The sequence below is a fragment of the Oryx dammah genome, unplaced genomic scaffold (genome assembly GCF_014754425.2).
Source record: "Oryx dammah isolate SB20612 unplaced genomic scaffold, SCBI_Odam_1.1 HiC_scaffold_1, whole genome shotgun sequence".
NCBI classification, from domain to species: Eukaryota; Metazoa; Chordata; class Mammalia; order Artiodactyla; family Bovidae; genus Oryx; species Oryx dammah.
In genome coordinates, this window is record NW_024070185.1 from 45,849,993 (window position 1) to 45,922,081 (window position 72,089).

A 72,089-nucleotide genomic window follows, 5' to 3' on the forward strand; every position below is an offset into this window, starting at 1 on the left:
TCCTGAGCCTGTGCTCTAGAGCTCAGGAGCCACGACTACTGTGCCCATGAACCCTAGAGCCTCTGCAAGAAGAGAAGCCACTGCAATGAGAAGTCCGAGCACCACCACTAGAGGAAAGCCTAGCTGCAGCGAAGACCCAGCACAGCCAAAATAAGGAAACATTACTTTTTAAAAAAAGAACAAAACAAACAAAGAGCCTAGGGTAGCAGTCAGTAGATTTTTTTTCTGCGAAGAATCCGATGGTAAATGTGGCTTTGTAGGCTGTAGAGTCTCTGTGATGTATACTCAACAGACTTTGTATGACAGCAGTCATAGACAACATGCAAAGACGTGAGTGCTTGTGTTCCAGTGAAAACTTACAGACACTGAAATTTGAATTTTATATCATTTTCAAGGGGCTTCCCTGGTGGCTCAGAGGTTAAAGCGTCTGCCTCCAATGCAGGAAACCCGGGTTCGATCCCTGGGTCTGGAAGATCCCCTGGAGAAGGAAATGGCAACCCACTCCAGTATTCTTGCATGGAGAATCCCATGGACAGAGGAGCTTGGTAGGCTACAGTCCACGGGGTCACAAAGAGTCGGACACGACTGAGTGACTTCACTTTCAAAAGTGTCTGATATAAAATACTCTTTGGTTTCTTCAACCACTTAAAACTGCAGCAGCTATTCTTAACTTGTGGACTATGAAAATGATCTATGGACCAGATTTGATCAGGGGCCATAGTTTGCTGACACCAATATCAACAACACCTGCTCACCCTACTTCAAGCTCTTTCATAAACAAAGGCAAAGAAAACAGGCCCCACCCACGAGAAAGCAACCAGGTGGTAGCTCTTACTACTAATGGACGGCCATGTTAACTCTAGGAGTGAGAGATGGAAAGAACAAATATTTCTTGAAAACCTAGCACTGTGTTTAAATCTTGATTTACTCCTCACAACAGTACTATTACAATGTGTATAAGTAATAACGTGTTACTATGGCATTACATATACATGTACACTTTTCATAGTTGAGGAAAAGCGAGACTCAAAGATTAAGTGCCTCCACCTGGTCCTCAGGTAGGGTTTGAACATGGGTTGGTCTTTTCAGTAAACCTTCAGTGTGGTATTGCAACCTGGGAAGACCTGAGTTGACAATGAAGAATGGAGGAGTAGAAGCTGTACTCGGAAGAGATGAAACTCAGGAAGACAGACCTTTGGTGCCAGGGCAACCGGGCATGCCTGAATTAGAGCAGAGAGGAGAGAATGCGAGAATTCGCTGTTCTCCTGGCGCAACAGTCCCAGAGGCCACCCCAAATCAACCCAAACTGACTGGAGCGTTTGACCCCCAGGCTGGCCTGCCATGGTAAAGACAGGCAGCCCAGCAGCAGATCATTAACTTAATTCAGCCAGACCACATAGCAGGTAAACCCCAGTGCAAGGGCTACGGCTTTAACACTGCTGTTCCAAAAAATGGTAGTTAGATTGACTTCTGGTATTTCCTCTTCTCTATTTTTTACAATTGTAGCCTATATTAATTTTATAGAAACTTTAGAAAAATACAGATAAGGGATATAAAAACTCCATCAACATAATCACATTGACATTTTTGTATAATATCCTTTACATTCTATATGTTAAAGTAAGACTATACTATTCATACCACTTTTTGCACCAAATATATATATCATGAACATGTTTTTGTATCATTTCCCAAAATCTAATTTGCAAAATGTCCCAGAAAACAAAGCAAACTGACCATAATCAAATAGATTTGTGCAATGCTGTACTGTCCCAGCCTCAGACATTAACAATGGCTGTTTGATTAGAGCAAAGGCTGGCAAAGAGCTCCAGTAGCAAAACCTGGGTCACTTTGCCCGGAGTATCTCTTATTTAACCTATTTAATCATGGAATCTTTCTAGAACATTTGGAAAATTAACATTCTACAGAATATCTTTGGTGTAAAGCTGTTCTATATCATTTGTAATGGATGTACCATATTCCATTGTTAGAGGGTTCATTAGAACTAAATATGGAGATTGTTTTCAAGTTTTCACTATTATAAACAATATATACCACCAGGTACATTTTTGCAACTCAGCCTTCACAGACATTCATGATAATTCCTTGAACATGCAATTGCTTGGTCAAGGATATGAATATTTTTAAAGTTTTTAAGAAATGGATGTTATAATTTATATAATATTTTACACGAGAAACTGAATGCTATATTTCACTTTTAATTTTGTTTTGCTAATGATTAATACTGAGGTTCAATAATCAGGCAGATTTTTACCTGATGCTTTGTATTTTGTGACTATGCTAAAAGCAACATGTATTGATTTTATAGAGCAACTGAAACTCTCATAAATGTCTGTTGGCAGCATCTTCTAAAACGAATACATGGAAATTCTACGTATTAGTATTCTACTGCTATATAACAAATTACCACAAACTTAAGAACAAAATTATTTTTAGCTTACAGTTCTGTAGATCAGAAGTCCACCACAGCGTGGCTGGATGATCTGCTCAGAATATCACAAGGCTGAAATCAAGGCGTCGGGGAGGATGAGTCCTCAAGAGGCTTTGGGGGAGAACCCCACATCCCTAACTCACTGTTGGCAAAGTTCAGGACTTTGATGTTGTAGGGCCAATGCCCTGTTTCCTTGCTGGGGGCCACTTGAGGCCATCCTCTGCTTCCAGTCCTTGCAAGGTGGACCCCTGTATCCTCAAGCCCCCAACAAAGCAGCAAGTATTCCTTGCGCTTCATGTCTGACTCCCTTGTCTGCTCCCAGATGAAGAAAGCACTTGCTTTGAAAGCAGTTGTGATTATATTAGGCCTACCTGGTTATCTCCCTATTACAAAGCCCACCTGGAAAGCCTATCATTAGGGCAAGGATTCTAAAAGGCTGCTTTTATTATTCTGCCTACCTCCTCCTCTGATTGAGCAGTCCTAGATATACAGCCAACAGAAATGAGTGCATGTTCACCAAAACACACGCACAGAACACCAACAGAAGCTCTACACCTATTCACCAGTATCTGGAGTAATTATGCAATGACAATCGTGGAAATTGTGAAAAGTTTTGATGACTGAATAGAGAAATGAGAGTGAATAAGCTACAACTACTTACAGTGACATGAATGAATTTCACAAAAATAACATGGGGGAGTAGATAATGTGTTTTGTGGGAGCAAATGGAGGGGTACTGAATCCAGCCCAGGAAATCATAGAAAGCTTTCTAAAGGAAGGCACGGCCTTCACTACGGCTTTCCAGGTGGCACTAGTGGTAAAGCACCCGCCTGCCGGTGCAGGTGAAGTCAGAGACGCAGGTTTGATCCCTGGGTCAGGAAGACCCCCTGGAGGAGGCAAAGGCAACCCACTCCAGTATTCTTGCCTGGAGAATCCCATGGACAGAGAAGCCTGGCAGGCTACAGTCCATAGGACTGCAGAGTCAGACATGACTGAAGCAGCTTAGCAAGCATGCAGGCAGAGAAATTTGTTGCAAAGAAATAGAGTGAGTGATGGGGATGGGGAGGACAGGACTGAACTAACTGAAAGAATATGAATGGAAGTAACACATCTGTAAAAATTATCAGCAGATGAGTATTATGAATGGACAGCAAAACAGTGGGGGTAAAAGGTATGCCTAGAGAATTTGACAGGGGTCAGGACATGGAGAACCTTGCAAGCCATATTAAGAATATTGACCTAAATCCTTTAAGTGACGGGAACATGGGAGGTACTGGCAAAACAAAAGAACATGGATGGTTTATATTTAGAACACCAACATGGCAAAGCAGATGATCATGTTAAAAGAAAATGTGGAGGAAACTATACTAGTTAGGAGGCTATTCAAGGAATATACGTGGGACATGATGGGAGTCTGAGTGAGCTGGAGTGAAGGGGAACAGGGACAATATAAGGAGCGTGCATGCCCCGTATCAACCTCCCTTCCAGACACTGCTGCTTTAAGTCTTCAGAACACTTATAGGTTTTAAATTCTATGGCCCAACTGTCTCCTAGAAAACATGTGCCAGTCTGGATTCCCACTAACAATGTGCCCATCTCTCCTAATTTCTGACAAAATGGGTGCTTTATTTTTTAAATCTTCACTAATAGTCTAGGCAAATACAACTGTTTGCTCAGTCACTCAGTCATGTCCGACTCTGCAATACCATGACTCCTCTGCCCGTGGATTTTTCAGGCAAGAATACTGGAGTGGTTTGCTATTTCCTTCTCCAAAATGTAACTCATTTTTTTAATATTGTGGTTTTGACTGAAAGCATAGTGAACATTTTTAAATGTTTGACTATTTTTATCATTTTTTAAAGTGTCAGTTCATATTATTTGAATTTTTCTAAATGTTTTTTATACTGACCTGTAAGAAGATATATATTAAAGATACTAACACTTTTGAGGTGCACTTTTCCATATCTGTACCTCTCAATTTTGTATAGGCTAATTTTTTAAAAATAGCTTCATATTATTAGTTAAATCTACTAATTTTCTGTTATTGACTTCTACTCTTAGATTTGCATATTTGAGTTCTTTCTCAAAGCATGATTTGAGGAATATAGATCTTCACCTATATTTTCTTCAAGTGCTTTAATAATTCTATTTAAATATTTAATTAATATAGGAGTTAATTTGGTATATAGTTTTTAGATAATTAGCTGGCTAAACACAATGGCTAATTCATGCTTTCCCCATTGACTTGGAGTGTCACTCTTATCTATTAAATTCTTATGTCTTTAAAATGGGCTGTAATTCCTGGTAGAGCAAATTCTCCTATATTATTTTTCTTTTACAAAATATTCTTGACGATTCTTTTAAGTCAGGGTTAGACTAGCTTCCTAAATGAACTGAAGTATTTCCCATCATTTTCTATGCGTTATGTTCTAACAGTTTAAATTCTAAAGAAGATATTGGTTCCTTAAAGATTTGAAAGATTTTGCCTATAAAATTATCTAGGTGCTGAAATTCTCTGACATTTGTTAACTTTGTTTATAGTTTTTGGTCTATACTGTACTATTCATCAAAATTGTTCTTTTCCTAAGAAAGTCATTTAATCAAAATACCCCAAATTATTATTTTATGATATCTATAATTTTTTCATTTGTAGTATCATGCATTTATTTAGATTTTCTATTTTTGCCATTTGGTTTTGTCAAAAGAGACATTTTTTGGTCTTTTCACAGATCCACCTCTTAGGTTTAATCTATTCTTTCTTCATGCTTTTCCCAGATTTTATTCACTTTCTTGCTTTTTGAACTGATTGTTTGGTTTATCTTTAATGTATAATAATAAAAACACATAATAAAACTCCACGAAATGGTGAAGGACAGGGAAGCCTGGTGTGCTACAGTCCATGGGGTCACAAAGAGTCAGACATAACTTATTGACTAAAGAACAACAAAGCCTCTGAATTTTTCTTCTAAGTAAAGCTTTTGGGTATATTTTGGATATATAGTTTTTTCTCTTATTGACTTAAACTGATTATAATTTGTATTTTCTCTTTCATTAAGAATTAAGATGTTGCTGTTGTTCAGATGCTAAGTCATGTCCGAATCCTTGCAATCCCATGAACTGCACCACGCCTGGCTTCCCTGTCCTTCAGTATCTCCCTGAGTTCGCTCAAACTCATGTCCACTGAGTGAGCGACACTATCCAACCATCTCATCCTGTTGCCCCCTTCTCTTTCTGCCCTCAATCTTTCCCAGCATCAGGGTCTTTTCCAATGAGCTGGGCTCTTCACATCAGGTGGCCAAAGTATTGGAACTTCAGCTTCAGCATCAGTCCTTCCAATACATATTCAGAGTTGATTTCCTTTAGGATTGACTGGTTTGATCTCCCAGAGAGATCCAATGGACTCTCAAGAGTCTTCTCGAGCACCATAAGTTCAAAACAGTAATTCTTTTGGCGCTCAGCCTTATGGTCCAACTCTCACATCCATACATGACTACTGGAAAAACCATAGCTTTGGCTATACATATGGACCTTTGTTGGCAAAGCTATTTTATGCCTTTTAATATGCTGTCTAGGTTTGTCATGGCTTTTCTTCCTATGAACAAGCATCTTTTAATTTCATGGCTGCAGTCACTGTCCATAGTCATTTTGGAGCCCAAGAAAATAAAATCCATCACTATTTCCACTATTTCCCCATCTATTCCCCATGAAATGATGGGACTGGATGCTATGTTCTTCATTTTATGAATTTTCAGTTTTAGGCCAGTTTTTTCTTTCCTCTTTCACCTTTATCAAGAGGCTCTTTAGTTCCTCTTTGCTTTCTGCCATTAAAGTGGTATCATCTGCATTTCTGAGGTTGTTGACATTTCTCCCAGCAATCTTGATTCCAGCTTGTGAGTCATCCATCCCAGCATTTCAGCATGATGTATTCTGCATATAAGTTAGATAAGCAGGGTGACAATATACAGCTTTGAGGTACTCCTTTCCCAATTCTGAATCAGTCTCTTGTTCTATGTCCAGTTCTAACTGTTGCTTCTTATTCTGCATACAGGTTTCTCAGGAGGCACATAAGGTGGTCTGGTATTCCCATCTCATCTCTTTCAGAATTTTCCACAGTTTGTTGTGATCCACACAGCAAAGTGTGGATCAATGAAGCAGAAGATTTTTAGTGTACTCTATGAAGCAGAAGATTTTTTTGAATTCCCTTGCTTTTTCTATGATCCAGTGGACATTGGTAATTTGATCTCTGGTTCTTCTGCCTTTTCTAAATACAGCTTGTACATCTGGAAGTTCTTGGTTCACGCACTGTTGAAGCCTAGCTTGAAGGATTTTGAGCATAATCTTGCTAGCATTTGAAATGAGTGCAACTGTAATTTGAATGCTCTTTGGCCTTGTCTTTCTTTGGGATCGGAATGAAAACTGACCTTTTCCTAGTCCCGTGGCCACTGCTGAGTTTTCCAAATAAGATGGCATACTGACTGTAGCATTTAAACAGCATCATCTTTTAGGATTTGAAATAGCTCAACTGGAATTCCATCACTGCCTCTTAGCTTTGATCATAGTTATGATCACTTGACTTCACACTCCAGGATGTCTGGCTCTAGGTGAGTGACAACTTGTTATGAATTGTTCCCTTTACTGCTTGCTAGTCAGAAAGTGTAATCTCTGTTACTTATTGTCTTGAATCTTATATTTTTGAACACGTTTCATAAATATTTGAAAAGATGCATATTACCAAAGTCGTCTCTTATTTAGGTAAGATTGCAATTCTGTAGTTTTCATGAAATTCTCCTTTTTTTGTTTCATGTATTTTGATGGAATGTTACTAGCTACTGTTACATCTTCAATATAGAATGTGCCCATATAAAGTAATCCCTTCTTTCATCCATTTTTTTTCATTAAATTCTATTCCTTTTTGATTTTAATATGACAACTCTTAAGGCAGAGGCCAAACAAAAAAATAATTTATTTTTACTGGATAAAGATAATCCTTGTTATTTCATTTTAAGTGAAGCTCTTGTGGAATATGCACACATACAATTTCATATTTTGATTCAACTGAAAATCTAACTTTAAATAAGGAAATTTAGGTGCCATGTGGATTCTACTTTCCTTATTTTTGTCTGTTTCTATGTCTCCTTTCTTTTTCCTATCTTGTGCTATGTGTTGATCAAGGCTCTTTCTGCTCTTTAAATTTTCTGCAAATTGTGCAAGAAATAACTATTTTATGATTTTCTACCTTCTAATTACTCTTCCCCCTCCCCAACCAGATGTCTATTTCCACTATTCTAATGCAGCACTGACAAGTTTCACCAATTACCTCAAATACCTCATCTCAATACTTTGGACACAATTTAGCACTAGTCTTACTACAGCTCCCAGTGACATTCAACATAATTGATCCCCCACCCCCCACCCCATCCCTTACTCTGTTGTTTAGTCACTAAGTCTTGTCTGACTCTTGTGACCCCATGGACTGTTGCCCACCAAGCTCCTCTGTCAATGGGATTTCCCAGGCAAGAATACTGGAGTGGCTTGCCATTTTCTTCCCCAAGGGATCTTTCCCACCTAGGGACCTTCCTGACCTAGGGATCGAACCCGCATCTCCTATTTGGCAGGCAGGTCCTTTACCACTGAGCCACCTGGGAACCCCAGTGCTTTATTCTAGGACCCTGCAGTTTCCTAAGTCTTGTTACTTCTTCAGCTACCTTTCTGTCCCCCTCCCCCCTCCTCTGTTCTAGACTCTCTCTTGCTCTCTACCACAGGTGATCCCACCCATTCCTGTGGCTTCAGTTACCTCAAACATGCCTGTGACTTCCAAATCTCCAGTCCATACTTCTATGAGTTCTAAACTAGTATGTGTAATTGTTGTTCTCTCAACATGTCCCTGTGATGTCTGACGGGCAATATGTCCCCAGACGAGTCTACAACTTTCCTTCACACCAGCCATCTCCTTTCTTCCACCTCATCCAACTGCATTAATCCGTTTCTCAGGCCATAATAACCTGAGGGTCCTGACTGGAGCTTTTTATCATTCACCCCTGACATCCTAACATCTTCAAGTCTAAATGATTCTGCCCCCGAGGCATTTTTGGAACTATTCACTTCTTCCTACCTCCACTGATCCAAATAATCATCATCTCTTGCCTGGACTAATACCAGTCTCCCCGCTTCCATTCTTGCCCCTCTAAAATCCATTTTCTACCCACACCCAGAAAGAGCTTCTTGAAAAATGTATATCTGATCATAACCTTCTTCTGCTTGTAAACTTCCACGAGATTGCCCCCTCTGAGAATCAAAATCAAACATTACACTGTAACCTGCAATACAAGCCTCATGATCTGGCCTGTGCCAACCACCCCTACCTTGTTTATACTCCAGCCACCTCTTCCTTGAGTTCCTCCAAAATCCTGATCATCCTCCTGCCAAACTCCTCACACTGGCTCTTCTCACTTCTTCCATATCTGCAGGCCTGGCTCCTCCGTGTCACCCAGCTCCCAGCTCATACGTGTAAGTCCCCTCAGGGAGACTTAACCTAAAGTAGGCTTTCCTCACCACCCAAGTCACCCACCTCTACTTTCATCACACTGCTTATCACCGTCTGACATTATATGGCTACTTTGTTCACTTGTTGATGGGTTTTTCATCCCCTAACATATAAACGCCTTGAATGAAGAGAGTGTGTGTGCTTTGGTCACCTTTGTGTCCTCAGTGACAGCAATGCGTGGCACTAATAGTTGCTCAATAACATGGCTCAAGTGCCAATAACCTGATGTAGTAGGCATGGAAAGATGGAGGCTTCAGTTCAGCAGATCCAGGTTTAAACATGGTCCACACCACTTACTAGAATGTGTTAGCAAGTTAGTCATTTCCCCCATCTGAAATATGTGGGTAACCGTGGTATCTTCTGTAAGGAGCTGTACAGAGCTGCTGTAAAGATAAAATGAGAAAGAAGTACTGAACACTTGGCACCGTGACACACAATGAAAGCTTAATAAATACCAGCTCGCTAGTATCTACTTAGACTAGATTATACTGTGATTATAGGTTTTAGATTATCTAGATGAAATACACACACACACACTTTGGTGTTCATCTTCACTTGGTTTTATAGTTTTACTGTTTTGCCTTTGAGACTCCAATTTGTGAGTTCTTACCAATACCATATCTCAAGAGAATAGTCTGAGTAATGTTCTCTGACTAGTTCCTAGGATACCCCAGAATAGTTATAAGCTTTATAGACCTCTTTAAGTGATTTACCTGAAAATATAATATTCCCCTCCAGTATAATACAGGAGTTTAATGCAGCCTCCATTCCATCTCCTTCCTCAGAGGTCTGTGAATAGTAAATACAGACAGGTCTACACAAATATCTCATGTTGAAAGGCCTAAGTAAATCATCTTTGTACTCATCATAAAACCCTGTGAGCACTGGTTAAAGAGGTAACCTCCAGTATGACAAAAACACACCCCTTTTAGAACACAAATGGCTGGAACAATTTGATCTTTATCATTTATTATTTTTATTTGGACAACTTATATACATATGTACAAAATACCTACTGTCAGAATCCTCTTATAATTTCATTTGATTTACAAAAATGGGACAGCAAAATAACTTAGGTCACTAATACTGTACAAAAATAAAACTGATTAAACAGTTGTAAAGATCAGTATCTTACAGTGTTACAGATCATTTATCTGTTGTGAAAGAACATCTCAATCTATCCAGAGTGATGAGTACTGTGCTAAATCTACCTGCAAACTGACAACTAATCAGTTTCTGTAATTATAACTACCAAATATAATTCTCAAAAGAAGCATGATGTAGGGCTACACCTTAAAGCCAGGGCATCGTTCCACAGTGGTGAAGGGCTTTCTTCTTCCCTAACCAAGGAGAGGAGTTCTCTTAACTCTAAAACTATTAAATTTTCCAGAATATGACAACTACTTACAGTATTAGATAAAACAATTTCTCTTTCTTTTTAAACACCTGCAATAGTCTTTCAAAAAATTCAGTTCGGTTAAAAAAGTAAACAAAAATTACTATCCTGCATTTGGATTTTTTAAAGTTAAATCCATGGTCTTTTTAATATAAAAAGTAACTGTTTCATAGTTTTAGTGTTCAATGAACTCTAGTAGTCCTATTTGAACCATATCTTGATAGAGTAAATCTAATTAGAATGCTGGTTCCTGTTTTGTGACGTGTTAAAACAGGAGTTATCACAAAGAATAAAAAGCCTTGAGTTGATACGTTATATTATTATAACATATAAGAGAATATCAAATGTGAATTCTTCAACGACTTGAAAAGGCAAGTACAACTTTTTGGGGGCAAGTAAATTGTGCCTTTTTTTTTTAAAACAAGTTGCAAGTTGCTGCACTTACACCCATCTAAGTGCTGGACAAAAGCCATATATAGCTTTACTCCTGAAACTATAACGATTGTCTTTCACTGACTTTGCTTGGTTTTCCTTCATTTCGTTCTGTGAGGGAAAGATGAGTTTGTACAAGTTAGCGGGTTGCTAGGCAACCCCAAACTCCTCACTCATTAAAAGGCAGCGTGCAGAGGATCACAAGCAGAACCATTCCATGAGTTCAGTAAGAAACAGGCAGCCTAACCTATTTCGTATGGAAGAACAGATGTCCTTAAAACTTATTTTGGACACAGAAATTAAAATTTGGTTTAAAATAAGCGTTTCAAAAATCTGAAACAGAGGTAGAAAGTGTTCTTTATTTTTCCTGACATGTTTTCCCGTGAGAAAACACTTTCCTTTTTATCCCATGGACTGACCCCAGTCCCTAATGGTAAAAGCAGTTCTTTTTATAGAACTACTGATGCAACCACATTGGGTAAACAAATCAAGGGGAAACGCCGTGCAGGTGATGGCTACTGTCCTGGAAGCTGGAATCAGCTGGGACCCATGCTCGCTGCAGGAGCCCACACTGGTTCTGCACTGGAAACAAGCATGTGTCAGCTGAAATGCTGAGTTCACCAATAGGTGGGCACCCCAGGTTTACACAACACATCTCGTAGCACACGTATAAATCAGAGTGCACCATAGCTCCCTGTTTTAAATATCAGATAAAAGTGTCAGAAAATGTTTCTAATGAAAAAAAGAAATGTAAACATTTCCCCCACCATCACTGTTGACTCCCCTAATTGAGGTTTCTTCTTAATGATGAAAACTCAGTTCGTTTTTCTGACCACATAAAGGCCAAAATTATGTTATCAGATAAATGGCATATTATGGATGTAGTGGTTGAGGCCATTTTAGACACCTGGATACAAGATCTATAGTGGTGAGGCTGCTGATGTAAAATGTAAAAGATACAGTGATGTGTTTTCATCCGGGCATGTTCCATGTGCCTTCCTTTTCCAAGAGAGACGACTCTGCAGTCTTCTCTGAAATCATTGTGGTATTTTCCCTTAGCACTCACTACTTACAGGGATGTATTATTTTTCTGTTCACATTTCACCTCCCCTTTTCTTTTTACATAACTCTTGCACCTGTTAGTGGGAGTTCTGTAGGAATATGAGATGGTAACCAACAAGGCTTTTCCCCAGAAAGCAGACGTTCCCAGAGCTAGTTACCGTCATGCACTCATTCAAATAAAACCCAACAGAGTCAAAGCCCTCCTCTTCATGGCATTATGGTACAATAAGATGAGGTTAATTAAAAGGATTGGAAATTTTGAAAAAGTTAATAGAGCTAAAATTCTGTTTTTTTTTTTAATTAAAAAAAAAACTACTACCCTCCTTCTCCTTCAGCATCTGTTGTATATATTCTGCCCTCACATCTTTGCCATTTCACAGGGAAACATGTACTGTAAAATAAGCAGATTATAATGCGTTTCCAAACAGAATGTCTGCTTCTATCCTTAAAGCATGTACTTAACTTATTCATCCTCTGCATTAGAAAATAAAAGTGCAGCTTATGTTCAAAAAGTACAATTCATACAAAGCAAGGTTTGAAAGTTCTGTACTTAGTGTAACCTTTCAAAGGTTTGTCTTGATTAGTATAAATTCAGACTGCTTACCCATTGACTATAAGTAACTTTTTTGTTTTCAAGTCTTTAGATGACAGATCATGCTGGAGTAGGTGTGCTCTTGCTTGCATAAAGACAGCTGTGCTATGGCGTTTTGTATCTCAAAATGTAACGTGATTCAAGAGAGTGGTTTTGCTAAAGAAACCGAAGCACACTCGTCATTACATTAAAAGGTAAGAAAACAATTCTGAAAGACAGCAAGCAGAAAGGGCCCAGAATCACTGTGTGATGTCACAGGTCAACTCACCCAGTCAGACATATGTACACCAGTGTTGTATCTTTAAAATTCTACCCCAGTCTTGGCCTTACTCCCTCCCCCCACCTACCACCACCCCCCAAAAAAATTAAGGAGAGGGGAAAAAAAAAAAGCATTTGCCTTCCCTCCCACAGTCAGAGACAGTTCAGAGTTGCCTCTGCAAGGGGACCAAGTGTTGACTTTGATCTCAGGCTACAATGTGCTTTTAAAAACAACACAGGGAGAGCAAAATTAGATTGGAGACCAAAGAACAGCAACTTCCTATGCTGGCAGCACGCCTCCTGGGGGCCGTGGTTCCCACGTGTCTGTCTGTTCGCTGGGAGTAGTTTGTCCTTCCAGGTCTGTCCCTCCCTGGCTGAGGTGGGAAGCACCTCACAAAGGGCTGGCCAGCGCCTTTTTGGATCGCTTGATCATGCTGGGGTGGAACTCTGTGTGCCGCCGGGCGTGCTTGGTCAGGTGGTCGCTCCTCATGAAGCGCTTCTCGCACAGCGGACAGCGGAACTGCTTCTCCCCTGTGTGGGTTCGGTAGTGGCGAGTCAGCTCGTCGGAGCGGGAGAACTTTTTAAGGCAGTCTGGCCATGTGCAGGGAAAGGGCCGTTCACCTAAGAGGAGGGAATCAGGGACAGAGGTTAAAGGACCTGTCACCAAAACTCTCCAGGCTGGTCCTGGTGGACTACCCTATCACCATGACTCTAGGGATAACGCCTCTATGTTCCGGGCTGAACTGTCTGCCCCTATTCCGAGATCAAAGTCCTAACACCCAGTACCTCAGTCAGAATGGAGCTGTATTTGGAGACAGGGTCTTTAAAGAGTTAACTGAGGTTACATGAGGTCATCAGGTTGGGCCCTAATCCAATGACTGGTGTCCTTATGAGAAGCGGAGATTAGGGCACCGCCTCACTCGGGAAACGCTATGTGAAGATGCTGGGAGAAGGTGGCCATCTACCAGCCAAGGAGATGGACCTCAGAAGAAACTGGCTCTGCCAACATCTTCATCTTGGACTCCTGGCCTCCAAAACTGTGAGAAATAAATTTCTGTTGTTAAAAGCCAGGGGCCCCCAACTTCTGGGCCATGGACCAATACCTCCTGTCAGATCAGTGGTGGCACTAAAAGGTGCAAAAAATGTAATACACTTGAGTCATCCTGAAACCATCCCCACCATCCCATCCATGGGAACCATCTCATCCTTCATGAAACCAGTCCCTGGTGCCGAGAAGGGTGGGGATCGCTAGTAGGGCACTCAGGCTGTGGAGCTTTGTCGTGGCAGCCCCATCAAAGTAATACCATGAAGAAACTGCTGAGACTCATCTCTGTTAGGTAAATGAGCTTATACCCAATGGATCCCCCAAGAGCCTTGGAGACTACATTTTCCAGTTTTTTTCTGTGCTGTTGCTGGTTTCATGAGTTCTCTCTGAGGAGTCAAACCTTAGCCCTTGCTAAGTTTCCTAGCACTGTAGAGATGGAAGAGAACAGAGCATCTCTAATCCAACCAACCTCCTGCCAGGGGCTGGCATCTCCCCTCAAGTTCCTGAGGGCCTGGCCATCCAGCTTCTGCCTGAATAAGTCTGGTGGCAGAGCCCCATATATGCCAAGGAAGCCTGCTTGTTTCTGAGCATCCCTGTAATAAACCGCTTACTGATGTGAACCTGCCTCCCTGTGAAGGCCATATTTCAACCCTAAGAATTAGTTTGTTCCCTCTGCCACATAATAGTCCCTTAACTATCTGAAGACTGCCATCATGCCTTTCTCTTTTCTTATCTGGATGAAATAATCCCAGGTTCCTCTATATTTCTCATAAAAGAAGAACTCACATTATTCTAAAATAATGGCAGGGATTGCCTGGTGGTGCCGTGGTTGAGAATCCACCTGCCAATGCAGAAGACACAGGTTGAATCCCTGGTCTAGGAAGATCCCACATGCCACGAGGTTAATAAGCCCACAAGTAATGAAGCCGACATGCCTAAGAGCTTGTGCTCCACAAGCCATTGCAACAAGAAGCCCATGCACCGCAATGAAGATCCAGTTCATTAACAGCCCCTAGAACTGAGGAAATGCCCAGTCAAAAATAAATAAATCAAAATTTTAAAATAAACTAAAATAATGATAGAAGTATTACTACGAACAAAGCTAGTGGAGGTGATGAAATTCCAGTTGAGCTATTTCAAATTCTAAAAGATGATCCTGTGAAAGTGCTGCACTCAATATGGCAGCAAATTTGGAAAACTCAGCAGTGGCCACAAGACTGGAAATGGTCCGTTTTCATTTCAATTCGAAAGAAAGGCAATGCCAAAGAATGCTCAAACTACCACACAATTGCACTCATCTCACACGCTAGTAAAGTAATGCTCCAAATTCTCCAAGCCAGGCTTCAAGCAACACGTGAACCATGAACTTCCAGATGTTCAAGCTGGTTTTAGAAAAGGCAGAGGAACCAGAGATCGAATGGCCAACATCCGCTGGATCATGGAAAAAGCAAGAGAGTTCCAGAAAAACATCTATTTCTGCTTTATTGACTATGCCAAAGCCTTTGACTGTGTGGATCACCATAAACTGGTGAAAATTCTGAAAGAGATGGGAACACCAGACCACCTGACCTGCCTCGTGAGAAACCTGTATGCAGGTCAGGAAGCAACAGTTAGAACTGGACATGGAACAACAGGCTGGTTCCAAATAGGAAAAGGAGTATGTCAAGGCTGTATATTGTCACCCTGCTTATTTAACTTCTATGCAGAGTACATCATGAGAAACACTGGGCTGGAAGAAGCACAAGCTAGAATCAAGATTGCCGGGAGAAATATCAATAACCTCAGATATGCAGATGACACCACGCTTATGGCAGAAAGTAAAGAACTGAAGAGCCTCTTGATGAAAGTAAAAGAGGAAAGTGAAAAAGTTGGCTTAAAGCTCAACATTCAGAAAATGAAGATCATGGCATCTGGTCCCATCACTTCATGGAAATAGATGGGGAAACAATGTAAACAGTGTCAGACTTTATTTTTCTGGGCTCCAAAATCACTGCAGATGGTGACTGCAGCCATGAAATTAAAAGACGCTTACTCCTTGGAAGAAAAGTTATGATCAACCTAGACAGCATACTAAAAAGCGAGAGACATTACTATGTCAACAAAGGTCCGTCTAGTCAAGGCTATGGTTTTTCCTGTGGTCATGTATGGATGTGACAGTTGGACTATAAAGAAAGCTGAGCACCGAAGAATTGATGCTATTGAACTGTGGTGCTGGAGAAGACTCTTGAGAGTCCCTTGGACTGCAAGGAGATCCAACCAGTCCATCCTAAAGGAGATCAGTCCTGGGTGTTCATTGGAAGAACTCATGTTGAAGCTGCAACTCCAATACTTTGGCCACCTGATGCAAAAAGCTGATTCATTGGAAAAGACTCTGATGCTGGGAAAGATTGAGGGCAGGAGGAGAAGGGGCCGATGCAGATGAGATGGCTGGATGATGTCACCAACTCGATGGACGTGGGTTTGGGTGGACTCCGGGAGTGGATGATGGACGGACAGGGAGGCCTGGTGTGTTGTGGTTCACAGGGTCGCAAAGAGTCGAGCGACTGAGCGACTGAACTGAACTGAATGACAAAAGTGCCTGTACAGACTAACGGTTTCACATGAATTATCTCATTGAATTCTTACGTGACACCCCATGAAGGTGGCCCGTTTTACAAATGAGGAAACAGGCTTGACACTCGTCAGTGTTTCCACATCCCTTCCATTATGGCTGCTCTCCTCAGATTCATGCTCCCGTTTCCTTGTCCCACTTAAAATGCAGCTAAGCCTCGCCCTCTAGACATGATCAGGCCAGCACTGGGGGCCTCCTGCCCCCTAGACTGGCAGGGGAGAGTCTGTGTCCACGTTTGTGAGGGACACACACAAGCAGAAAGGCAGAAGGAGCTGCTTCGGATGAGAATCACTTGCTCTTCTTGTGACTGTTACTCCCACCAGCTCTGGGTACCTGCATCCCTGCTCCTCGCGCCTTTCCAAGCACAGCCCAAAGCAGCTACTTCACAGACTCAGGGCACAAACTCTGGTTTCCACAAAAGTCTCCAGACACTCCTTAGGTAGGTGTGAGGAGTGAATATTGTCTCACTCCTGTCCCCACCTTCTTGGAACCCAGAGAGAGGCTCAAAGGCCTGGGAGCTGCCCAGTGTGGTGCAGCTGAGTCATCCAAAAACGATTCCTTCCCCCAGCTTCTCCTAACCTGTGCCAGAGATGAGAAAATAATAACAACAAAATACTGCTATCACCTCTGTGACAATCTGTACATGACTAAGGTTTTATTTGCTGCTCTCTAAGCAGAGCAACAGTGACCGCGCCATGTACAACCTACCTGCTCTTATGGGAAACTCAATGTGGGCAAAATGAATTTTTATACACAGATTCACTATACAAAGGTCGAAGTATAAATATTTCCTCCCTGAGCTCTAAGCTGAAAAGCCACAGCAGCCAAAGGCCATATAGCAAGCCCGCAATTCCCAGCTCTATCCAAGGCGGATGATGTGCAAGGAAGGGGCTTCAAGCCGAATCCTCTGAAACACCAAAGACATGGAGTTGAAAAGGACAGTTTTGTAACTTCTGTTGGATTAAAAAGCATCTGTACCCAGGACTTTTGAGCAAAAGGCAAAATGCAGGTTTTATCAAAACCCAAGAAGTCTGAGCCTCCTGGGGCAAGGACAATGTCATGTCTGACTTTTGTGCCACCTGTGCTGCCAAGCTTTTAGCAGACGCCTCAACTATGCACTGAGTCTTCTCATCCTCCAGGTCTCTCATAAGACCAAATCCTGCTCCGAATTTCCCAGAACACGGAAAGATTTCTGGGCTTTTTCAGAATCAGACAGCAGCAAAGTCCTCTCTAACCTCAATGAAGACTCTATGGAGAAGCGTTCTTTTAAACATGTTACATTAAAAAATATAATGAATGGTTAGAATTTACAGCATGAAAAGCTGTAAAAAAAAAACAAACAGACCAGAAACCCCTCTCTCTGTTCTCCCTACACTGAAGCCCTCTCTCCACTGCTTGATGATCTGGTGGGAGGGAAGTGATGACAAGGAAAAGCTCCGTGTTTTCTCTATGCTTGTCAGGACAAATGCGCATCAGAGGCAGTTTCCTTGAGGGTGTGGTAATGTGGTTTAGTTATTCACTGGCACGTGTTTCTTTCAAGTGCATCATGAGGAGGGATTAATTTATTTGAATGAATCTGTGTCCATTGTGGGAAAAATGGGTCAGAAGACCACTCCAGCATGTGCTAAGACTGGAAAAGAAATAAGGCATTCCCTGTTTCAGCAAGATGGAAGTGATAGTCAGTGGAAAATTGTCATGAAGCCTGAATCAGCTGTGTGTACTGGAGAACTACTAAGTATATATGTTTATTGCTTTACAAACATTCCAAGTGTAATCAGGGTCTGTTCCCACCGCCTTCTCTTTCGTTCTGGCTTCTGGCTGTACTCTCTTTACTGCCCCTCACAGTAGTCAAGTGATTCTTCTCATTGCTTCTAACCCAGGTACTGTCCTTGCCCTAACATCCTTTTCCCTGAGCGCTTAAGAGAGGAGAAAGCCACCCACAGGGCCCAGAGCAAATCAGAGCCAATAGTAGCCTTTGTTAGATTCATATAATGTGTATAATTCAAGCTTACAGTTTCCAAGCATTTAAAAATAGATCTACTTGGAAGTGAGTTGCTAGTCTAAAAGCTCTAGGATTGTTTTGATTTTTCTTGGATCCTTTGGAAAAGCATTAGGGGCTTTTGGTCGATGATCTAAATCAGGAGTTAGCAAACTTCGACCCATAGGTCAAGTTTGACCTGCTGGAATAAACACCATCCTTATACTTAGCTTTTACCAAAGGGTTGGAAAAAAAAAAATCAAACAAATATTTTGTGACAAGAAAAGTCATATGAAATTCAAGTTTTCATGTCCCTGTACAAAGTTTCATTGGAACACAATTATGCTCATTGTTTATGTATTATCTACGGCTGCCTGTTTACTTGGGCCTCCCTGGTGGTTCAGCTGGTGAAGAATCCACCTGCAATGCAGGAGACCTGGGTTGGATTCCTGGGTTGGAAAGATCCCCTGGATGAGGGTATGGCAACTCGCTCCAGTATCCTTGCCTCGAGAAACCCCATGGACAGAGGAGCCTGACTATGCAGTGCTGAGTGGTTGTGACAGAGATTGTATGGACCACAAAACCTAAGATATTTATTATCTGGTCCTTTATAAAAACTTGGCTGACCCCTGATCTCAACCTGCAGGCCTGATTATCTGGTACACACCAGAATTTGGAAATCTAAATGTCTTCAGGAATCAAACACAAAATAAAAGTGGGTAAAATGCCCAGTATATTAGACTGTATCATAGACTGTAGAGGAATCTGGAGCCAACTGGGGAATGCTTTCCACACAGAAAGGCAATCAAACTCCACATCTGATAAAACACTGTGCCAGCCAAGCAGTAAGCAGGCAGGGGACTTGAATTCTTCTTGGTGATTTGCAGTTTGCAGCCCTTGGAAATCATCCACCTCTTCAACCTGGTGGAGAGTTTGCATACAACCTACTATGGGATGCATTTCCTCATGTTAGTTAATGATAGATACACGTTAAGGTATCTGGGAAAATACACGTTTTGAACCTAGGAAAGTACAGAATGAGGAAATCAAACATAAGAGGAAAGAGAATTTAAGGCTGAATGAGACCGGAGATGATGTGCAGAGAGGGAAGGATGGGCCTCAGAGGGGCTGTGATTTCCCTGCATCCTGCAGCTGGGGGTAAATCAAGTCAGGCCCTTCCTTTCAGCTCAAGTCTAAGATGCCAGAAGAATGGGTAGCCTTCTTTATATAGAAAAAAAGCATATGGCAAAGCAACAATTAATTAAGCAATATTTAAACTTATCTTTCATATTAATGAGAGAGTCACCATCCTCCTGGGGGGCGGGAAATTAAAAAAAGACATGTACAAGACTAGTGCTTTATTTCTGGCCTTCACAGGAAAACACACCCAGAGGCAGCGACACAATAAAGTCTGCTTTACTGAAGCAGAGCTGTTAACAGCACAAGTTTCTGTGTGTTCTCATTATTTATACACCACTCCCCGCCCCTCCCCTTTCAGCAACAAGCTAAGTGCTTATCACTGACAGACTCAGCTCTGAGTATAAAACAAACTGGATCGAAGTGGCTACTGAACACTGCACCAAACGTGTAAAAGATTTTCTTTACAGAGACAGGTCAGGCCTCTAGAAGTCTTCTGGGCCTCCAGTAGGTTCAGGAGAAGTGGAGTAGGGCCTGCTGGCTATGCACTTGCCAAGTTGATGGCTCATTGCTTTTAAGAAAGAACTTCTACCCTACCTGGTGATTGGCTGACAATGCCAAGTGAGGCTTATTCTTCTGTGTAAAGTTGTGAAATGAACAGGGCTGAGTGTTCTGCATAGAAGGAGAAAGAGGACAAGCTTGGAGATTGCTAACTGGATACCTCTAACCCTGTTCAGGCTCCCCTGAGCTCAGATGGGCAGCCATTGAGGTCCCAGCCTGGATTCTCAACCCTCCCCTCTCTGGCTTTCCTTCCACAATTCCATGGAAGAGCCAAAAATGGGCTAAACTTAATTGACACAAGAGGGTTAAAAACACCCTGATACTCGCACCCTGATACTTACACTGCTTTGAGCAAAAGTAACTCAGTCTAGTAAAACAAATCTAATGGAATCAGGCCTCTTTTTCGAAACAGAATTCTAAAAATGCCAATTAGTAATCGCAGCATCACACAGATGTACAAAATCAAGGCTGTTTCTTGATGAAAAATAGTGTTTTTCATAATTACAAAAAAGCAACTAGGATTCCAGAGATAAAAATTTGATATTGGAAAATCATAATGATATTAGTCCTCATTTTAACAGGCTAAATTCACCCCCACTTACCCTTACCCACACACACACATCTTGCCTTGCCTTCAAAAATGTAGAGCGGTATTTGATAAAATTCAACATCTATCTTTTTTTTTTTTTTTTTAGGAAAACAAAATTGCTCCTTAAAGAATAAAAAATATAGATACAAACCTTTCCCCAGCAAGGTCAATAGTAAAAGAAGGTAGCATTCCCACTAAAGTCAAGCTCAAGGCAGGAATAGATTCCTGCCCCAAACAATGAATAACAGTTATTCAAATGTTATTCAGGAAATGCTACTGAATGCAATTAGATAACAAATTGAGAAGTAAATTGTGGGAAGGAGGAGGAGAAATAAGAATTACTTGCAACTGATATAACTTCCTTTTTGGACAAATTAAAAGGCTCCTCTGTCCATGGGATTTCCCAGGCAAGAATACTGAAGTGGGTTGCTGTTTTCTTATCCAGGGTAGCTTCCCAACCCAGGGATCCAGCCCACATCTCTTGCATTGGCAGGTGGATTTTTTACCATTGAGCCACCAAGAAAGCCCGAAATCAACTATAGTTCAATAAAAAAATTTGAAGAAAAAAATGCATTCTTAGGTATAAATATACCAAAGAGGAATGGTTTTCTTATATGCTAACCATAGTCAGTCAGAATAAGCCTAAAATAAATTTCAGGCCCTGCACAAAGAAAATCATAAAACTATGATATGACAGGAATGAATAAATGGGACATTTCCCATGATCTTGGATGGTAAGACCCGATGGTGTGAGTATGGCTATTCTGTACAAATTAATCTATAAAACTAACACACACTAAAGAAATTCTTCTTGAACTTGACAAAATTATTTTAAAGTTCACTGGGAAGAATAAATACACTCAACTTGCCAAGAAAATTTTTTAATAGAACAGTAACAAATGAGCACTTGCAATACCAGTTGTTAAAATGGATGATTAAAGCTGTAATAATTAAGATACTGTAATACCAGCACAGGAAAAGACCAGTCAGTGGAGCAGAGTCAAATCTGAAAATAAATCCAAGACTATAGGGATGGGTCATTTCAAATCACTGAAGAAATGAATACTTAATTCAATAAATGGCATAGATATTTAGTTAAAAAAAAAATTAAACCTGAATCCCTACCCTTACACATTTCATTCAAGTTCCAAATGGACTATACCCATAAATGTAAAACATAAACCACAAAGGTAAAAGAAAATACAGGTGAATATTTTTAGAATCCTGGAGTAGGGGGAGATTTTCTAAACATGAAGCCAAAGGCAGTATCCTATTTGAAAGACAGTTCTGAAATACGTAAAAATGTTAAAATGTTTGCAATTTGCAGCTCTTTGAAATCATCTACCTCTTGAACCTGGTGGAGAGTTTGCATACAACCTACTATGGGATGCACTTCCGCATGTTAGTTAATGATAGACACATATTAAAGTATCTGAAAAAAGACACATGCTTTGGACCTAAGAAAGGATGGAATGAGGAAATCATACATATAGAGGAAAGAGAATTTAAGAATTTAATATATATATATAAAAGAACCAAAACAGTGAACGGTGAACTAAAGGAAAATGCAGCATAAGTCAAAAGGTTATAATCTATGGTACAAAAAGGGCACTAACAAATTGACATAGCCCAGCTTAATAAAACTTCTTGTTAGTCGCTCAGTTGTATCTGACTCTTTGCAACCCCATGGATTGTAGCCTGGCAGGCTCCTCTGTCCACGGGATTTCCCAGGCAAGAATACTGGAGTGGGTAGCCATTCCCTTTCTCCAGGGGATCTTTCTGACCTAGGGATTAAACCCAGGTCTCCTGCATTGCAGGCAGATTCTTTAACGTCTGAGCCACCAGGGAACTGGGCAAGGATGCAAACAAAATAATCTAAGGAAAAAAAGAAATACTAACAACCAATTAATAAATACATGAAAATATATTCAATCTCATAAGTAATCAAAACATGCCAATCAAGAACACCAGTGAAATATACATCAGGATGGTAAAAATGTTACAAAGTACATTCATATACCAATCATTGATGGTGGCATGAGAAAATAGGCATGGGAGAAACTTATAATTGTTCCAGGACCTTCTGGTAATACATTTGTCCAGGAATTATTTGTGGTAACAATAAGAGAGGAATATGAAAACATACAGGGATACCAGCATTGTTCATAAAAGGTAAAACTTGGTAACAACCTAAATGTCAACCAACGAAGACCTGGTCGAACACTTCAGTGTTCCACACAAAGGAATAATATGTGCCTGTTACAAAGGTCCTTGATGGTTCTGTACAGAAGGTGTTAGCAATTCATGGCTAAACAAAGAGAGCAGTGCATGACCTGCTGTGTGTGTGTGTAAACATTTACGGAGAGGAAACATCTTGGAAGAATATACACAAAATATGAAAAATAGTCATCTAGAGGTGAGGGGATAACCTCTACTTTTTTGAGGGATAATTTCCCTCTATGTTTTCTGATTTTTTTAAGAGTAAGTACTATGTCTTTCATAATGAGAAGTCAAAAGAGTCTTACATAATGATGATGAGTTCAAATTTTTCCACCAAAGGGGTTGATCAAGATTCCAGGGGCAGGGGAGAATTTACACTCTTGAGAAATAGACTCAAGTGTCCAAAACTGAAGAAAGGTGAAGAATTGCTCTGCTTCCTTCTCCAATTGTTAGAAAGTGAGAAACTTTCTGAAAAAACTGTTTTATTCTGTTTTCTCACCCCTCCCCCACCTCCTCCTCGCCTACTTTTTCCATATGTGAAAGGAAGATGGCCCCTGCAAGAAGAGACAGGACTCTCCCTTCAGACCCTGAGTGACACAGGCAGTGATGGTAGGACTGCCCCACGGAGGAAAAGGCTCCTTAGGAAGCCGGGGGAGAGAGAAGGGCAAAGACAGGAAGCCCGAAGCCCAGAGCCCAGGCTGGGTCCCTGCACTGACCGCAGGCCACTGATACCTCACTGTCCACTATCATCAACCCTCATTCCCCACAGGAAAGTTATGCTAACTTGCAGGTACACAATGTGAGCGATGCTTTACTGCTTTTCATTTCTATTACCCAAGTGCAGACGCACCCATACACTTAAGAAGAGGTGTACATGGTCTGGATATAGGCAACTCTACAGTGTCCTGCATAAATCATTCCAATTAGTACCAAAGTCAAAAATCAAGAAATTAAGAGACTCATGTTTGCCAAAAATATTGCTACTATCTACACAGGTAGATGTCCTGAAAAATAAAAATTCTTCATAGCATTAGAAGGATAATCCTGCCTGAATGCCATCCCATCACATTAAGGTTTGCTCCTGGCCTCTCTCTGTCTGAATCCTTCTTGTGATTTGGTTTCCTTTTACATTTCATTTGTTGATACAAAAGAGTCATGATAGAGTCTGGATGTGAGCTTTCACTTCCTGGTCCCTGTGTTTATCCGTGGAAAGCAGCCTGTCCCCAGATTTGGGGTTCTGAACTGGGAAGTGGGTGTCTGTAACATCTGTCACACATGCTTCCTCACTGGAAGCTGGTGTCTAGGTGTACGGAAGCAAGTCAGCCTGTCTGAACACTGCTTGCATATCCCTAACCTCAACTGACTCATGAGAGGGCGCGTGTGCCAGGACCTAAGAAATGAAGATGATAGACTAGGGTCTTGACTCTTTAGGTGCTCAACCCAGCAAGAGATATGTCATTACGTCTTCATGTCTCCACTACCTGGTCCCGGCTCAGCAACTCTGAAATGGCAGAGAGGTGCGGTGATTGTCCCTCGTTCACACAGCTGGGTCTAGGCCCAGATGTGTCAATTCCCATGAGTGCATTCTTCCTCACACCCCAGACTGTGGTGTGCTGCCTTTGTGCAGTTTTTGTAATAAAAATTACCCATCAGAACTAAACCTTTAAAAGGATATGTAAGCTTGCTGGCAAAACTACGCTGAGAACGGGGATTCTTTGTGTCTTTGCATTTTAAATCATTTTTATGACCGTGTAATTCAAAAACCTGTTTCAGGTGAAGCAACTCAGAGGGCCAGTGACTCGACCAAGGACACCCAAATCCCTTTTTCTGTTCTGAGCACAGAACAAGAGTAGAGGTGAAAGAAGAACACAGGCCTTAACTAAATGTAGAGCGCTCCTCTTCCGTGTTTTTCTAATTCCCTTACTCCCAGGCCCTCCTTTCAAGACGCACTGCCTCAGGGAGGGAGAGACAGTTAAAACAAGTAAGCTGCTGCTGAGCTTGAGGTTTCAAAATAGAGTTTTAAAAATGTAAAGCAGACGCCGAAACCCTTAAATTCTCTTAATTTTCCAAAGCTTCCTAGCAAGACCTGAGCTGCAGAGAGAGAGGGAAATCAGAGGGCCTGTGTTTAAGGAACAGATGCAGAGGTCTCTGAGGAGGGCAGGCATTCTGGACTCTCCTACTAGAAACAGGCTGGGGTGGTCTGAGGGTAGTGGCCCGTGCAGCCTGGCCCACTGCATGCCCGGAGCCTGTCCGAGCCCCTCAAGGGAAGCCCCCTACACACATCGGGGCACCTAAGGAGTTGGGCAACCACGCTGAGAAAAGGGTCTCAAGGGCCTGCCTGAGTTTCCACCCCTTCAAATGTCGGGTGGGAGAAGAGACTGTTTCCAAGTCTAAGTCCAAGCACTGGGGAGGACAAGGCATGGAGAGCAGGAGACACTGCGTAGAGGCCCACCTCAGCAGAGGACACCCACATATAAGGAACGGGACCCACACCGGGGCATGGCAGTAAGGCCAGAGGAGGCCACGCAATGTGGACAGCCCTCCCGTGATGCCAGAAGAGACCAGGCTCTTGCCTAGCAAAGAAATCACTCCCAAGAGAAAGGCAGAAGGAAAGGGAGAAAAAACTCTGATTTTGTGAGCACGTACCCAAACGAGAATAAAATTTAAGAGTAGAGTGAGAGACTCCAAATTGCCAAAATACAGCTTGCCCACCCAACAGTAGAAACAGTGGCAAAGGGAGGGGGACGCAAGAGAACTCAGTTCTGGTTATGAATAGTTCCCTTTTTGGCGCTTCCCTGGCTCGTGACTGGGAAATTCTTACCCAAGGACATAGCTGCTTTCTGAGAGCCAGAAATTTTGGTGGCAACGCAAGGAAAACCTCTCCATGTGTGCCTTTAGGTAACATTTTATGTAGCACCTACAGCTTCCAGTCTGGGGGCAAGTGCTACCCGGAGAGCTGGAGCTGTTGGCTCAAAAGACAATGGGTAACACCAGGAAACACAGGCGACTGCTGTCTGGTTAAGCGAATGCTTCCTCCTCCGGCCTCCCAGGTCACGGCACTCGTAGTGACGCAGAGTGACTATCGGTGATGCTGCTACAGCACCAGATTTCCAGCTGTTTCTCTCTGGGCTCAACCTCTGTATCCTGCTGGCAAGAGAGTAAGGCTGTAATGACCACGGATCCTACTCATGCATGCCACGTATGCCACCATCAAACAGCTTTTCCAGCTTTAACAGAGTGAGCCACTAATTCATACAGTCTGGTGTTTGTCACCAGAGACCATGAAGAACGACAGGGTTGAGCTGTCCAGCTCTTACCAAATAGCTACCTCCTGACTCCCCCAGCCCTCCCGGGGCAGGCATTCCTGGACAGGGCTTTGAAGTTTGAGAGCAAGCAGGGCATTGAGAAGAAATGACTCAGGTCAGAGGAGCAGCTGGTGGTTTCTTTCACACTGGGAACCCCTGCTTCAGTGGGTGATGCTCAGCAGACAAGCATCTTGTGGCTGGCCATGGGTGATTTGCAACACCAAAGAGAGAAAACAGCTGTTTGTCATTCATTAAAACAGCAATGGTACAAAAGTACTGTAGAATTATGGCAGCGTAGGGGTTTAAGTCATTTTTATGTGTTTTTGTAAGTTATTTTTAAGGTCTAATTTTTGCCTCTTATGATTTATTATGGTGTTCTTATTGGGCATTACATACACTGAATAGACTTCTGAGTCCCAGTGGGAACCACCATATAAATAGCTCATCTTTGTATAGACAAGGTCTCTACCTAATGGCACACAAGGTGACAAACATTCAGGCAAACGTAATTCATTCCTCTGGGCATTGAAATAGACGGAATCGAGACCAAGCGAACGGTGCTGCTGATCACATTGCTGCGGCTACCCGTATTCCACGTGAGTCTTTGGGTTCTGGCTTCTAGAACATCCACTGAGGAGGGCCTATGGGGCTGAACCTGACCACAAGAAATACATGTTGAGATAATCTGTCTTCTACAAAGACCACTTTGTATATGCTCTGGTAGATATCTTACAGGTTGAACTCCAGAAAGAGTTCAGAGCTCTTCCTCTTCAAAGGGGAGAAAACTATGGGGGAAAAATGTTGTCACACGGCTCAGTCTCCCGTTTTGTGAGACTCTGCTTTTTGGAATACCTGTCTGTCGTTATACATGGGTGGACAGAGTGGAGAGTTGTTGGTGCTGCCTGTCTGGCACCTATTGCCTCTTTGGGGCAATGAACAGCACATCTAGCATTTCCTTTTGGAAACCACCCCTTCCTCACTCTGAGTTTACCTAATTCCAGGTAGGCAACCCCACGCCCCAGCCCAGAGGCTGGATGTGACCCAGCTGTGCCACAGAGACTAAGTTCAGGGACAGACACAAAGTTCTAACTCGGTTATGCAGCTTGAAGCCGGGGACTTTTGCTGGAATCATTAGCAAAAGGGAACTGTCTTGCCACTGGGCTTGCTGAATCGGCAGGAAGGGAGACTAAACTGCTGGCAGCCATCTTACCACCATTCAGAGACCGCCTACGTGTGAGCAACCCAAAGCAGAGGAGAGCAAGGCTGGGCCAGGGAGAGAGGCAGACGCTGACTCTGTATCCAGGGACGCTGACACTAGGGCTACCCCCAAAGGAGTTGGTAATGGCAGCCAATAAAGTTCTCACTTTTACTAAGCCAGTCCAAGTTTGGCTTCTTTCCCTTCCAACCAAGAGGCTTGATTAAATCAGCTGTGGGCCCAGAACTGAGGTCTTTTTCAATTGGAAGGAGGCAGGTTCTGGATACTATTGGAAAATACAGGATAGGTTTGGCCAGCTCCATGATTTCTGCAGGTATCCCTCACCAAGCTTCATAAAAACCAACCACAAGCCAGAGCTAGAACCCAAGAGTAGAGACAATGGTGCTTTGCGGCCAAATCCAAGAGAGCAAAACACGGGGTCTCTTCCCACTGGCAAAATCCCAAGGGGTCCTCGCCAACAACCATCATGGCACAACTCCAAACACCTAGAAACAGCCAAGGAAAACTTAAGAGTAACCTTGGGCCAAGTTTACTAACTCCAGTTTCCTCCTATAAGATGACAAAAGTGTTAGTCGCTCAGTTGTATCCAACTCTTTGTGACCCCATGGACTGTAGCCTACCAGGCTCCTCCGTCCATGGAATTCTCCAGGCAAGAATACCGGATTGGGTACCACCCTATCTCACAGGACTTCTGGGAGTAGAAATGTGGCAGTGTGTGTAAACCATTTGGCTTGGAACTTGGCGTGTAATATATGCTGGATGTTATCATTATTACTATTAATAGCATTACCATAATATTAATAATTTACAATTATTACTGTCATTATTATTATTCACAACATTCACGGTGCCTGCTATTGACATCTAGCACAGTTCTTTCCATGTAAGCGTATTCAATAGTGTTATTTAAATGAATAAGCTGCTGGATTAATGTGGAACTGTAAACAAAAATTCTGGGAACTGTAAAGACTTCTGGGCAACACATGTAAGTTATTTTTAAGTGTAATACTTCCTATATGGAGACACTGTCCTAAGTGCTTTAAATACCTCAACTGAATTAAGTCTTATAGAAACTGCTTCAGTATGTAATTACTGAACTCCATTTTACAATGGGAAAACTGAGACTCAGAGAGTTCTCACAATTAGAAAGTGGCAGAGGCACAATTCAAACACAGGTGTGTGAGGGACCCCCAAAGCCCATGTTCTACTGGCTCCATCTACTGCCTTTTTGCTGAAGGTAAAGACCTCTTTGGAGACCCCTCATGTTCAAGTTCCTGAGTGTGGGCTGGTTTCCTCTTCACAGGCCTTACTCTGCTTTTCTGACTGCCACTGTCCCGTCAAAGCTGGCTCCGTGGAAGGGAGAGAGGGTGAAACCTCGCCCCATCTCCGTCTCTTTGAAAAGAGAGGATCTAAAGGATTCCTTCCAGTTCTAAAATATCTGTAATTCTCAAGCAGAATTTCTGGGCTTCTGTCTACTGCCTACCTCATTGGTCCCCACTTTGGTTCAAGTCAGGTCCTCTGGGAGGGACTCACTTCCAAAACAACGGAGACTCGCCTTGGAAAAATGTTCATACTTCGTTTAATACAAAATACTGCTGCCTGCTTTTCAAATCCTTGTCATTAATTTTGTATGGCTTAAGCGCCCATCTCTTTAATCTATTAAAATAGAGTCCTCAATTTAAAAAAAACAAGAGGGAGACTCAATCAGGGATGAATTCCATTCTGCTGTTTGAATTTTTGATCAATTTCAGTTTAAAAAAAAAAAATTCAAATGCCCAGTGGTCCTGGATTTAGGATGGTGAACTTAATAGTTTCGGCAGCTCCAGAACCTCTAGATTTCAGATATAGATGTTCAGTTCTCACCTCTGAACTCCAAAGGCTGATATTACAAGGGAAGCTTGAAGGCGCACCATCATAAACATGGGTTTTAAGCACAAACGGAAAGGATGCCACGGAAGATTCCACGCATAAAAAATGGATGCATCTCACTCCCTTAGTGGGCAAGGCATTCTCAAAGAATGATAATGTTAGTTCTATTATTTGCTGAGGGTACTGCTAGAGGCTGGGATAAGACAAATGTTTACTCTTGGCCTTAATGCACCAAAAAGGTATTAACGTTTCAGAAGGACTCCAGGAAGGGAGGAGTAGGAAATCTCACAGGCACTGGCCTTGGGCTGTTTTAGAGTGCTGCTCCCATAATAAAAGGGGAGAGGTCCCAAGGGCTGACTCCACCTCTGCCCTTTCACTCCATTGTTAATCTAGTTAATGCAAAGCAGCTCTTTAAATCCAGGGTTTTTTGTGCTTTTTTTTTTTAAGTTTACCAGATTTGCTGCTGCTGCTGCTAAGTCGCTTCAGTCGTGTCCGATTCTGTGTGGACCTCATAGATGGCCTCCCACCAGGCTCCCCCGTCCCTGGGACTCTCCAGGCAAGAACACTGGAGTGGGTTGCCATTTCCTTCTCCAATGCATGAAAATGAAAAGTGAAAGTGAAGTCACTCAGTGTGTCCAACTCTTAGCGACCCCAGGGACTGCAGCCTACCAGGCTCCTCTGTCCATGGGATTTTTCGGGCAAGAGTACTGGAGTGGCGTGCCATTGCCTTCTCCAAGCAGACTGAAATCTTCAGGAGACCCTGGGGGAAAGGAATTCAAGTCTAAGAACTGCTAAGAATTCAGTGAAGGAAGATCTCCTTTTGGCTAAGCTCTGGTTTGGAGAACTTCACCTTCAGAGGGCCTGGTGCCCTCACTGTGTTGCTGAGCAAGCTGAGACTCCAGGAGCCTGCTAAGGCAGAGAGCCAGCCTTTGATCCTTGGTGCTATTTTTCCAAACCCTCCATAGCCCCCCAGTGCTTCTACAGGACCATCCCTGTCTATCTGAAAGGGTAAAAAGTGTTCACTTTTTTACAGACAAAATGATGGATGCGATGACCTCTCAAGGTCACTTCCAACCTCCAAGTTCTATTCTTTTGATACTAACAACTGCCACCAAGCGCTCTGAGTTGGGCTTAGGCCTGTTACTAACTTCCCAACAAAAAGCAGGGCGGAGCGAGAGACAGGACTGCTCAAAGACCACTGCAGAGGATCCCATTTCTTTCCCTTTTTAACCATCTGTGAGGTTTTTTCCTTCCCTTTGCCCCTCCTTTTTGCATCTGTTGCATGGAAACAGAAAGTGCCTTTGTACCAATTACTAGGCACTAATTTACGTTCTTCAGTGGGCGCTGGGCTTGCTGGAGAAACATTAGGAAAAGGTGGGAGGGTCGGATGTGGGGGAGGATTCGAGCAGCAGAGGCCTGGAATGCTGCAAGCTTTTTCTTCAAGCCTGAGAGCAGCCAAGGGGAGGAAAGGAAAGGAAAAGGAAAAAATTTTTGGTAGTCGAGACTAACAAAAATGACAAAGCTAGCTTAAAAAAAAAAAAAAAAGAATCAAGAATGCTCATGATCATAAGGAATGCAGAAATCAAAATGATGGTCAAGAAACCCGACTTTAACCAGGGTACAACATCAGGTTGTTTTAGGGGCTCCTGAATGATTGAATGCTGGGAAATCACCCGCCCACTTTTTTTCTCAATGAGCTTATTAAGGAAGACCATTGTCAGCCACTTTCCCAATATGTCATATGATGTTTCTCGCTGGGAAGTTCAATCTGGGAATTTCCCACAGACATTGCAGAATGACTAGTTCTTAGGATAAACATCAACAATTGGGCCAGGAATGTAAATCTGATCCTTACGTTCAGAGTCCCAAGAACTCATTTTCCTCAGGTTACATCTTTGCTGAAGGTAATGAGGTGTTACCATCAAAACAGAGCGAAATGTACTCTGTTACCTCCCTCGCTGACAGAGGCCCCACGTGCGTCCCCTCCTCACGACTCACAGATTTGAGAGGACAATCACAGAAGACAATGGTTTTACTCTGTAATGCTGCTCCTCTTGTATTTTCTGTTGTAATACAGTAATCCTGCCAGGAACAGCAACTCTTCTAAGGCAACTCAACTCTGTCTTGCTAGGTCAGCTATATGGAGGGTGATGAAGGATGGGCAGGGGGTGGAGGGCAGTGAGGAAGAAGCAACTGGTCCTTCCTCTCTCGGGGACCAGGAATAAAGAGCTCTCAGGTCCCCTCATAGGTTTCAGCCCCCAGGGTGAGATTCCAGCAGTGAGCTGGGACTCAAGCAGCTGTGGGCCATCTTCCCTTGGAATCAGGGGAGTTTCTAGTTTGCCTGAAACTCAGCAAACCCAACAGGACATCCTTGCAGTCCTTAGAATCCTATCATCCTCCACAGCTACAGCCCATTTGCAGTCCTTTGCTTTCATTTTTTCCTGACAGGATACATGAGCTTGTGCCTAGACAGCCTCACTGGGGGTGGAGATGGGGCTAAAACTGCACCCCATAGGGCAAAAATTGGATCTTAGGCAGGTGGAAAAAGTCTTAGCTCTTCCAATGTTTGTGGCCTTCAAAAGGGGCACAGTACATAAACAGCTCTACAGTATATCTGTGGTATCAAAACGTTATGGGGGAGAGCAGTTATGGGGGAAAAAAGGGCTAATCTCCTTAGGGGAGAAAAAGTGGGAATAAAGGGTAGGGAAACATTTATCTATGCAGATCTCACTCGGACTTAAGTGTATATTTACAGTGACATATATTAGGTACGAATCTGCCTGCAATGCAGGAGACCTAGGTTTGATTCCTGGGTCAGGAAGATCCCCTGGAGAACGAAATGGCAGCCAACTCCAGTATTCTTGCTTGGAGAATCCCACAGACAGAGGAGCCTGGCAGGATACAGTCCATGGGGGTCACAAGAGTCAGACACGACTAAACAACTAAACCACCACCATATTAAGTATATTTACACTTAATGAACTCCGGGAGTTGGTGATGGACAGGGAGGCCTGGAATGCTGCGATTCATGGGGTCACAAAGAGTCAGACACGACTGAGTGACTGAACTGAACTGAACTGAAGCATGTCAGGCTATGAAATACTATTCTATATCACTTTGGGGAGCCTTATGAACAGAAGAACAGGGAAGAGAGAATGTTTCCTTAAGGATCAAGGCACAAGGCCTCCCTTCTACTAGAGAAGAGTAAGTGGGAAAGACTGAGCAGGGGTTACTTTATGGACTGCCTAGAGGCCACTTCAAGGCCCTGCCCTGTCCCAGAACCCCTGCCATCTGGGTGATAGAAGTGGGTCCAATGGTACTAGAGTCTCCTGAACCAAAAAGTTGACTCCAAAGCTTTTTGGAGCAATTAAGGAAGAAGAGTTCATGAGGCACAGAGCAGGCCTGGCTCATTTTATATGACCAAAATTTTAAAACTTTGATCCTAGGGAAGGAAACAGACCTGAGTGAAAGCTAGCCAGTGATGGACATTCCTAAAGAGGCCAAAAAATTGGCCCCATAGGGCAAAAATTGGATTTAAAATGTAAAAGAAGTCTTAGCTATTATTTCCTGTTTGGATGATAACTTCCATGATGGGAACTCCCCAGGTCTCCTCCACCACATATTCTAAGTAGCCCGGGGAAATGTTCAAACAGGATAAAGAGAAACAGAAGCAGCCACTGTTGAGCCCTTCGCATCTCTCATCTCTCCTTGTTTTTCATGAACGTCCCTTCTGCCCTATTGAAAAAATTACTAAAATTATTTTTCTGCAGAAGTGGGGTGTGATAATTGGGATTTAGGGCTTTCTGGTTTTCAGAATCCAGCAACCAGTGCCCTTAGGCTCAACCCACTGTCACCAGTTAGGGACAGTTGATTTAAGTCCCTCCAAAAAGACAGTGAAATTGCAACTGGCATGGAAATAGGCTTAGAGTGTCTATCCTTGGGATGTCAACCCTAGGATAACTCTGTATCAGCTGGTTCTGATGACTTCTGAGCTGGAATTTGGATGTAGTTGTTTACTTCTCCAAAAGCTACTCCCATGTGTGTGGGTGTGTGTGTGTGCTGAGTGACCACAAAGTCAGGGAACTTGGGATAATCTTTCTTCGTGTGTGCTTGTAGAGAAATTGAGCGCACGTGGGAGAGTCTTGGGGAATCAGTGGGTTTGGGTGGGGGCTTGTGGAGGCCCAATTTGGGGTGTATGCTCTGAGGTGGGGGGAGCGTGTTGGTATGGATGTGGGGTGTGCCAAGATAAAAGTTGGTTGCATTTTCAATAAGCTCAGTATGTTTTCAGGCAAAGTACGAACTCCAGTGGGCCTAATACTTACTCAAAACAATAATACTCTCCAAAGAGCCTGGAGATAGAAAAGCTCATATTTGTTTTACTTTTTTTCAGATTAACATGGATTCACTGCTTAAACTTTAGAAGTATATCAGATGAGAAGATATCTGATCTAGAGGGTGAAGAAAAACAAACTGAACGTAGTATTAGAAAACGTAAAGTACAGTACTACTTAAAAGAAAGTTTCTCCTATGTTTGCTGATTTTAAGCTCTGCCTATCACACACAAACTATTATCTTTACACAAAAACCGAAGTTCAAAGATAGTACCCTATCTTGTGGATTGCCAACAGAGACCATGTAAATGATTAAAATAAAGGACATGCCCCTTACAAAGAATGGTCAGTTCAAGCCAATTGCTGCTGGGCAGGAATTCAGGCCCCATATTGCCAGATTGTTCGATTTTTTCAGAGAAGCCAGAAATCTGGATTTGTGTGGAAATCCTTATTTTTCCACATTAGTAACGAAATGTTTATAAACCCTGCGCTGACCAAACCAAAAAATTTGCAAAGCAAATTAAGCAGCAGACCTCTAGTTTACAAACTCTGAATTTAAGGAACTAGGTTAAGGTCTCACAACTCAGAAACAGTAAGACAAATCAGAATGCAGCTCAGTCCACCTCAAAAGGATCTTCTCTCTTAGGCTACTCTAGAAGGAACTGCACTGAACTAAACCACAATTTTGCTTAAGTGGCTCAGCTTTTAAAGCCACTGGTTCTATACAAGTGGCAGTTGTACGGGGCTCAGGGGGAAGAGAGCCAGCAGCAAGAGGGATTCTGGTTGGGCCACACAGAGCAGGGGGTGTGGCTGGAATTTTAGTTTTTAAAGTCTCCACAAAATACAGACACTCCAATTGCTATTTCTTAGCCATCTTCTGGGTATAATACCAGCCAATAGTTTAAAAAGTCAAGAAGCTGCTACCCCACACCAAAAATAATCTCACTGGAAGCTGAATCAGAAACTTCCAAATGCATGAGACCTTCTACAAGTCTTTTATTTAGAGTAGCCTTTGCACAGGAGAAAAAGTATCTTCTCCAGCAGGAATACACTTCTGACAGTCTTTACAGAGGCAGTGGTTTTTGTCTGACCATGTCCTAGTATTATCACAGAGCCCCCAAACTTAAATAAGACAACTGCAACTACCACATCACTAGTTTCAAAAGACTGACTGTAGCATTTAAAATGGGATTAATATTTCACTTCGTTTTCCACTCTGGGCTGTGTAAAAGGTTCTTCTGAGCTGACCTGCCTTATGGAGTATTAAAGAGCAGCACACATGCACGCACGCATAAGCAGCCATTTCTGTAAATGCCTGAGAAAAATCACTCAACTGAATGGTCCAGAAGGCCTTTCTGAGTTGGGCAGACCCAGGGAGCTCACAAAGAAGCTCTGCAGGCCTCCTCAACTGCACGACTGGGCAGCTCCCTGAAGGAGAAAGTGCCTTTGCTCAAGGTGGCAGTGGGTGTCCCTGTGAGCTGAACTCCGGGAAGATGGCTGACACAGCCAGGCCCGCCCAACAGCTGTTGGTGAGTAACACCCTCTGGTTAGTATACCCCTACTTCACCCTGGGAGCCATGCTAAAGGTCACATCCCCCAAGTCAGGCTCAAGATACAAACTGTAAAATGTGCTATTTTTTGGCAACCTAGATGGCAACCCCAAACAGAACCTGATTTTACATTAACGGTGGAGGAAATTCAGCTTTACTCCTGTGCCAGCAGCCACCTCCACAAGAAGCACTTTCCAAAGGAAATAAAATATGAGATGCAATTACGTAGCCTTTTTAAAAAAGCAAAACCAAATCAAACCAACCAATGATCATTTTGAAACCACAGGCCCAGGGCCTCATCTTAAAAGCGCTAACAATTACACCAAAAACCGGCAATACTTTCCAAGGAACTCCGACAACCTCCTCTTAAACATGGTGTCATAGGACAGACGGAAAAGGAGTTTAACGAGAGGACTAGGCAGTGTTTCCTTATCAGAACAGCAGTGATAAAGGACCCTGACAGGAAACATGGTGAGAGGGCATGGTCAAGCATGAAAGCTTCCCAACTTTTTCTGAATATGTTAAACAGAACCAACAGAATTGACTGACCAACGTTCCTGTAAGTCTCCAAAGCCTATTTTATACTGCAGATGTCTTACTAGCCACATGCATCGGTGATCAGACCTGCCTTTTGCTCTCCCTGGGAGACCCCCTTCCACGGGGCCTCCAAAACACCCCAACCTTCATTATCAGCCTTGACCTCCGGCAAGGACCACACCTCCTTGCTAAGTGCTCTATTCAGGGTGGAGGGTGCGATCTAAATTACGTGGGAAAAAATCCGATCAGAAATCTCCTTAAAAATGCTAACTAGTCGTAAAGTTAACCAACCATCACTTGATCAAACTCCTCTGCTGCCTGAAGCAGTGTTATTTTAAACCTCTCTGAGGACTCTTGGCCATATTTAAAACCACCTTGGCAAGCCCTGAAAAGTAGCAAGCATGCAGCTAACCGAGCCCTTAGTCATCCCTAAAAGGTTCCATGTAAAGTGCGCCGCTTCTCCTCAGCTTTCGGCCACTTCGCTGCAATCCCACAAGAGAATAAAATAAAACATACATCATTTGACTCTGTCCCCCCAAGCCCCCGTTAGCGTCTGCCCAGGTTGGGTGGCCCCATAGTCGCCCGGTGCGGGAGTCCTGGGGAGGGGGGCGGGGCGGGACAGGGGAGGGGCCGCACCACTCCCCACGAAGCCACGCACAGGGGCTGGCACTCAGCACTCGCTCTGTCCCCCAAGTTAAGGCTCTCCATGGCTTCTAGAGGCTGGGGACGATTAAAGAGAGTGAGCTCTCCGTCTCTACCAGGTTCAATCATTTTAAAGAATTAAACAGCACCTCATCCAAAAATTTGCACCCTTTCGGCCACACATGGAACACTCCACACCCAGGAAGACTGCCTGGCCAAAGGCTAACTAAACCCAGAGCTGGGCTGGAGACGGAGACCCCGCTAACCTGTATGCACTCTGTAATGGGCTTTGAGATGGGAGGATTTTCCATAGACTTTCCCACAGCCACTGTAGGGGCACTTGTGCCTCTTTTCGGAGGCGTGTTTCCCCTTCGCAGCCACTCCAGGGTGGAGGAGGGAGAGCGGGCTGGGCGCGCTGCCAGGATCCTGTCTCTCCTCCGGGCTGTGGGAAGGACTCGACCCAGATTCGGTGGTCACGTCGCTGTCGGATCCCATATCCTCATCCGGACTCTCCAGGCTGTCGCTGCACACCGAGGGGGTCTGGATGGGTCGGTACTTGTTCAGGTCCAACAAGCTCTTGGCGATGGTGACCAGCGTGCAGTAATCCTTCCAGGTATCCCCCGGGTCACCATGTTCCTTGGTCACCTCGCGCTCAGGTAGTCGCAGCCGCTCGGCGTCCGGAGCGCCCCCATGCTCCGGCACCGCAGCGCGGTTCGAAATGGAAACCAGACACTGGGCAGCCACGAAGTCCATGTAGGCGGCCGCGGACATGGTGCGGGCGACAGCAGCCCCGGCGGCGCGGCCAAACTTGGCGGTGGCTGCGGAGGTTCGGCTCGCCGTGCCCTGGCCTCGGACTACGAGCGCTGCGCCGCGCGGTGGCCAAGGGGGCGGGGGCGCGGGGCGCTTCCGACTCGCAGAGCGCGAGGCGACCTCAGCCCCTCATCTTTACGTAACCGGCAGCGCCTCCGCACGCAGCATCCACGGCCCCGGGCTCCGCCGCGCTGCCGCCTCTCGCCGCCGCCGATGCCCAGAGCCGGGCGCGATCCCCACCGACGGGCGCGCCCGCCACTCCGAGCTCGCTCCCTTGGAAGGATGCCACACGTGGCGGTCGCAAGTTTATTCGACCGAAAACGCCTCCGAGGCGCTGGGAGAGGAAACTGCAAGAGAGGTACACGCCCTCGGCTGCCTCTCCGTCGAGCCAAAGCCTCAGGACATTCACCCAACCACCTGGACGCGGGTGGCAAGCGCCGGACGAAGCGCCAGGTCTAAGAGACACTTTTCCCCCAGTCCACTGACAGCTTCTGAGCCCCTGCTCTTGCCGGTCCGCACCGTGCCGGCATTCTCTCGCACAGTAACAATTTCGCAGAATCCCATCACGTCACAATCCGAACCCCCTCCAATTGGCCAGTGGGGAGGGTGATTCAACTCTGTTTACTTTCTCCCGCTGCCAGTCAGAACGGCCTTTCGGTGGAGAGGTGCGTCTAGAACTGAGGCGCGCGGCCAATCCGACTGTTCCGTTTCGATGCCTCGTGCTACCCCTACAGCCTCGAACGCTGACATTTAAAAGGGTAACAGCCGGGAGGCTGGAAAGGAGCAGCCGGACGTCTTTGGGAGTGCCCCTCAATCCCTTAGCCGGTCCAGGCCTCCTAGCTCACGTTCCAGCTGGCGGAGTTGTAGGATACACCTTCCCTACTCAGCTGCGTTCTTTCTTATGACAAAAAGATAACGTCCGTTTCGGTTTTCCAGCTCGCAAACAGTTAAGTGACTTCCTGCAAACGCTACAGTCCCAGCAACCAGCCTTCCAATCAAAAGTAAGTTGGTTGATGTCACTGACATTGGCTTAGCCAATCAGAAGGGCGTACCGAAGTCAAGCGCTCCACACTTGTAAACGGGAAGAGCTGTAGTGAAACTGAATATATCCTTGCACTTTGTGTTGCTGATAGTAAAATGGAGATATGTATGGGAGGGCAGGGGTGATGAATAAATGCAAAGTGAGTCTATAATTAAAGAAAATAACTAAATATTATCAGGCCAAGTTGCCCAAGAATAAACACAAATGAGAAAGCATCAATTCGTTTTTTCCGTTTTGGGAAGCAGCATACTTTTAGGTAGATTTTTAATAATTCTTCCACCCAATGCATTATGACTAATTCATCTTGAAAATGCAGAGCTGACAAAAGTTCTGTTTTAAAGCTTGTTTTTGTTCTGACTGCACTTACTTTGAACACTTCATCTTTGCTTTTGTGATGCGTCTTTAATTCCTCTTCTTCCCTCCTGCAGTTTATTCTAAGTAAGCTGTTTTCGTTTTGTTTTGATGCTATTTTAATCTTCCTCAAATAAATGAAGCTAAAAATCCCTGTATAACTTTTAAAACTTCAAAAACATTTTTAATTCATTTTCTTTCCACAGCCCCTGTGGGACGTTAGGGTGTGTATGTATCCCTTCCCTCACTTAACAGATATGAACACTAAGATGCAAAGAAGTGACTTGTCTACCTTCTCAGGTAGAGAACTCCATGGAAAACATAAATCTGATTCCTTGCTCTTTGGGCTTCAGAACTGAACTCTTTGGTTTTGTGAAATATTAACTTTGCTTAACAGATTCTTAAGAACTGGAACCAGCCAAAGCCATTGAATATTTTGGCATTACTCGATCAACAATTAGTATGGCTCTTAAGAGTCTGCGTCTTAGGTTTGCGTCTCTCTCTGAAAGAATGATGGGGGTGTTATCCATCTTGATAGCTGAAAAAGGAATCTAAGGCCAATGTTTCTTGCAGGAGGTGTACTGTCCACAGAATTGATTAAGTGGGTGTGAGAGGTACCTGCCTCTATGTAATGCAGATGCAGTGAGGTTCAACCATAACCCCCTCTGGCTATTAGCCTTTGCTAAGGTTTGGGAAAGGTTCTGGTCTCTAAAGGAGGAGTCTCAAATTTACCCTTCTAGTTTGAAGGCTAGTGTAGTTTCCTTTGACTTTGCTTTTAAAATGGTACAGAAAGATATTGTAGTAGGTGACTACACAGGAAAGGGAAGTTTAGAAAGGGGGTGCTGCCACCATCATCATAATAAGGTAGGTACATGTAAAGTGAAGTCATCTTAGAGTTCTTGTATTCCAATAACCTTAATTTTAGAAAAGAATTCACTGAAGCCCTAAGGAATTTGCCTACTTCATGATTTTTCTGGAGCAGACTCTGTCCCCAAGGCTACATAACCACTTAGAAATTCCATATTTGCTTGCCCCTTTAAGGTCCAGCACAAATAGCAGCAGGATCTCTCTAAGACTACTATGATCAAGGCCTGTTACTCTCTCAGATTTGCATTGTAACTGTGATTGCACCAGGTACCTTCATAGCAGACAGTTCTAGAGTTAACGTGGGGTTATTCCAAAAAACAATCTTTTCTTGAAGACTGTATCCAGGAACTTCAAGTCAATCATCATAGGTTTTTTTAAGTATACATTTACTTCTTGCTCTCTTTAACTCCCTTTAATTTTGTTTGGACTGGACATAAACCCTAAACTCTTCCAACCCATTCATTTCAGAATTATACAAGAAGTAATAAAATACAACTTGAGATTGTGAGATTTCATTCACATGAATGTCTCCCACACATTTACAAACGTAACTGCTACTTGACTTGATTTACAATCTTTTTAAACCCAATAATTCTACAATTGTAGAATGATTTCTCTTTTTTCTCCTTTTCCACTCATTCTCTCTGCAGATATTTGTTTCTGCTAATGAGTTGCTGCTACTGCTAAGTTGCTTCAGTCATGTCCTACTCTGTGCGACCCCATAGACCAGGGCCCGCTAATGAGTCAAGCAAGAGTAAATAGAGAAATGAAAAAAGAATCTATCCTCAGTGAGGCATGATGTTAAAAACAAATACAGATATAGTTACAGATGTCTCAAAAGTAGTAATTCCTACATCAGGATTTTTTCTTGTATTTTCAACAATAGGGTTTCCTTTCTGTGCTAGGGTGTGTATTGTAATAGTTTTATGATTAAAACTAATTTATGCTTTTTTGCCAGTATGTAATTGTCCCAATTAAAATTCTGGCAAAATAAATTATCCCAGATTAATGTGAATCATCCCTAATTACAATGAATAATTTACTAGTAAAGTATACATTATGCCGCATAAATATAAGAACTCTGTTTTCCCCCAAGTTAATCTTTGTAAACATACATTTCAAAATTACACAAGCCAACTGAGAGGAGCTCAAGCATTCAGAGACTAGAGCTGTGCTTACCATTTTAAAGTATGCATTTTCCTCCCTAATTCCTATCTAAGTCTTGGCTTTATTTTCTGAATTCTCAAGAACAATGCCTGTAGCAAGAAGTCTGATTTTCTGTGCATCCTAAAGTAATTATCATTATCACCCCTCCTCAGAGGCAGTACCTACAGTGAGCTGATTTTCAGCAGGTGTTTAAGTCACCATGGGGTAGAGAACTGGCCTCCTGGGCCTGAGAGGGGCTGTGTGACCTTAAGCAACCTTTTAGACTAGACTAATACATCTACATAGTCTCTGGGCCCCCCTCGTTCCCCAACCAAAAAAGCTTAATACTTGGGTTTTTTAAACACCATCTCATCTGCTGTGCATTTACAAATACAGTTCTTTAGGGCAGTAAAGGTCAGAATACCTTAAATCAATATTTAACTGGAGAGCAGGCACAAATATAAATTCGTCCAAGATCCCCTAAATCCTTTATTCCTTAATTTCGTGTTCTTTTTCTTTCTTCAAACTAGTTTGTGGGAAGTGGCCTGGGGTCAGAGAGGTGTCACGGAATCTCACCCCTTTTCCTAGGCAAGTTTCCCACCCTAGCTCCAAGTGAGTTATTTACAGGCAAATTCAGCCCATTCCCAGGCGCATTCCCTGTTGGTTTTAATCCAAAGCAAAGGAGCCCAAAGCACTTCCAGGGAGCTAATCACCTGGAGCTTAGTCTAATATACACATTGCCCAGTCTCACCCATGCCCAAGGCTCAGAGAGGTTTAGGTTAAAATTGCACTCTGTAGGTAGTGGGTTCCGCCAACGCTGGCTTTTCTCGCTCTTTCCTTCTTTCCTGCTGGGAGGCGTGGACGGTGCTGGGCAGAGCTGCCAGCCTCCAGGCGGGAAGGAAGGAGAACAGATGGCCCACTGGGGGTAGGGGATCACGTGTCGGACCTCACTCTGGGCTGGATCCAAAACTTCTTTCAGGACCCAGGCCCTTGGACTTCAGCGATCCCATCAAAGCACAGAGGGTATCTTGGGGGCGGGCGGGGGGCGGGGAGGTGCGGTGGGAGAAGCGCAGTCTTCGTTTTAGTAAGAGCTGAGGAATTAGGGGAAGGTGGGAGTTTGGGGAAGACGGAGGAGAAGCTGAAGGAATCGGGCTTCCAACAATGGCGGTGTGCCCGGATTTGAAATGCAATCAGGTAAACCCCTATCTGGTGAAACGCCCGCGGCCATAATGACAGTTAACACGCAAGGGGGTGGGGGGACCCGGCCCAGCGAAAAATTGCACGTTGCCCTACTTTGCTCTCGCTCCACTTAGCAGCCTTCCGCAAAACTCCAGGCCTCTCTTTTGCCAAGCAGAAAGGCCACCCGTTCATGCATATGCAGGAGGATAAGTTTAGCTCACAGCCCCCTGCGCTCTAAGGAGCCCTGCGCCGTGCACGCTGAATCACCCGAGCTCGGAGGCGGGTGCTCCGCTGGGGCCGCAGACTGGCGGGCTGCACAGCCACTCGCGGGCCGCGCGCCCCGGCCTGGCATCGCCCTTTTAAAAAGTCTTCCGCAGGCGTCCGCCGCAGCAGCAGCCGGAGGTGGCGAGTTCATCTGAGGACAGTCCTAGTTCTCAGAAATCCCTTCCCTGCTGGAACATCAAGCTCCCTTTACTGCAGTTGAACAAACTGCCCTAGATTGGGGGATGAGGAACCCGCCCCAAACTCGTGCAAGAAGCTCCGGGCGCCCGCGCCCACGTGAACTAACCTTGAAATTAGCCCCTTCACCCGGTCGGGAGAGGGTGGGAGTGGGCGGGGGCCGCCGGTTGGCCCTTTGTGGCCCAAGCTCTAGGGTTTTTGCCCTCTGCTTGGGCGTACGGCCCCCACCACCCTGTTTCATAACTCTGGCGGGATTGCATTAAAAAAAAAAAACAAAAAAACCAACCCGGGGTAAGATAGGTGTTGGGGGGAGGAGTTGGGAGGAGGAGGTACCTTTTCCATCACCCACGCCCGTGAGGAAGAGAAAAACCTGCCCTGTGGTCCCCCTGAGAACACTGCAGAGTAGGGTGTCGGATGACATCAGCTTCTAAACATAGCCCGCACCGCACCCCAACTCTGAGCGCCGAGTGCTGGACTTGGGCGGGAGAGCGGGGGAAGCGCGTGCTGCTGGCCGCGGGCGGGGCGGGGCAGGCCAGGCCGGCTGGCCCGGCTGTGCGGGAGGAGATGACTTTGCAGGAATCAAGCTTGAAGAGTTTGCAGGCAAACCTCCCCTGCAATGGTCGGGCCACAGGGTTAGGAAACATTCGTGCCATTCCGCGCTCTCCCCTGCCCCACAAAAGCCACACACACGGATGCGCGCAGCCCTAGGCTCTAAAGTGCCTTTATTTATATAAATCAACCCATCCTCCAGCCATAGCTGTAGCGCCCAGTTAGGTCAGTTCGGGGACCCTCCGCGCCCTCTAGCCCCGTGCCTGCCTCCAGGCTAAGCCTGAGAGGGGGTCGGCGCGGCCCTCCCGGTGAGTCAGATGGGCTGTGTTTCCTGCGGTTGTTGTGGAACAGTTTGTCCTTTTTACTCCCCGCCCCCCGCCCGAGCGCCACCCCCTTGGTAAATATAGCGCTCACGTTTCATCATCTCTTTGTCCAACGAGCGCCAGACACCCCGGCCCGCGGCCCCCGCAGCCTCCCTCCTCCTCCCGGTTCGCCGTTACCTCGCATAACCCCGCGCGGGCAGGCGGCGGGCAGCAGCCTGCCCCGCGGCCCCGGCCAGCCCTGCTCCCCAGCGCTTCCCGCCGCAGTAGACAGACTCTCCCCTCCTTCCACCCCCTCCTTCGCTTCCAGTTCCCACTTAAGTTGTGCCCCCATGCCCTCGTCCCACCCGATATCCCAGTGTCCTTGGGACCGGGTCAGCAGTGTGTAGGTGTTGAAAGGTAGACACCCCTTCTTCCCAGCCCCAGGCGGCACCCACGCCTGGGCCAGTACAGCATCTGCCACTCACCCATCCTCCCCCTTCCCAAGGCCGCCCCCCTGCTCCCCTCCTGAGCGCAGGTGACAGCTGCTCAGACTGTCTGATTCACCGACAGCTGAACTAGCTACGAGTACTTGGGGGTGGGCGCTTCGTGAACCGTCTCCTTCCCACCCCCTCACCCCAGAGAGGAGTGGGCTGGTGGGTCAGGAAAGGCGAGATGGGTGGATAACAGCCGAGAACCGCTTGCTTACTCTTCCCTCTCTCCCGTCCCCTCCCAGTTTCATTTCCACACATACAGCCACCCACCGGAGACCGGAGGCGGCTGGTGTTCTCTGAACGCAGGGAACTGGCTCTCTCTGTGGTCTTGTGTTTACTTCCCGCCTCCTCTCCACCCTCCTCCTCCTCACCCCCACCACCCCACGCTGCCTCCCGCCCAGAGCAGCTGGGAAACCTGCAGCAAAACATTGCAGTCATGAGACTTCCCTGGACTCGGGCTGTGGCTCCGGTTGCCCTGCCCTGCCCTGTGTCCACTTGGGGCACTTCTGTGTCCTGGAAAGGCCCTTGGGGCTCCCCACCCAGGAATGTGTAAGAGGCCCGCCTCCCTCCCTTCCTCCTCTCCCCACTTGGCACCAGATATCATCCTGTGGGGGCCCTGCCTGGCTGCCTTTTTGGCCAGGGCTCTGGGCCACCCCCATGAGTGGCCACCTGTCCAAGGACAGGTAGTGAGAGCACTTAACAGTGTGTAAGAATTCAGCATCCAGGATGCTGCAGAGCTGGCTTATTTGCCATCACAGGCTGTCCCTTTCTGGACAGGGTGCCCAGAGTTCCCTGCTGACAGAGGTTTTCAGGCAGATTCCTGTTTTCGTAGGGACACACCCTCTCCATAGGGAATCTGGCAAAACCTTCCCTTCCTAAGCCTGCTTCCCAGCAGAGAAAGAATTCAACCTTTTTCCTGCTGCTGCCGCCAGGCTTCAGTCGTGTCCGACTCTCTGAGACCCCATGGACGGCAGCCCACCAGGCTTCTCCGTCCATGGGATTTTCCAGGCAAGAGTACTGGAGTGGGGTGCCATTGCCTTCTGCCTCTCCCCCTAAGGAAGCTGAATGAACAGAGTTCTGAGGAGGCCATGAGAGTTGAGCTCTGGGTGCCACCTGCCCGAAGTTCACCCCATTTAAAAACCGCCTCTTCACCACTGCTGGGCCGGCCACTGTTACCGGCTTCCTGTCCTTCAGCAGCACACATGTTGCGCAGATGCTGTCTTGGTATTTTGATAGCAGAGAAGAGGGAGTGAAAGTCCCAACAGTTCCCTGGTTTCCTTCTGACTCCATCACCCTGAATAAATCCCACTGTGGACGGCCTCTCAGAGGCGAAGGAGAGAAGGGAGCTTATTGAGGCCCTAAAGAGTAGACCTCATAACACAGCAGGTCTCCCCACACCTGGAGAATTACTACCCGAGTAAGACTTTCTCCCGTCTGCCCCCAGCTCCTCTGAAGTACCTGCCATCAGACTATACTGCAGCTTGCTTGTTACTGTGTACTGCCACATCTCTCTTGTCTCAGCCACCCCACCCCCCATTCCCTGGAGACTCTAGCACCTGACCCACAGTCCTCTACCCCCACTGCCTTCCTGCTAACATTTTCAGTGAATTCCGTATCCTTGTTGAAACCCTCCAACCACATCCCTCTCCACCCTACTGTCATATGGGTACCCTGGACCTTTGCATCACCAAATAACAGCAGCACTGCTGAACTTTTCATTTCAAACATGCTGTTCCCTGATCAACACCACTTTCCCTTCCAGCTTCTTTAATAATAACCCCAATAACCCCATCTGAACATTTCTTTGCCCCTGCTCTTACCTCCAATCTACTTTCCCACTGTTCATCACAGCCCTTATAGTCTCACATCTTTCCTACCTACGTTAGATTTCATAGTCTATCACTATATCACCCCTTTGTATAGACTCCTCACTTCCTTGTACCTGGGACCACCTGCCTGGCAAAACCCTGGTTCTGTCCAGCCTGACACACCAGACAAAAATAACGGTGCTAGCCGTTGTCACTCAGTTTATGGTCCTGAATCTCCAGTGGGCTCTCAGCACCGCCCTCTGCATTTCCCTCGTTGGTTTACTTTCCCACACTCTGAAATGACTACATTGCACCTCCTTTCCCAAATATCCAACACCTCTCCCCTTCCTCACTCTGAGCTGAAAGCTTTACTTCTCATTTCACTGAGAAAAATAAAAGCAGTTTCGCAAGAACGCCTCCTCTTCTGCCCGCCATGTCTTCCATCCTACCTGCCTCTCTGCCTGGACTCTGCCTTCCCTCCTGTCTCACGTATGTAGTGTCTCATATCTAAAGCAAGACCTTGGCACCATGGTCTCTTCCCCTGTTGACTATTTAATGATTGTTCCTGAAATTATCTCATCTCCTGCTAATCAATTGTTCTCTCCTAAATAACTCACTTCAGCACAAAAATATGTGGTACTCCCTTCTGTCTTTTCACCCAAACTTAATTTTTTTAAAATATATATTTATTGATTTGGCTTCACCTGGTCTTAGTGTAGCACATGGGATCTTTGATCTTGACTGTGACCTGCAGGATATTTTTAAAAAAATCTTTTGCTTGCCTTAGCATGTAGGATCTTAGTTCCCTGACCAGGGATCAAATCCACACTGTGCCACTGGCAGAGTCTTAACCACTGGACCACCAAGGAAGTTCCAACTCCCAAGTTTTATCTTCAGTCCAGACCTCAGTCTTGAATGTCACACCTGACTATCCATTCCTCATCTGCACTTGGAAGATCTAACAGGAATCTCAAAGTTAACATAGTAAAATTGAACTCCTGAGTATAACATAGGGAACTATCCTCAGTATCTTATAATAACCTATATTAGAAAATAATCCAAAAAAGAATACATATATATGTATAAGTGAATCACTTTGCTGTGTACTTTAACTATAGTTATAGTAATTGTAAATTAACTATACATCAATAAAAATAAAGTTGAACTATTAATTATTTCCTTAATTCAAAGTCCTTCCCATCTTAGGTGAACCGTATTCCTGTGACTCTGATTGCTCAGGCCCCAAACCGAGGCGTTATTCTTGATTCCTCTCTTTAATTCATACCCCACAGCTTTTCCATCAGGAACTCCTGTTAGCTGTATTTTCCAATACAGCCAGAATCTGGCACTTCTGGTCTCCTCTACTGCCACCACCTTCATCTCTCAAATGAATAACTTTAGTGGTCTTCAGCTGGTCTTCCTGCTTCCACTCCTGCCCTGGTTTCTTTTCTCAAGAGCTCTTTTAAAAGTATAGACCACTGACAGTTGGATGCTCTGTTATTTGCAGCCTAACAGAAACATTTAGGAAGAAATGTTTCAGTAGATTAGAGGCACATTAATCAAACTCAAATCAGCTGAGCTATGAACTATAGGCAAACACACATCAGACACTATGGGGTAGTTTTGCAAGAATTTGGGAGGTTAAGGGGAAAAGAGGATGTAGGGATATATAGAGAGAAGGAAAGATGCTCAACATTCTAGATTGCAAATATTTTAATATGTTTCATTGAGGAGAAGTTAGAGGTTAGGCAGAAATTTGTAATATATGAAGGAGGACATCACTGATAAAACAAGGTACAGAGGGCAACATGGTCTCAAGAGCCTAGAAGGAAAATGGAAAGCTCTGTCTTCCTTTGAGGCAGAAAGAACAATGTGAATCTGGCTGAAACATGGAGAAGTTTGGAGGCAGAAAAGAGGAAAGCCCTGGGGAGTTCATGCCAGTTTTCTTTGTGGAGCAGAAACAAGGTAGTCTGCAAAGGAGATGATGGGGAATGTGGCAGAGGCTATGGGGAACATGGCAAGGGTTTGGAATGCCTGGCCTTGAAATAAGCCACCTTATTTATATCTTCTTGCACTGGACCTAGCACATGGCAGTTTCTATCTGTTGGAAGAATGAATTGACTCAGTATGAGTAACAGGATCATTAAATAGCAACAGCTGCCCAGCTGAGATGGTAAACCATGTATTTGTGGGGCTTTCTTAATAACTTTTATTTCTTGTTACAAAATGAATATCTTTTCATTGTAAAAGAGCTTAAAAATACAGATAACCCCAAAGAAAAGAAATAAAAATCAATCATATACCACAAACCTGGAGGTAACCATGGTTAATATTTCAGTATATATTGGTCTTATCCTTTTTATGAACAACTATACATTAAAAAAAAGTGAGATTAGGCCATATATATGTTTTTATAATTTTGTTCAGTTATCTAATTACGCTTTCCAGAAGCAACTAAGATGTTTTTGTAAATCCTTCCTGAGATATTTTATATATATCCAAGAAATACAAAAACACTGCCCACATTTTTATATAAATGGTTAGTATCATAGCAATGTTATGCATCTTTTTTAAAAAAGTAATTTTATTTATGTTTGGCTGTGCTGGGTCTTCATCGCTGTGTGGGCTTTCCTCTAGTTACAGAGAGCAAGGGGCTACTCTCTAGTTGCTGTGCGTGGGTTTCTCGCTGAGGTGTCTTCTCTTGTTGCAGAGCATGGGCTCTGGAGCTTAGGCTCAATAGCCGTGGCACATGGGCTTAGTTGCTTCATGGCATATCGGATATTCCCAGATCAGGGATGAAACCTGTGTCTTCTGCATTGGCAGGCAGATTCTTTACCACTGAGTCGTCAGGGAAGCTCCTTTATGCATCTTGCTTTACCAAGTTAATAATATATCTTGGGGAGCTCCCTGGTGGCTCCAGTGGTTAGGACACAGCCTGAATTCAGCCCCTGGTTGTAGAATTTAGATCCTGCATGCTGCGTGTGCAGCCAAATACACTTTTTAAAATAAATAAATTAAGATACATACATGCTGCTGCTGCTGCTAAGTTGCTTCAGTCGTGTCCAACTCTGTGCGACCCCATAGACAGCAGCCCACCAGGCTCCTCCGTCCCTGGGATTCTCCAGGCAAGAACACTCGAGTGGGTTGCCATTTCCTTCTCCAATGCATGAAAGTAAAAAGCGAAAGGGAAGTCGCTCAGTCGTGTCTGACTCTTAGCGACCCCATGGACCGCAGCCTACCAGGCTCCTCCATCCATGGATTTTCCAGGCAAGAGTAGTGGAATGGGGTGCCATTGTCTTCTCTGAAGATACATATATATATATCTTCGTGATCACTATTACAGATGAATACATATAGTTTCCTCCTGTCTTTTTTTGTTGTTCACTCAGTCATGTCCGACTCTCTGCAACACTATGGACTGTAGCATGCCAGGCTTCCCTGTCCTCCACTATCTCCTAGAGCTTGCTCAAACTCATGTCCATTGAGTCGATGATGCCATCCAACCATCTCGTCCTCTGTCATCCCCTTCTCCTCCTGCCCTCATATTTTCCCAGCATCAGGGTCTTTTCCTCCTGTTTCCTCCTGTCTAAGGGCTGCCATAGAATTCTAATACCAGTGTACCTTAATTTATTTAACAAGTCCCCTGCTGCTCAGCATTTACATTTCTTTGGATCTTTTAGGATTTCGAAAAAGACTACTTTAAATAAACTTCTTTTACTCTGGAGCAATATACTTCAAGGACAAAGTGCTTAAAAGTGTAATGCTGGGTTAAAAGCTACGTGCCATTGTAATCTTGATGGATATCAAACTGCTTTCCCTAGAGTTTGTACCATGTACCATGCATGTGTACAAACTCCAAACAGCAATGAATAAAAGTATAAACTAGCAATGTATAAAAGTGCCTGTTTCTCAGACTCACAGACTTAGAGAATGATTGCCAAGGGAAGGATGGGAAGAATGGATAGTTAGGGAGTTTGGGATGGACGTGTACACACTGCTATATTTAAAATGGATAACCGACAAGGCCCTATGGAACTCTGCTCAGTGTTACATGGCAGCCTGGACACGTTTGAGGGAGAATGGATCCATATGTATGCATTGCTGAGTCCCTTCGCTGTTCACCTGAAACCATCACATTGTTAATCAGCTCTACCCAAGTACAAAATAAAAAATTTAAAAAGAAAAAAAAGTGCCTGTTTCTCTACATCTTCATCAATGAGGTGGTTAAAAAGGTGTTTGATCTTTGCCAACTTGATTGATAAAAACGGTATTTCAGGGTGCTTTAAATTTTCATTCTCTCATTAGAGATGAGGTTAAGAACCTTTTCATATGCAACCCCATAGACAGCAGCCCACCAGTCTCCCCCGTCCCTGAGATTCTCCAGGCAAGAACACTGGAGTGGGTTGCCATTTCCTTCTCCAATGCAAGAAAGTGAAAAGTGACAGTGAAGTCACTCAGTCGTGTCTGACCCTCAGAGACCCCATGGACTGTAGCCTTCCAGGCTCCTCCGTCCATGGGATTTGCCAGGCAAGAGTACTGGAGTGGGGTGCCATTGCCTTCTCCGATATGTTTGAGAGCTCTGGATATTTCTTTTTTTAACCCATAGCTATTATCAATTTTCTTCCCCTCTAGAATCTTTCTATATTAGACCTTTGTGATATGAATCACAAATATTTTTTTCCCAATTTATCATTTGCCTTTTATCTTTGCTTAGAGTTTTTGTCATGCACAAGTGTTTTTGTTATTGTTATATTTATCAGTTTCTTATACTTCTAGATATATATTTTGTAATTTGAAAATCTTTCTCCATTCATATTATAATTGTCCCATGGCTGCTTCTAGTCCTTTTGTGATTTAGCGATCTATTTAAAATGTTTTGGGGGTGTAATTTCTGATGGAGAAGGAAATGGCAACCCACTCTGGTACTCTTGCCTGGAAAATTCCATGGACGGAGGAGCCTGGTAGGCTACAGTCCATGGGATCACAAAGAGTCAGACACAATTGAGAGACTTTACTTTGTACTTCATAATTTGTGAAGTGTGTACCCAATTAAAATTTTTTCCAGATGATATCTAGTTATTTTAATCCTATGTGTTGATTTTATTTTTTTAAAGATACAATCATGTCACCACTAAATAAAGACAGTTTTTCTTCCTTTTTCTTATGAGCTTTGTGCCTCTTTTTTTTTTTCCCTCTTCAGTTCAGTTCAGTTGCTCAGTCGTGTCCAACTCTTTGCGACCCCATGAATCGCAGCACGCCAGGCCTCCCTGTCCGTCAGCAACTCCCGGAGTTCACCCAGACTCGCGTCCATCGAGTCAGTGATGCCATCCAACCATCTCATCCTCTGTCGTCCCCTTCTCCTCCTGCCCCCAATCCCTCCCAGCATCAGAGTCTTTTCCAATGAGTCAACTCTTCGCATGAGGTGGCCAAAGTACTGGAGTTTCAGCTTTAGCATCATTCCTTCCAAAGAAATCCCTGGGTTGATCTCCTTCAGAATGGACTGGTTGGATCTCCTTGTAGTCCAAGGGACTCTCAAGAGTCTTCTCCAACACCACAGTTCAAAAGCATCAATTCTTCGGCGCTCAGCTTTCTTCACAGTCCAACTCTCACATCCACACATGACCACAGGAAAAAACATAGCCTTGACTATGTCCAGAAGCAGGGATACAAAAGCTTTCTTCCTTCCTGCCTTCAGGTTGTCCCTCCCACCCCACCAATACCCACAATTGACTGATCATAATCTGAATCAAAATGGCAAAGAAGTCTGGAAAAAATGTGCAGAATCCAGCTCCGTGTGATACACAGAAGCAAGGCCAGCTTCATGGCCGTTCCATCTGCACAAGTTCTGAGGGCCCCACCCTTAGAAGGGCCCCATGCTGTCACTCTTCTGAAAATTTTTTTGAGCAGTCTAGCATTTTTGTTTTGCACTGACCCAGCAAATATGGATTTGGTTCTGCAGAGCAGAGCATGGAAGGGCAAAAACGGAGCTTAGAGCAAAGAGGAAAATGCCAGGACTGCTCTGTGTTGCCAAATTGCTCTCCACAAAATTTATATCAGTTTGAACTTAGTGAAGAGTTGCCTGGGAACCCAACCGTAAACTACTTACAGCACTGATAAGCAAGTTTCTAAGGTTTCCCCCAAGCAGTCCCTAACAGTTCCAAAAGCAAAAGCAGAAAAGTTGTCCAACTAGTTCTCTGGCTCTCAGCTCAGAGAGTCACCTTAACCTGTATGAGATTTGATATGTAATTTCCCTGCCTCACCCCTTCAAGGAGGAAACAGATCTGACTGGGGAATGTGTTAGCTGTCATAGAGTTTATTACATAATCACTTTTGTGTTTGCATATCTGGTCTATCATTATATTTATCTTTTATCACTCTTCTTTCTATGCCTTGTTGGTGCAGAAAAAATGGTGAGTCAGATATTCAACAGCACTTGGGAGTTTTGTGAGGCTCAGTAGGCCAATTTCCAGATGCAGGGCTACTGGACATGCTCCGAGAGGCAGATACCAGTCGGCACACAGGCCGTGAATAACCCAGCAGCAGTTTGGGAATGGGGAAGCTGTTCAGAGAAGGGTCTTCAGATTTTGGTATGGTGGCTACATTATAGCAAGGACAGAGTGTGCCATGTCATTGAAGGAAGTGGGCAGGTGACATGGAGAGAAGTAGAGGGGCCTCACAGGAACCTAGAATCAATATTACAGCCCTTCAGGGACCAAGAAGAGGTCACTCTGGGAAAAGACACTGTCAGATACACCTCCTCTATGCAGTCCTCACCCCTTTGTCTGCAGGGGACACATTCCAAGACCGCAGTAGATATCTGAAACCATGGATAGTACTAGACCCTATATGTATTTTCCTGTACATATATACCTATGATAAAGTTTAATTTATAAATTAGGCACACTAAGAGATTAACAATAACTAAAAATATAACAATGATAACAATATACTCTAATAAAACACAAGTGAAAGTGGCCTCTTTCTCTCAAACTATCTTATTATACAAATTCAATGCTTTTTCCATCTTAAGTAAGCATATATCATGCACTGTGGCTGTAACTTTTGCAGTTTGAAGTGTGACAGCAAAACTAGTATAAACTTCTCTTTCCTCCTTCACAATTTCACGAATAGAAGATTCGTTCTCACCCGCAGCTCTTAGCAACGTCAGCATCCGACTTTTTTCTTTCCTTATTAAATTTCTAACTTTCACCTTTTCACTTAAAGGAAGTACTTTATGGCTTCTCTGGCATATCCAAATGGCCAGCATAACTTGAACTTTGGGGCCCTTATTAAGTAAAATAAGGGTGATAAGAACACATGCACTGAGATACCGCACATAATAACCAAGACGGCAGGATACTCTGGACAAAGGCACAATTCATGACCCAGGTGGGATGGAGCAGGACAGCACAAGATTTCATCACACTACTCAGAAAGGCTTCCCTGATAACTCAGTTGGTAAAGAATCTGTCTGCAATGCAGGAGACCCTGGTTCGATTCCTGGGTCGGGAAGATCTGCTAGAGAAGGGATAGGCTACCCTCTCCAGTATTCTTGGGCTTCTTTTGTGGCTCAGCTGGTAAAGAATTTGCCTGCAATGCAGGAGACCTGGGTTCAATCCCTGGGTTGGGAAGATTCCCTGGAGAAGGGGAAGGCTACCCACTCCAGTATTCTGGCCTGGAGAATTTCATGGACTGTATAGCCCATGGGGTCGCAAAGAGTTGGACACGACTGAGTGACTTTCGCTTTCACTCAGAATGGCACAGTGGATATAATGGTGAACAGAAGACACATGATTACAGTCTTCCCAATCCTATATACTAGAAGTGAGGTTGGGGGGGGCGAGGATAATCAAATGTAATACAGTATAATTAATGCTGTGACAAGAGAATTAAACAGTGCTACAAAGAAAACATAATAGGGGTCCTTTTGCCTTATAAGAACATTAGGGAAGGACTGAGAGCTAAGTAGGAGTTAGGCAAGCAAGGAGGGGAAATGGGTGGAAGAATGTTTGAGGAAGAGGCAATAGCAGTACAGAGGTCCTGAGGTAAGAGATCAGGCTTCATATAAGGAACTGAAAGAAGTGTAGCCTGGAGAGGCAGAAGTGGAGAGAGCTGAGCCTGGGAAGGCAAGCATGGAGCAGATCTTAAATGGCTGTGAATACGCATATGGCTTTATCCTAAGTGCAATAGCAAGTCATTCAGGGCTCTATCCAAGAAAGGGATACAGACTTGCATTTTAGAAACACAACTCTGTCTGCAGTCTAAAGAATGAATCAAAAGAACCGAGATTAGAGGAAGGGAAATGAGAATCCAGGGAACAGATGAAAGTAGCTTGGAATAGGATGGTGGCAAAAGAGTAGAGAGAAGTATGCCGAGATACAGTTAGGGTGAAAAACCGACAAGGGTTGGGGATCATATTTGGTGGAGAATGGCAGAGGGGCTAAGGATGTCTCCTAGGTTTCTGAGTTCAACAGCTGTGGCAAACACAGACTTGTAGGTGAGAATACAGAATCAGGCTTTGGGGTACTTCTTTGGTCCAGGGCTAAAACTCCACGCTTGCAATGTAGGGGGCCCAGGTTTGATTCCTGGTCAGGGAACTAGATGCCTCATGCTGCAACTAAAGATCCCGCATACAACTAAGTCCTGGAGCAGCCAAATAAATATTTTTTTAATATATTTTACAGTTCACAGTGTCTGTGGGACAGTCTAGAGGAATTGCCTAGTAGACAGCTGAGTAATTATTAGCCACTAACTCCTCACCTTAAATTACTTTATTACAGACTAACAATCTAGTTAATTTGTAAAGTTCTAAAGGAATAAGATACTTTTGTTTTGCTGAAGGAGGGGGCCTAAGTAAAAGTCCTGAACTATCTCCTACCTCAAATTCATACGCTCTCTTAGAGTTCACCCTCGAACCTCCGGCTGACCAAAACTTTGCTCCCTGCATTTTCACTAGAGCTTTCATCTCGTTGCTTTCTAAGTTGTATGTTGATTCATCAGCGTCTTTTAACAGATTATGAATTTTAGGCACAGTTCAGTTCAGTTCAGTCGCTCAGTCGTGTCTGACGCTTTGCGACCCCATAAATCACAGCACACCAGGCCTCCCTGTCCATCACCAACTCCCAGAGTTCACCCAGACTCACGTCCATCGAGTCGGTGATGCCATCCAGCCATCTCATCCTCTGTCGTCCCCTTCTCCTCCTGCCCCCAATCCCTCCCAGCATCAGAGTCTTTTCCAATGAGTCAACTCTTCACATGAGGTGGCCAAAGTACTGGAGTTTCAGCTTTAGCATCATTCCTTCCAATGAACACCCAGGGCTGATCTCCTTTAGGATGGACTGGTTGGATCTCCTTGCAGTCCAAGGGACTCTCAAGAGTCTTCTCCAACACCACAGTTCAAAAGCATCAATTCTTCGGCACTCAGCTGTCTTCACAGTCCAACTCTCACATCCATACATGACCACTGGAAAAACCACAGCCTTGACTAGATGGACCTTTGTTGGCAAAGAAATGTCTCTGCTTTGGAATATGCTATCTAGGTTGGTCATAACTTTCCTTCCAAGGAGTAAGCGTCTTTTAATTTCATGGCTGCAATCACAATCTGCGTTCAATTCATCTCTGGATTTCCAATGCCTTGTGGGGTGCAAGCTGAAACCCCAGTACTTTGGCCACCTCATGCGAAGAGTTGACTCATTGAAGAAGACTTTGATGCTGGGAGAGATTGGGGGTAGGAGGAGAAGGGGACAACGGAGGATGAGATGGCTGGATGGCATCACTGACTTGATGGATGTGAACTCCAGGAGATGGTGATGGACAGGGAGGCCTGGCGTGCTGTGATTCACGGGATCGCAAAGAGTCAGACACGACTGAGCGACTGAACTGAACTGAACTGTGGGGTGCCCTGAACAGAGTATACCCATCTCTTACTCAATGACTTTTATTTTTACTGAAAATTCTGCTGTGTGAAAAGTGATTACATGAAAAAAAAAAAAAAACTATTCATTTTAACCGGAAAAATTGTGTTGTATCCCATCCCAAGATACCAAACGACTCTACAGGTAAAGAATAACATGTCAATTGAACAATAAAAATAAATTTAGATAAGTAATAAGCAGCAAGTCAAAAATTAAATCAATACCATTTATGCAAAAGAGAATATATTAAAAGCTTATTATTATCATTCTTTTTCTTTCTTTCTTGTTCAATTTTTCAACACTTTGGTGACTTTTTCACTTACATGGGATTAAAAATAAAATTACAGCACAGAAAAATACCTCTATGGCAGAATCAAGGTTAAACCTGAGATTGCTTCAAAATAAATGGAAATAGTGAACGCACTCAGCAGGTCAAAGGGTCATATATGCTGCGACCTCTTTGGTCCTTTCATTGGGCTCATGTACGCAAAATCAAATGTCTGGGGTTTATATAAACATGGCTCACAATGTAAACTGGTTCCAAATGATATTTCCTACAATAAACCGATGTCAAGAAAATTGGTGATTAGGTTTTTTGCTTGAAACCCCAATGAAGAAATATTACTTCTTGTTCATTATTTGCAAGTTTCTGAGTGAAAAGTTATATCAAAAATTAAGTGGTATAACTCTTCAAAGGCTTGGATGGTGAAAAGTTGCTAACGTGGAAAGGAAAACAAAAACTGAATGCTGCTGCTGCTAAGTCGCTTCAGTCGTGTCTGATTCTGTGCGACCCCATAGACTCCACCAGGCTCCCCCGTCCCTGGATTCTCCAGGCAAGAACACTGGAGTGAGTTGCCATTTCCTTCTTCAATGCATGAAAGTGACAAGTGAAAGTGAAGTCGCTCAGTCATGTCCGACTCTTAGCGACCCCATGGACTGCAGCCTACCAGGCTCTTAGCGACCCCATGGACTGCAGCCTACCAGGCTCCTCTGCCCATGGGATTTTCCAGGCAAGAGTACTGGAGTGGGGTGCCAGTGCCTTCTCCAAAATGAATAATGGTCAGGCCCTCTTTCAGTAGAAACCCTTGTTGTATGAGATAAGCCTGAGAATACTGGGGAGCAGACAATGGTAGAAGAAGTGAGGAATCCCCAGAGAAACCTGGTGCAGAGAACAGAATATGGAGAATTCTAGCCACCATTTATCGACCATCTAGTACATGTTAGGTATAGTGACAAAATGATCTCATTTGAGATTTCATTCTCATGTCTTGTCATGTTGTGGAAGGCTGGATACTGTTCAATCATTGGCTTTTTTTGGTAGTACAGTTCCAATGAATCAAATATTTTCTAGGACAGTATTAATTTCAGATATTCTGGTTCATTGTTAGGCCATATGTTTCATACTGTGGGAAATATGGCCCTCAAAGGGTGACTCTACAAACCTAGGACAGGGCAAATAATTTTTTGGTATGAATGAGTAAAAGAAAGGGAACAACTGCTGCCTGACATAGTTGTGAGCAGAATATTTAACTCTGCGGTATCCTTACTGCTTTGCACATAGGTTTCGTTTCTGTTTTAGATTTAACTAGAAATGTTTAAAGTAAAGAAGACTAAACTCTCGGGCTTTAAAAACATCCTACCACTACCTCTTACCTCAAGTCCTGGTCTCCTTGGTTAAAAAGTTAGGGAAATAAGAATCTGAAGTGAATGAATGAGTAAGGAATGGACAGTTCATTCCACCTTATATTTTACTTTATTCACTTACGATGATTCTTCTCCAACTTTTCTACTGAAATATCCTAACCGACCAGAAGAGTGAACTTCTGAGATTCTAAGAGCTTGACTCAAAGGAAAAGCAATTTCTTGTCATTCCTTTGAAGACTGGTGTTGTATTATAATGACTCATAGGAATTTTGTATTGATGCTACATATCTATGTGTATTTTAATATAAAAATGTAAGTTTTTTCTTACCCAAATTGTCATGGTACAATTTTCCCCCTAGGAAGACTGGGTGTAGAGTTATTTATTCAATGGCTTTATGTATAGTTCACACCTCCATCACTGCCATATGACCACATACTCCTAGAACTAAGATGCATATCCTTATGAGTTCAGGGGTAAATTGATCTTTGGGGTTTTAATAATTTAAACATGTGTTGACTTACCAACAGTTTGTAAACTCTCTTTGACTGGGAATTTCAAGGGAGGATTTTTCTACCAAACAAAGGGATCAGTAAACAGTGGGGCAACTGGGGTAAAGCCTGTGATGGCTATCACTTCCACTGTTGGTCAGGAACACAATTACTGCCAGGCTAAGCAAATGCATACCCCTACACCCAACTTTAGGGAGAATATGTGGGACAGCACTCAAAGCTGTGGGCCTCCAGTCATTAACAACTCTACAAATAAAACGTTCTGGGTAGGATGTGGAGAAAAGGAAATCCTTTTATGCTTTTGGTAGGAATGCAAACTGGTACAGCCACAAGAAAACAGTATGGAGTTTCCTTAGAAAACTAAACATAGAATCACTGTACGATCCAGCAATCCCACTTCGGGGCACATATCCAGACAAAACTCTAATGCAAAAAGATAGATGTTTGCCCATGTCCATAGTAGCACTATTCACAATAGCCAAGACATGGAAACAACCTAAACGTCCATCAATAGGTGAATGGACAAAGAAGATGTATATGTATACGAGGGAATACTACTCAGCCATCAAAAATGAAATACTGCCATTCACACCCACGTGGGTGATCCTAGAGACTATCATACTAAGTGAAGTAAATCAGAAAGAGAAAGACAAATACCATATGATACCATTTAAATGTGGACTCTAAAATATGACACAAATGAACCTGTCTACAAAATAGAAACAGACTCACAGTCAGAGGGAACAGACTTGTGGTTGCCAAGGGGGGAGGGGGCTGGGGGAGGGTTGGAATGGGAGATTGAGGTTAGCAGATACAAACTATTATATACAGGATGGATAAGCAACAAAGTCCTATTGTACAGCACAAAGAACTATATCAATATCCTATGATAAATCACAATGGAAAAGAAAATAAAGAAGAATATATATAAATGTATAACTGAATCACTTTGCTGTATAGCAGAAATTAGCACAACATTGTAAATCAACTATACTTCATTAAAAAAAAAATTCTTTAAATGAGCATATGGTATGGGGAAAAAAAAAAGAGCTTCAGGTTTCCAAACACAGATTTTGAATCAACATTTGGACTGACATCCCTGTGCCTTCCATGAGGGTTAAACTTTTCCATGTAGACAAAGGCTTTTGTGTTTTGAGGCTCCATACAAGAATTAGCTTGAGGCTTCTGTCAAGATTGTATTTTCAGTTTATGCTTCAATCAGCATCTTTGCTCCAATGATACCGTTGAGAGATTAAAAAATAAAATGAGAAAATAAAACTACACAGCCCTGCTCAAAGACAAGATAAACATTTGTTGATCAGCAAAGGAGCAGAAACAAAGAAGGAGTAGCCCTGAAGCAGCAGGCTCTGGGTCCAAAAGCAGGCAGAAGCAGTGAAGAGGCAGGGTTTTGCTTGAAGTGGGGCATTCAACACATTTACTAGGTATGAAGAAAGACCCAAATTAAATATCATATTTGAGAAGGTAAAGAGAAAGTAGCAAATAACAGAGTAAATCCAAAGGAAGTAGAGTCAAGAAAACAATAATCATAAAACTGAAATTAAGTGAAATAGAAAACCAAGGAACAACAGAGGTTCTCAACAAAGCCCCAAACTGATTTCCTGAAGAGTTTAATAAAACAGTCAAATCACTGGAAAGATTAATCAAGGGATAAAAGAGTAATGGAAAACAATATTGTGATCACAGCAATGGATGCTAGAGATTTAAAACTTCACAGATAATGAATATGAACGAGGTTAAGACAACATTTAAAAACTTAAATGGAATGGACAGTATGTTAGAAAACCATAATGCACCAAAAAGTAAATCAGGAAGAATTATCAGTAACTATTTAAGATATTGGCTTGGAAATTTAAAAATCTTCAGTTAAATGACACTAAACCCAGGTAATTTTACAAACAGCTTTGACTAAATCTTTAAGAAACAGATAATTTCTCCTGTATCAATGTTTTATAGAACAGCAAAAGACAGAAAACTACTCCATTTATTAAAACCACACACAAAAAACTTTAAACCAATTTTAGAAATCACATTATCATTAGAAGTATGTACATCACTCCCTACTGTACAGCACATGCAACTCTGCTAAATGTTATATGGCAGCCTGGATGGGAGGAGAGGCTGGAGGAGAATGGAGTCATGTGTATGCACAGAGGAGTCCATTTGCTGTCCACTTGAAACTGTCATAATATTGTTCATCATCTATAATTCAACATAAAACAAGAAGTTAAAAAATAAACAGTAATTTTAGAAAAAAGAAGTATGTACATCACTAGGTCCAGCCCACACTAATGGAAGGGCATTACACGAAGGTCGGAATACCAGGAGATGAGGATTACTAGGGCCATCTTGGAGGCTGGCTATCACAATCAAAATATAGGAGAAAATGTACATAATTGTTTTAATAAATAAAAAACAGTTAAAAATTTCTTCATGATAAAAGACTTAAATTAGAAATAGAAGGAAAAGGTTTTACATTAATATAAAGTACATTCCAAAAATCTATAAGAATATGATACTTAGTGGTGAAATTCTACAGGTTTTCTCATTAAAGCCAGAAACAAGACAAGAATGTCCCCTTTACCACTGCTAGTCTAGACTATAAAGGAAGTTCTAGTTAATTCAGTAAGACAAAAAGAAACAAAAACATTTTTGGGGGGGAGGGGAAGCATCAGTTTGGGAAAGAAGAGGCAAAATTTTCAACACTTACAGTTGATAGGACTGTCTAAACAGAAAAATCTAAGTACACAAATGATTAAAACTAATAATAGTTCAGAACAGTAGCAGGTAGATTTACAGAAATCAAAACTTATAAACCATTAGTAATCAGCTAAGATATTTAACACTAAAATATTTCATTCAAAATATTAAACAAAATTGTAAGGTACTTAAGCTTCAAAATATGTGCAAGATTCTTCTAGAGAAATTCATAAAATGTTCAAGGGACATAAAGGAAGATCTGAATAAAAGAGAAATTGGTTTCATGGAATGACTAAATGTTTTAAGGATGACAATTAATCTAAATTATTCGATAACTTAACACCATTCCAAATAATGTTCCTGAGGTAGTGTTGAACACTATCAGCTTAGCTAGATGGGAACTTTGTCATCTGCTTCCCTTCAATGAATGGTCCTGGATTAGGATAAGCATGAGAATTGGATGGTGGAGATAAAGCAGCAGTAATTTATTATGCTCTGAAGTTCTGTTGAGGGCTCGGCCCTGTTGCAACTCGTGAAGTAGCAGCTGGACAGGTCTGTGTGACAGTTCTATGGCAGCTTATCTGAAAGGTCATCTACATCACGGAGGTTGGGGACAGTGAGAGAAAGACACAGGGTTGCCCTTGTGGTTTCCTAATTGCCTCTGCTCTGCCCCACCTTTCTTCCTTCCCTATTGCTAGCCTTGTTGACTACAGGTCCAACACCAGCTGCAGCCCTATAATAAATCCCTCTTCTATGTCGTTCACAGTGGTTGTGTGTTTCTGATCAACTCCTAACTGATGCAATTCTTCACTAACGCAATCCCAAAGAAATTTCATAGAAATTAACAAGTTGATCTGAAAATTAATTTGGATGATGAAGAAGTCAAGAATAAGCTAAGAGAATTTTGAAAAAATAAAGAAGGTGGATGGGGGAGATTTGCTCTAGCAGATCTACTTATTATACAGCTATTTAATGAAAACAGTATGATACTGGTGAAGTAATAAAGCAGAGATTAGTAGAAAAGAATGGAGAGCCCATAAAGACAAACATACAAGAAATAATGTTCAAATAATAAATCAATAAGGGAAATGATAAACTATTCAATGGTGTTGTGGGATTTGGATATCTTATATGAGAAATATGAAAATATATCTCTACTGCTGATGCTAAGTTGCTGCAGTCATGTCCAACTCTTTGCAACCCTATGGATTATAGCCCACCAGGCTCCCCCGTCCCTGGGATTCTCCAGGCAAGAATGCTGGAGTGGTTTGCCATTTCCTCCTCCAGGGGATCTTCCCGGCCCACGGATCAAACCTGTGTCTCTTAATCTGCATTGGCTGGCAGGTTCTTTACCACTACCACCACCTAGGAAGCCCAAAATATATCTCTACATTCCATCATACTTAAAATATATATATATATACACTCCATAATTAAACCTCTAAATAAAAAAAGCAAGACTTAAAAAAAAATTAGGGCAGACTATAATTTAGGATAAGGAAGAATTTCTTAAACAAAACAAAAACAGCAACCATAAATGAAAAATTAAGAAACTATATTAAGAAAAAGAAACCTAGTCTAAGTAATAAAAGAACCAAAAAAAAAAAAAAAAGGTTTAAAATATAAATTACATCTTGGAAAAAGACTTTTCATTACAAAAAACACAAAAAAAATCTCCAAAAAATTTTTGAAAAAAACAAACAAACCAAAAAAAAAAAAAAAAAAAAAAAAAACAAGACAAGACAGGAAATTCACAGAAGAGGCTGACCTAAAGGGGCAGATGGTCAGTCTCACTAGTCATCATAGAAATGCAAATTAAAATTAAAATGAGATATTATCTCAAACCCATCAGATTAGTGAAAATTAGAAGTCAACAACAATAGTGAGGGTGTGGAGGAAAAGGAAACCTCAAACACTGTTGGTGAACACAAACTGGGAGGACTGCTACAGGAATAACTTGGTAATGTCTATGAAAGCTGTATATATATATGTACCCTACCACCAAGCGTATATCCAAGGGAAGCTCTCACAAGAATTTTAAAGCAGTGTTATAAGAGCAAAAAAAGAAAACCAAAAGTCTATTAAAAGGAGAATGAATAAATAAATTGAGGGCTATTCAGATAAGGGAATAGTATACAACAACTACAAGAATAAATTTACCCCACTCCAGTACTCTTACCTGGCAAATCCATGGACGGAGGAGCCTGGTAGGCTGCAGTCCATGAGGTCGCTAAGAGTTAGACACAACTGAGCGACTTCACTTTCACTTTTCACTTTCATGCATTGGAGAAGGAAATGGCAACCCACTCCAGTATTCTTGCCTGGATAATCCCAGGGACGGCGAAGCCTGGTGGGCTGCCATCTATGGGGTTGCACAGAGTCAGACACGACTGAAGTGACTTAGCAGCAGCAGCATAAGTAACAATATGAATGAATCTCAAAAGCATCAGGTCTTCCCTGGTGGCTCAAATGGTAAAGAATCTGCCTGCAGTGCAGGAGACTCAGGTTTGATCCTGGGTCAGGAAGATCTCCTGGAGAAAGGAATGACAACTTACTACAATATTCTTGCCTGGAGAATTCCACCAACAGAGGAGTCTGGAAGGATAAAGTCCAGAGGGTTGCCAAGAGACACAAATGAGAGACTAATACTTTCTTTACTTTTCAAAAGCATAATGTTTAAATTTTAAAAAGCAAGTTTCAGGATCCTATGTATTACCTTTTATGCAAAACTTAAAAACACACTCAGACAATACCAACAATTGTTTATGGATGCATATATATATTGGAGAAGGCAATGGCACCCCACTCTAGTACTCTTGCCTGGAAAATCCCATGGACGGAGGAACCTGGTAGGCTGCAGTCCATGGGAACGCGAAGAGTTGGACACAACTGAGCGACTTCACTTTCACTTTTCACCTTCATGCATTGGAGAAGGAAATGGCAACCCACTCCAGCATTCTTGCCTGGAGAATCCCAGGGATGGGGGAGCCTGGTGGGCTGCCATCTATGGGGTCGCACAGAGTCGGACACGAGTGAATCGACTTAGCAGCAGCATATATATATATATATATATATATATATAGTAAGGCTTCCCAGGTGGCGCTAGTGGTAAAGAACCTGCTTCCCAGGACAGGAGACTTGAGAGATCCAGGTTTGATCCCTGGGTGGGGAAGATCCCCTGAAGAAGGAAATGGCAACCCACTCCAGTATTATTGCCTGGGAAATCCCATGGACAGAGAAGCCTGGCTGGCTATGGTCCATAGAGTCACAAAGAGTTGGACACGCCTGAAGCAACTTATCATATCATCATATCATATATGTAGTAAAAAATATATGAAAAGACAGATAAAACGGGTAAACACAATTTTCCCAACTGTGGTTATTTCTCAGGAAACAAGATCAGAGAAGGGTCCAAATAAGTTTCTAAGCATAGATGTAACATTTAGAATAAAGATTTAAAGCTAATACAGGAAAGTATTAACATTTTTAAGTATGGGTAGTGGGTGAAAGTGAAAGTCACTCAGTCGTGTCCGACTCTTTGTGACCAGTTGGACTATATACGGTCCATAGAATTCTCCAGGCCAGAATACAGGAGTTGGTAGCCTTTTCCTTCTCCAGGGGATCTTCCCAACCCAGGGAGTAAACCCAGGTCTCCTGCATTGCAGGCGGATTCTTTACCAGCTGAGCTACTAAGGGAAGTCCAAGAATACTCGAGTGGGTAGCCTATCCCTTCTCTAGCAGATCTTCCCTACCCAGGAATCAAACTGGGATCTCCTGCGTTGCAGGTGGATTCTTTACCAACTGAGCTATGAGGGAAGCCCTGTGGCTTATATTATACTTCACTGCAGTTTAAAATTTTTCATAAGAAAAACAAATATTGATGGTACTATGGAATGAATGTTTGTGTCCCCTCAAAATCCCCATGTTGAAGTCTTACTCTCAAGTGTGATGGTATTGGAGATGGGGGTGAAACTGAAAGTCGCTCAGTCGTGTCCAACTCTTTGGGACCCCATGGACTATACAGTCCATGGAACTCTCCATGCCTGAATACTGGAGTGGGTAGTCTTTCCCTTCTCCAGGGGATCTTCCCAACCCAGGGACTGAACCCAGGTCTCCTGCACTGCAGGTAGATTCTTGGGGAGTAAATTAATTAGGTCACGGGTGGAACCCTCACAAATGTTATCAGTGCCCTTATAAGAAGAGAAACAGCAAGCATGATTGCTTTCTCTGTCATGTGAGGATACAGCAAGAGGGCAGGCACCTGTGAACCAGCAAGAGGACTTTCAGCAGGAATCAAACTGGCCAGCAAGGCACCCTGATAGTGGACTTCCCAGACTCCAAAACTGAGAGGAAAAAAATGTCTGTTCTTTAAGCATTCCAGTCAGTGGTATTTTGTTATGGCAGCCTGAGCTGAATTAGACAAGGGGAAACCTGTGTTTCCCCCAGATCTGACTTCTATCAGAGATACAGGCTCTGCAGAGAACCTGGGCAGGTGGTCTGATTTTACAACCCAAGGCTTTGCTCTGTACACCAGTCCAGAAGACCTGATCTCCCTGTGGCTCCCTTGGCCCAGGAAGGTCAGGTGTTGCTACAGTCAGTATGCAGGCTGACATGACTTTCCTCTCCTTGCAGTCAATACAACTGCAATCACCGCCATCTCTATTACTACTGCCCCAGCTCAAAACAATTTGGAATAGACAATGGTCTTCATCTCTATCTACCTGACATGTGGATTCCTTGAAAGGCAGATATCTTATTCTCACCTGTTGGCCTTTTCTTCTTCTCCCTTATCTTTTTTCACATTTGCTTCTCTAGCTTCACACATGACCTTATTATTTCACTGTGTCTCCACTTTGCTCTCTCTGGTCTGTCCCAGTGCTCCATTTTTCCTAATCTCTCTGTTTCCTCTGTATTTCTGCCCATTTGTTCTCTCTGCAGTTTCCCACTACATGTATGTGAAGACTGGTCAGAATTTTCCATCCCACAGACCACTGGGAACACCATAGTAATCTCTGAGTCTGAGCATTACATGGATGGAAGAACACTGCAAAACAACTTAAGCATTGTAGAGGCTTAAATCCCACAAGACAGTAGCCACTGAAATTCCATACATCTAAGTGGAATTTTTATTCAAGGCTTTCGTTTTTTTTGCCTCACCACATGGCACACGAGACCTTAGTTCCCCAAGCAGGGATCGAACCTGTGCCCCCTGCAGTGGAAGTATGGATTCTTAACCACTGAGCTACCAGAGAAGTCCTTCAAGGCTTTTTTAAGCTTTCGATTTTATCTAAGGCATTCTACTGGTGAGGCCTAAGTGTTTCCCATCACCTCATCAGATTAGTGGGAGGTGGGACAAAGATGGAGTAGATGGTTAACACAGAGGTTCTGCCAGGGATCTGCAATGATTATAGAACCTTCTTTGGATCAGTAAGCAGTGGTCTTCAGCCAGTTCTTAGTTTCTAACTCCTTAGCCCAGAGTTTGTGGTTGAAGGGTTTATGACTTTTGCCTTGGAGGCACCTTCCATATTGAAGCTCTATAAAGGGGGTTTTGGATTTGACTGGAGAGTAAAAGAGTCACCTGACCTGATAAAGTTTTATCTTGGTGTTAGACTGATTTCAATAAATTATAAACTGGAGTAGTCACACTAAGAGAGGCCACCTATGCAGCCCAAGTTATATGAACAGTGGTTTAAGATGTCAGTGTTCTCATATTTCATATTTCCATGCTGGATCTAAATGGAAATTTTACTTGACACAGCCACTTAAGAGGGAATAGCGTGTGAGTTATTTTAAAAAGACAGTCTGTCTTCTCTTAACACTTTTATACTTTCTGTGTTTTTATAAGCATTTCTGTCAAATGGAGGCAAGCATTATCACTCTCATGTCATGGATGAAGAGATGGTGCACAGACATTATGACTTTCACCTTGCAGGGCAATGGTTGAGTCATTCAGGGTCACAGGTCTCCTTTTGCTGCTTATTCTACAGGACAGCATCACCTCGTGGTCAGTGAGCTAAAACCCCTGGGCTCTCCTACGGATAGAGGCAGGCCGTGAGTGACCTTGAGCGACTTTCACATTCTCTTCTGGATGCTCATTTTATTGCTCAAAGTCTGGACAACAAATCCATACTTCCAGTTGTATCTTTCCTTTTTCTCTTTTCCTTTCCTTTTTTTTAGGAATGATGGGTGATTGCCAGTAAATCAGAAGTGAGAGATTCCATATGACATTTAAGCACAGAACCTCCAGGTTGGAAAGGACCTAAAAAGGAAAGTTGTCAGAGTGGTCCTGAATTTTTACTTTACAAGGGAACTAGTGAAAGAGTTAAAAATAAAGGCAAACCAGATTCTTGAGCCTCTCCTACTGAAACGAAAAATACTAATATGAGAATCAGAATTCTATATTAAAAAAAAATCACTCCAGGTGGTCTGGTGCATGTTTAGAAACCATGGCTTAAGAGAAAATGCTGCAAGGGCACAGGAGAGGGGCCACATTCTGCAGCCGCTGGGGGTCACATGTGCACTGTAAATAAATAGATCGGGGATCTGAAATGCAACCCCTATAAAAGCAACTGAGCAGATGAAAGATGGATTGGGCAGAGGTGTTAGAAAACCCTGGACTTTGTTTTTGCCAGAAAGTCCTCAGACTTAAGTATGGAAGGATGATGGAAAGAGCCCCAAGTGGAGTGAGGCTCGGCACTGATCAGCTGTGTGATATAGGCAAGCTATTCCCCCTCTGTGTGCCTCAGCTTCCTATGTGAAAATGGGACTGTGGACTTGTTGATCTCTAAATTCTTCCTATTACATTTTGTGATTTACCCAATGTCCTTTTTGATGTTGTCCACTATCCAAATATTTTAATATAATACTTTATGGATCCAGTGCTTGACCCACTGTGTTCAGTCCTGGGTGTCTCTAGGCAGTGTGAATAAAAGCTGTACTTAGCCCCTGAGTCAGTGCAACTGCCTGCAGAACTCAAAGCATTCCAAGATAACTTTCTGCCATCTTAGGCTGGAAAATCAACCTCCAAGAAGACAAGTTCCAGGGAAGGGGGGCAGAAGTCTAGACTGCAAAGACATTTGGAAGAAAAGGTGGCTTGGTTTGGAGGGAGATAAGTATCCTTCCAGACACCTCTGCCTCAGGTGAGGGTAATTCTATCTGTTGCATGCTGCTTCAGAAGGTGACCAGAGAATGTTCCATCAGCTGGCAAAGACTGAACACTTTCCAGTGACCATGCTCATTTTACCCCTGGGTCACGGCTGCTTTTGGCATGAAAAGTGTGTAATTGTTATAGTTGTTGGCACCAGTGTTGGCTGCTCAAGTCCAAGCTTGGCCAATAAGAGGAGGCTTAGGAGAGAGACCTGCACTAGGAGAAGCATCAGTGTAGGCCAGAAATGATCAAATGTTCACCCTGATTGGAAAGGAACCAAAAGCGAACACTTTAGGTAAGAGGATCCAAGGCTGAGGAGGCAAGTGATAGGTTTTACTGGGTTTTTGTTAGAGTCAATTAAATTCAGTGGAGGAAACATTTTTGAGCACCAACTCTGTGCCTCAAACTGTGCAAGGTTTAAGGAATTCAAAAAGAAACAAGGCAGTGTCTCTTTCTTTAGGTGTTTATAACTGTGTAGGCAAGTCCTCTGTAAGAAAGAACAGACAAAATGTATCATTCTAGAGGTCTTGTCATGGCAAAGGAGGGGCTTATAGGGTCTCAGGCAGCAGGAAAGGAAGGCAGATAAAGAGACATCTGAGTAGGACTGTGCTTGGAGAAGGGAGTCTACAGAACTTCTAGGCAGAGGAGACAAAATTAGCCAAGACAAGAACGTGCAAAAGAACATGGTACCTCTGTAACCTGCAGAGCAGATCGGAGCTGTGGGAGGGACCACAGATATACCTGGGGAAGAGGAGGGTGGAGAGGTACAGCTGTAGACTCCGCCAAGGAGCTGAGCTGTGTGGAGGAGGAAGGTGGGCTTTACAGCTGTAGACCCCGCCAAGGAGCTGAGCTGTGTGGAGGAGGAAGGTGGGCTTTAGCAAAGGGGATCTCGTATCACAGTCATGTTTGTGTTTTAGAAATATATCCTGGAAATGGTACAGAAGATGAGTGGTGGAGGGCAAGAATGGAACCTGAAAACATATGAGGAGGTCAGGGAGGAAGGGCAGAGCAGAGAGGCTGGGTCACAGAATGGATGAGACAGCTGTCTGGATGTGGGTGATGTACCAGTTCAGTTCAGTTCAGTCAGTCGTGTCTGACTCTTTGCGACCCCATGAATCGCAGCACGCCAGGCCTCCCTGTCTATCACCAACTCCCGGAGTTCACTCAGACTCACATCCATCGAGTCCGTGATACCATCCAGCCATCTCATCCTCTGTCGTCCCCTTCTCCTCCTGCCCCCAATCCCTCCCAGCATCAGAGTCTTTTCCAATGAGTCAACTCTTCGCATGAGGTGGCCAAAGTACTGGAGTTTCAGCTTTAGCATCATGCCTTCCAAAGAAATCCCAGGGCTGATCTCCTTCAGAATGGACTGGCTGGATCTCCTTGCAGTCCAAGGGACTCTCAAGAGTCTTCTCCAACACCACAGTTCAAAAGCATCAGTTCTTTGGTGCTCTGCCTTCTTCACAGTCCAACTCTCACATCCATACATGACCACAGGAAAAACCATAGCCTTGACTAGATGGACCTTAGTCGGCAAAGTAATGTCTCTGCTTTTGAATATACTATCTAGGTTGGTCATAACTTTTCTTCCAAGGAGTAAACGTCTTTTAATTTCATGGCTGCAATCACCATCTGCAGTGATTTTGGAGCCCCCAAAAATAAAGTCTGACACTGTTTCCACTGTTTCCCCATCTATTTCCCATGAAGTGATGGGACCAGATGCCATGATCTTCGTTTTCTGAATGTTGAGCTTTAAGCCAACTTTTTCACTCTCCTCTTTCACTTTCATCAAGAGGCTTTTTAGTTCCTCTTCACTTTCTGCCATAAGGGTGGTGTCATCTGCATATCTGAGGTTATTGATATTTCTCCCGGCAATCTTGATTCCAGCTTGTGTTTCTTCCAGTCCAGCATTTCTCGTGATGTACCAGTTCAGTTCAGTTCAGTTCAGTTGCTCAGTCGTGTCTGACTCTTTGCGACCCCATGAATCGCAGCACGCCAGGCCTCCCTGTCCATCACCAACTCCTGGAGTTCACTCAGACTCACGTCCATCGAGTCAGTGATGCCATCCAGCCATCTCATCCTCTGTCGTCCCCTTCTCCTCCTGCCCCCAATCCCTCCCAGCATCAAAGTCTTTTCCAATGAGTCAACTCTTCGCATGAGGTGGCCAAAGTACTGGAGTGAACTATGGAATAAGGTTCATGACATTGTACAGGAGACAGGGATCAAGACCATTCCTATGGAAAAGAAATGCAAAAAAGCAAGATGGCTGTCTGGGGAGGCCTTACAAATAGCTGTGAAAGGAAGAGAGGCGAAAAGCAAAGGAGAAAAGGAAAGATATAAGCATCTGAATGCAGAGTTCCAGAGAATAGCAAGAAGAGATGTACCAGAGGGAGGCGCAAACCATCTGTTTTCTGGGTTGGATATTGGGTTCCAAAGAAACTACTTATCTCCCTGCTGCCTCCCCTCTCCCAAGTCTATGTCAGTTGAGCTGGGTGGGATCCCACTTTCTGCTTTTATAAGAATCATCCCATGTAACTCAGAAACAGGCAGTTGAGGGACACAGTTTAAGTTACAGGGGGTTCTTACAGGCACCTATGAAAAGAAAGTATCAGGTTAGCTTAAAAGTTCATTCAGGTTTTCCCATAGCAGCTTATGGAAAAACCGGAACGAACTTTTTGGCCAACCCAATACTTTAAAAATAAACTTTTGCAAACTGATTTTAGGGACTGTGCATTATTTAGGACTGTCTATTAATCTTGAAAACAAGACATATATACACACACACATATTATATATACATATATAAAATTGTGAAGCACTCTCACACACTGAAAAGCATACAAAATAGGTATATACAACTATATGACTGATCATAAAGCAAATTTTGCTATAACCATCTGCTGGGCCAAATAGGGGCAACACTGCCAGCCCTCCAGCAGCCCTTTTCATGCTCCCTCTGGGCGACTGTCCTCTTGTCCCAGGGAGAAGCACTATCCTCATGAAAGTATTTTTAAAAACCACATTTGCAAATTAATAAGAAATAAAAGCAGATATTATTTTCCCTTTCTCAATAATAGGTTAATTTTTCCTCACCTCAGTTTAACTGACTTTAGGGGTCCTGAAACAGTCATTTGGTTCAATACCTACAGTAGTTGCAAAATTGTGATCTGGGCTGCATTTTGCCCTGTGTCTATATAAGCTAAGCTGTTGTCTTGATCAATTAATCACCTCTGTAACTGTTTGTAGCTTACACAGCTGTAGGTTTACAAAAAGTCCATTTATCTTGAGAGAGGCATTTGCTTTAGTGTAAACAGTGGTGAGTACACCCCAAACCATTTTGAGGGAGGGAGGGAGAGAGAAAAGAAGTTTGGAATTCTAACATTTACTTATTTAAGTTCTGAATGTCTGTATGGGCTTGAGGAACTGCTGTTTTATTTTGTTTTTAACAGGCTCTTAGAATTACCGGCTCTAGCCCCCTTTGATACATCTGATACTTCCATTCATGCAGATGGAGTTCAATATGGAGAGGGTCTACTGAGAGAGAGTGAATGTCCCAGATGACTGGTCCTCTGGAGCAGCCATATCAGGAGAGGGGTGGGCAGGGGAGCAAGGCAGTAGGGGACTTGGAAAGACCCCAGAATTGGCAAGAAGGCAGCCGCTCCCACCCACTCTGCCATCCTGAAGGCAGGCTGGGCCAGCCCCTCCAAGTTCACATTAAGGTTTATGAGGGTCAGTGTGTTTGTGCTGGCCTTGACATTTTCACAAATTGCTCTGTAGTTGTTTTTATTAGTTTTATTCCAGCTGTTGCTCCAGGGCCCTTCTGGCAGCCAGGCCTTCCAGGCCGGATTGGAATCCCTTGTTAATTGACTCAAGTCATGAAAAGGTGCCATCTGCTTTCAACTCCTGCCTGTTCCAAGGCAGGACAAATCCAAGGCATGCACCATAGGAAAAGCCGTAATGAGGCTCACACCTCCAAGAATGCAGTGCCCAGCTCTGACTGATCAGGTATTGAGTGCAGAGGTGAAGTGCAAGCCCAGGGAGACAGGTCTGTCTGAAAAGTAAACAGGCCCTGAGAGTGTGCTTCCTCCTGGGTCCTAAGCAACACCAGGCTTGGGAGATTTCACAGCATTCCTGTCAAAACCCTGTAGTTAATAGCATCATGATGACCCCAATAAATTCACAGATATCAGTCACTCCCTGTGTTTTCACTTCACACCAACTCACCACAGATGCGCCTCCGCTTGGGAAAAACTTGGAAAGAGGCCTCAGTGAGATTTTTCCTGTGAAGCTATTAGTTTTATCCCACTTTAGAGAAAATAAGAAAAATCTTAAGGAGGTTTAGAAGAAAGGCCACCTGATGTAAGTGATGTGTACTGCTGCTGAACCACTTTCTTATCTCATATTTATTATTTAAAAGTTATGACAAGGGCAGCGTCAATGGACCAAAATATTTATTGACTTTCATGAAATATCCCCCAATAGGAGCGTTTTTAAAAAGTGTTATATCAACTGTAGTGTGAAATTGACTTCTATCTCCTCCAGGATGATGTGTAATCAGTCTCTCTCTCCTTGATAAATTTTGATACTTTAAAATGGACCCAAGTTCAAGCACATCTCTTAAAGTTATATCTTAAAGGAGGTCCAGTGTGCTGTTATTTGTTGATCAGGAGAGATGAGTCACTAGCGGAAATCGGAGAACAGCATGTTCACTAAGGTTGGAAAGATTGCCTCAAAATGTACCGCTAGTTCAGGGCGTAGTAGGTGGGGAGTGGTGACGGAGGGAGAACTAAATTAAAACAGATTTAAGAGACGTATCAACCAAAGT

At 43.4% G+C, this 72,089-nt stretch overlaps 1 protein-coding gene across 1 annotated transcript; it reads right to left on the bottom strand.

The window, feature by feature from the left end:
* Positions 1–9,953: 9,953 nt before the first annotated feature.
* On the bottom strand, positions 9,954–44,679 carry KLF9 (Kruppel like factor 9). The gene is made up of 2 exons (XM_040251290.1): positions 36,594–44,679; positions 9,954–13,357 (listed from the first exon to the last, which is right to left on the bottom strand). Exons 1-2 carry the CDS (start codon positions 37,096–37,098, stop codon positions 13,128–13,130), a joined length of 735 nt encoding a protein of 244 aa, XP_040107224.1. The 5' UTR covers positions 37,099–44,679; the 3' UTR covers positions 9,954–13,127.
* Between the last annotated feature and the right edge of the window lie 27,410 nt (positions 44,680–72,089).

Coding starts and splice junctions, on each gene's coding strand:
- KLF9 (XM_040251290.1), bottom strand. CDS start 37,098: ATGTCCGCGGCCGCCTACATGGACTTCGTGGCTGCCCAGTGTCTGGTT. Junction 13,358..36,593: donor CCATTACAGAGTGCATACAG/GTTAGCGGGGTC, acceptor CCCTCCTCTTAG/GTGAACGGCCCTTTCCCTGC.